Below are 72,089 nucleotides of genomic sequence, written 5' to 3' on the forward strand. Positions count from 1 at the left end.
GAGAGAGGGAGGGAGCCTAATAATAGCCTTCCAGTTACAGAAATAGAGAAGCAGCATAGATATGATAATTGAATTTGGTTTGGATGGGCGATAATCCGCCTTTATGCTACAGCTGTAGTTCTCAGATTTGAGCCTGGCTGGTGGCAGGTGTTGGGCAGCCTCCCCGGCCACGGGAAGGCTACAGCACCATGCACTCCTGCATGCCCCCCATTCCTCTCCCTCCGTGCCCCTCTTTTCTCTCCTGAGCCTGCAGTCAGGAGGCTGAAGGGCCATGGGGTATGTGTGTGTGGCTGTTTTTTCTCTACATTTATGGGGGTTGTCCTAAAGGTGACCTGGATCCTCCCTTCCCCATCCAGCCAGGAAAAGTCACCAATGAATCTGAAGGGGAGCTCCTCTCCTCTTCAGCAAAATCCATGCTCAGCCATTCTCTTTTTCTCTTCCACTCTAAATTATTCAGCTCCACACTTGGGGAGCTGACACTGCTAGTAAACTGAGGAGTTACATATTTTTGGTTGCACTTGGAGATTAAGTGCCACTTGAGTTATAGTGTCTAAATTCCCAAATATTTGTGTAATTTTAGATCGTGAATTCTCATTCCTGACTATGTTTAGTATCAATATTTATTCACACAGCTCTCTCTGTTAGATCCCATGGAAGAAGCTGGGTGAGGGAAGTGGGAAGGTGTCTCCAAGCTGTCTCTGCCATAGGCATGGGTCCTCGTGCTGTTCCACTTTCTGAAACAAACTCCAGCCTCTCTATGGCTCCTCAATCATGGAAAATGTGGGATGGGAGGCAGTGGATGGGATAACTGGGCTGCAGTGGGTGGATGATAAGGCCACCCTCTTTCACAAGATGACCTCAAAGATTTTGTGCCAGAGACATGGGGCTCTGCTGCTCTCAAAAAAAGCAAGAGCAGGGGAGAAGGGTAAAGAGACCGAAGAAGAAGGAAAGTCAAAACATTTTTCCTGGGTTTTGGAAGCCTCCTTGTCACCTCTGCTGCCTTCTATCCTCCTAGTATGATCCTCCAAGAAACTTTATCAGTCTCATTTGTTCTCTCGGTTTGTTTGTTCAAAAGCAAAAGAACTTCTGAAGAAAAAGCATTAATTAATTTCCTCTTTATGAGAAGATGTGAGAAGATTTTGGGTTCTGCAGGCAGTGAATTAAATTCTGGCTGCACAAGAGCTTGCATTTTTAATGTAGCTCTTTTGCAGGTCACCAAAATTGTTCCCCATTCAGTCACTCTCATCATCTGGGTCATTATGACATATAGCCGCAGCTGATGCCTGGATGCAGCTCCTGCAGTCCTCAGCTGGCACTCAAATGCCACTTCTAATGAAAACAAAAGGCATGGTGACTGCTGCAGCACCTTCTCTCCAGCTGTCTCAGAAGGCCCCTATAGCTGTGATTAAATTAGCCTTGTAATGTCACTGTGAGGTGGATAGGTAGCAGGTTCTGCAGGTGAGAAGAGAGAGGCATGAATCTGTGTGCTCCTCCAGTTTCACAGCCAGAGAGACCAGGTGAGGAACGAGGACCTGGGCTATGGGGCTCAGCAACCCAGCCAATTCTGTGATTGATAGGGAAATTAATCCTGCTTATTCAGTTTCCAAAGAATTTTAGATGAAGGCTTGCTTGCCACACAAGACTTTTTGGTTGTGCTGCTCATGCTGCATCCCTCAGTGGGAGTTCTCACTGTCCTTAGCGCATCTGTGTTGGCTCAGCCCTCCAATTTCCTTTTTCTTTTTTTTCCCCACACAATAAAAACCTACTTACCACCCAAAGGGTGTAGTTAGACGTGGAAGGGCAAAGTTTTGGAGAGATAAATGTCAGTGCAATGCTGTTGTACTGCTCATTAATTGCTAGCAAGGCAAGAAATACTCGCTGCATGCTCAGAGCAGACACCTGTGACTATGCCACAAAGTTAGGATGGAAAATTCAAGATGTATCTAGGAGCACTTCTTCCAGTACTTGCAAAATGTCAGATTCTTTCCTGTTCAAGTTCCAGCTTTGCATTCCTGAAAAAGAACAAAAAAATAGTAATACTTTTCTCCAAAAAAACCAGTGCCTAGCAATATAAAGTCGAATCTATCCCTTTCAATCTTTGGCTTTGATGGATGTCTTTGGATTCTGAAAAGGATATAGTAGATGCCTCATTAGAATAATATTCCAGTGTCTTGACAAGCAGCATCAGATTTATATCACAGCTTTCTTTTTTATGCCAACAGATATGTAATACCAAAGGACCAAAAAAGCCATCATGCACTGTTGTGATTTTTATATACATTTCTTTATGGAAAAGTTGTTATAATCCAAGAATTCTTGCTTTTCTTTCCTGTTGGTTTTTGGCACCTTTGTCATTTAATATTCTTCCTTTTGCAGTTGTTCCCCACAGTGAATACATCCACCTTTTCCAAAAGCAGAGGAAAAAATGGTGCAAACACAGTCTCCATGCAGGCTTATTATTTGGATACCCTTCCTTTGCCACTGACTTGACCAAGTTCCCTGCGATCCCTGGACTTAGCTAACTGGTTATTTGGGAAAGAACTATGGTAGAGGTGGGAGGAGGGAGAAACATTTTAAGAACTGATGATATCCAGATTTTATTGACATGTAGATATTTCAGTTAAGTCATATCTGGATTTCCTGCCAAACCTTCCATTTCTGCGTGTCTGTCTGAAATGATGTGTCCTTGATGACCAGTGCTGGGAATCACCACGGACCACTGCAATGAGTGTTTTCACTGCTCACTCAGAAGGGCGTGTGAATCACCCAAGCAAACACCAACTTTGAAAGAGGTGAGGTGGAAATCTTGTCTCAGCTAACCTGTCCCTATTTCTTCTACTATTCCTGCATCTCTAGGCAAATTTGCAGAGACTATGAGCCACCAGAAGCGCCTGTAGGTCTATGGATCTTGCAGGCAGAGGGCAAAGCCCAAGATGTGCCCCTGCCTGGATAGATGGGCCACTGCCTCAGAAATGAGAGAACACCCCACAATCTCACCACTCTGGGTAGAAGATATCAAACAGCAGAAGGTGCCTGCTTTTCATACTGGAAGGCCATCCCTGACATCCTGTCAACTTGCAGCAGAAGCAGTAAGAAAATGTATTACAGACAAGACATAAAATGCCAGGAACAAACAGGCTCCATCCTCCATATCCCTTCTCTCCATACACACACATCCTGACCCAGGAGAAGACCTCTTACAATGTAGTTTATTGGAAGAGCCACCAAGAAAGTATTTCCAGCATTCCCACTCAAGCCTTTCCATTTGTTTTTCTCACAGAAAGAGACTGGGTTATTGGTTTTTAATCTTTATGGGAATAATTATTTTTTGAAAGGGAATCCAGTGTTCAAGTACAGAAACAAATTAAGGTCAGAGAGAAGCACCTAGCTTTATGTAAGTGTTTAGTCTCTCCTTGTGAAGTGGCTGGTTCTGCATGAATTACCATTAATAATAAAACATGTGTAAGATGGTGACATTCAGCGAGGCTGTTCTTAGTTCCCCATTAAGCTGTGCTCCCTAAAAAGGTTTCCAGGTTTATTTAAACATGCAGGAAAAAAATTAATATTAAACAGAAATAAGATGTAATAGAATTATGTCAAAACACCTGAGGGAATTTTGGATACCTTTAAGGAATGAGCTCTGAAGTGATTCATAGCTAGAGCAAGTGATAATTGAGAAGAAGGCAAAAAAAAAAAAAAGGCGAAAAATGAGTTAATTCTTCCACAGCTATGAAATGCTGTAGTTCACAGACTTATCAGGAGTCTTGCCTCAGTATAGGCATTATTTTACTTTCTGATGCTGAAAATTAGTGTAGTGATCTTGCTAGCACTTTTGCATGCACTTAGCATAAGCACAAGAGTAGCTCCCTGGGGTTTGCCTGTGCAAGGGGAGTTAACACATAATATAAGTATTCAGAGGCTTGGATGCTATTCTACAGCTTCTGGAGATAAATGTGTGATTTAGTCTCAGGCTAAATTATGGCTCTCATTACATCATCCTTGAACATTTTAGGTTGCAGAATTGCATCAGATCTTGTGATGGGATAAAAACTTTACCCTTTGTAATTTGTGTAAGTTTTGACACAAAACAGATGCCCTGCCTAGTACCAAAAGGGCCAAAGCATAGGGCATGGAAGCTTGACTCATTTGCATCTTAATGCAGTTATAGACTTAATGTAAGATATTCCTATTTAAATTAATATTTTCCGTGTCAGTTCAGCAGTATCAGCACACTGCTAATGATCTCCATATCCATTAAGATCAGTTCAAATGCACCTCAGTGTAGCTTTCTTACCCTAAACTCCTGATGGTATTTTTTAAACTGATCTGTAGCTTATTATTTTTTATTATTCACAAATGTCACAGGCCTTTTCTCTCCATTTTGGGATTGTTCTTCTGCTATTTTAGGTCTTTTCCTTTCTTCTAATGTTGCTTTGGGAAAGCTCTGGGGACATAAAAAGCAAAATAGACAGATGCCTTCACCTACCAGATTGTTGTGAATAATAATAATCACCTCTTATATATCCCTTTTCATTTTCAAAGCACTTTGCAGCAATTAGCTAATTTGCCTTTACAACAATCTCAGAAAGGTAGAGGCATTTGCATAGCGGCTATTTATTTATTTATTTATTTATTTATTTATTTATTTATTTATTTTATCCCACATTAAATGGTTAGGGTTTTTTTTGTTTGGGTTTTTTTTTAAGTTTTCCTCACTTTCCTTTTCTTCCTTTGCTGGGTATTTTTGCTGCCCTTCTTTTTCTGAAAGGTAAATTTCTGAGGGATTGTTATGCCTATTAGCACTCCTAATCACTGAACCTAATTAGACTCTTATAGAAATGAAAGCACACACCAGCAACAGATGAACAATTTCCTTCCAGAGCATGAGCCGAATCTCCACGGCAGCCAGACATGGCTGGAGAGCTGCAAGCCAGACCCAACCCACACTCAAAGCTGCTGGTTCAGATACCACCAGGGAAGATCACTGTGGTACATCTATTCCTTTGAAGAGCACCGCATGGTCCAGCTTGCTGAAGGCATTGACTGACAAAACATATGAAGTAAAAAAATGAAAAAAACCTTGCTCTTTTGGGAAAAAAACAAACTGGAAATGTCCGAAAATGTGCTGTTGAAACTGCAAATCTACCATGGAACTGCACACCTGGTTTGGTCAATAGGGAAATGCACCCAAGCAGGGTCTCAGAGATTTCTACAGCTCAGTTCCCTAAAGATAAAACTCTTGAAAAGTTAGAATAGGCCAGACAATTTGATCCCTCCTGCCCCACATTTTCAATCTAGTTCATTAAGGCTGGAACCCAAAACACTACCTTGGCCCTTTGGTGGAGTGAACCTGGTGCACTCCACCCTGCTCTGGCACACAAGTTACCACAGCCTAATCTAGATGATTGCACAGGCATGGTGGAGGTGGTGGGAGTCTCCTGCAGTCCTCTCCCCAGCCCGTGCAACAGGGAGAAGGGCTCTGCCAGCACGGCGTGTCCCACATCCTGCTGCAGGAAGGGACTGCCCCCTGTGTGCCACTCCTGTCGGGATGACCTGGACACCCCTGTCCTAACACCAGCCCAGCAGCATAATGGCACCAGCTACTGCCACAGCCCTTGTGTCACTGCCAACCCTTTTTGCCACTCCTTCACGGCCTTTTCTTTGCCCGTTCTCGTCCCAGAATAATTCTTCTCCATAATAACTCTTATCTTTTGTGCATCAGAATAGACAATTTAAAACTTCCTTCAGAACAGGGCAAGGAATTGGTATGATTACTAACACCAGATACAGTCGTTGAGGAAAATGTCTTTAACATGTCTTTTACAACTGGCAGGGCTAATGGATTTTGTAGTGACAGAACTGCAGTGAAGCTTTTACTGGCAAATCCTAACTTACATGGAAAAGAGCAAGGAAGCCCCCACTGTAATATCTTCATGAAGTGTTAATGCAACAGGGATACCCTGTACTTTGTGATAATTGAACCATAAAATAGTTCAGCTTTATCTATAAACTCTCCAGCGCAATGCTTTGAGTGTATAACCATTTACATTATTCCCAGAAAATTAGGTCAGCTTTTCACAGAGAAAATGTCAAATTAAAAAAAAAAAAAAAAAAAAAAAAGAAAAGAAAAGAAAAAGAAAGAAGAAGAAGAAATAATGAGGGGGAAAAATAAAACAGAAGAGGCTTCCTCTAAAAGAACTTTCCACCCCAGATTGGAAAATGTCAGAGTATCCTCCCAACAGCACCAGCCCCACTCAGGAGCCAGGGAGGGAGCCGGGGCCGAGGAGCAGTGGGCAGCATCCACACTCGGCTCCTTTGAGCTGGAACACAGCTGTGTTATGGCTGTGTCATCACTGAGAGCGAATTAAAAGAAGTGGAAACATTAACTCTGTGGAATCTTTTCAGGAGCTGGTGGTGACTAAAGCAGGAGGCGCTAACAAAGGAAAGCTTTCAGGAAGCGTTTGGCGTTTGAAGTGCAGCAGGGTCTTTCCATTAGGCTGCTGTGAGGGTTAAAACTAATCCTCATTGTAAGGGAAGAAGGCCCTACAATGGATGTTTGTTGTGGAGAAAGGCACCTGGAGATGTGTTGTGTTGTCAGAAGGCTTAAGCAGTTTCATTCCAAAATTTCACAGCCTATTAAAAGAACCAGAAGAGTCTGGCAGGGAACATCCCTGAGGTCCTGAGCATCTCTGCAAACCAACCAAAAACACTTGGAAGACTCTGGTGGCCCTTCCAGCAGACTCACAAACTCAACCACAGGTTTGCTCTGGCACACAGAAATGCAGATTGCACCCCTAAATGAGAGAATTCAGCTGGATGCATGGAGCATCATCCATTTTGGCCTTGAACCTCTGAGCACCTCCCCATGGGAGGGAGAAAGCAGAGTCCTGGAGGGAAAAAGCCAGGAGTGCAGGATGCCACGACATCTGGCTGCTCACCATGCTACATCCAATTTCCCAAAACACCCACAGCACACTTAAAATTTCCAAAATGTGCAGGCTGCTCTGAAAGGGAAGACCTGAGGGATGCTGAAAAGGGAAGGAATGTATTTGGAGCAACACACAGTGTGCATGACCTGTACTGGGACACTTGTTGTTCTTGGGCACTGCCAGGCTCTCTGCTCTGGAAATAGGCCTTGTAGGGTGGATAGGAAAAAGACCTTGAATACATTAGGGCTGGGCTATTAGAAGATACCTGCAAAGCTTTTGTGGACACAGGAAGGAGGAAGCTGGTACTTGTGCAGAGGTTGGCCACACACACAAGGCTGCAGAACTGATGTCTGATCCAGCCCTGCATTCCCTGGCTCTTCAGGCAGTTTTTTCCTTTGCCATTAGATTGCACTTACGATCCATTTCTGGAAGTCATTACTTCCAGGCTGCCTGTGTCTCCTTGCCCCAGTGGCACCACAAGGCAGCAGTTGCTCTACGGGATGCAACGTGCTATGGCTGGGTTGAGGCTTCCTGCCTGGCAGCCCGCGTGCTCCCATCCTCTTCCCAGAAGGTCCCTCCTGCTATTTAGCAGCTCTGACAGAGCTGGATATCGTAGCCATGGGATCACCAATGGCTTTGCTGTGCTGGAAAGGAGCTGGTGGTGGCAGAGGCATTGCATTCAGGCAGCTACACCACTATGTGTTGCTATGGGCACTGATGCAGAGGCGAAACACAGGCTAAGCCATCACTTGATTTTCTATTCAAGCAACTCTTGAGTACTAAAGGAATGGCCATCTGCCAGTGTTTGTAATAGAAGGTCAGTATACACTGACATTCAGCAAATTGGTGTTATATGCATTAGATCTGTGCTTTATGAGGTACTGCTCCATTCTGGAAATGTGAAAATTGACTGAAATCATGACTGAAATTTTATAGGTGCCAATCTGCAGCTGCAAGCCCACTGACAGTGCCCAAATACCCACGCAAAGCAGTAAGTTCAGCTATTTAAGACAGAAAAAGCTAAAGTGTGTGTGTGCGCTGTGAAGTTGCGACCAGCAGCAAACCCAATGCTCCAGCTCACTCAGTGCTGTCCCCAGGTGGGATCCCTCCCCTGGGGCAGTGACCCCTGCTCAGCTGATTGCAAGCACTGTGTGCTGGCAGCAGGCAGACATCTCTTGAAACAGGGCTCTTATAACCTGCCCTCTGCAGGGTCCCCTCTGTCTGAGCCCGAGAGCCCCAAACTGAGTCACAGTCCCTCCTGCCTCCAGTATTTTCCCAGTGCTGTGCAGAAGGCAGGAAGACAGGAGAAAGAGCTTTCACCCCCTAGCAGAAATGCAAAGTCCATGGTGGACAACAAAGAGTGAAGCTTTTTTCCCAGCCTCGAGCTTTTCTCTGGGAGAGCCAGGCAAGCTGGGCTGAGGCAATGTGGTCCCAGCACAGGCAGGTGCTGTAACTGCATCCCATCATCCCTTCCCAGGCACAGCAGCATTCTGCATCTGACTCCCAGCTCCACTATGTGGAACAGCTACTTAGTGATCCGCCTCCAGTGTTATGCCCCATTAACTCAAAGTTAGGCATGATTACTGATTATCTTTCCTTATTTTGTATGCATGTGCCAGGCGAGCAGTAAGAAACCGAGAGGATTTCCTGCTCGCAGCCTGAGCAGGGTTTGGGGACATGGCTCTTTCACAGGATGAAAGAGAGCTGGCATGTGGCACAGAGAATATGGTTCCTTCCCAAAAGCTGCCACAAAGAGAAGTTTGAAAGGCACTGACGTGACACGAGTCAGGAGTTATGTTCGTCTGCCTTTCTTTCTGTACACCATGATGAATTGCATATTATTTCCTTCATTAGTTTTAGGCTTCAACCACTTTGCAGTGCAGACATGAATAAAAATACTGAGCGGTTTCAGTCTGGTGACGATTTTATTCATTGGTGCTACATGTCAGATAATAGCTGTATTCCACTTCTTTGCTCTGTGAGCTTTTCAAATATTTCACAGGCTGAGTCGTTTATTAGGTATCCTCGTACAAAGTCCTCTGCCTCTTCCTCTGAAAGGTAATTGTTTAAGTGGATTAGTAGCTTTCCCCGAAGATGTGTAGGGAGTGGCATAAAAGAGCAACATGGCTGTGACACTCTTTTTCTGACCTTAGGAATATACCCAGAGGGTTGCTGAGATCATAGGCTGCTCCAATTATTGTCAGGGGAAATTAATATACCATTTTATTCCAGCTAATACTCATTGGTCAGGCCAGGCAATACACTGTGGTACAGAATATTCCTCCAAAACCAGAAAAACAAACCCTAATGAAAATCTTACGTTTTTAGTAGATTTACTCTGCCAAGTCTTCTATTCTTTGGAGAAATATTTTTTGTGTGCTGTTTCATATCATTGTGACTTCATATTAATTAAGCACTCACCTTACCTTGGGTGTCTGAAAGAGGAGTACAATAGAAGAAGATGCAGCCCCTGTCTGAAAGAGCTTGCAGCTGTAATGGGGTAAATGCATTTAGCAGACAGAGTGAAAAATAAGATAGGAGCATTCAAAGGTGAGAGAAGATAAGGATTTGGGGGTTGACACACTTGAGCTTCTCTGTGTGCTGCCTGTAGTGATTCTGGTAACATTTTCATATCCTCTCTAATACATCCTCTTGCTTCAAAACAAAAGATGGACTAAAGGCTGAGGCTGCTGGTTAGTAATGAAAAGGTAAAGACCAGCTGTTCTTCCTAAATAAGATGTTTGCTCTGCAGCCATTCAGAAGGTTGTGAGTTATAAAACACATCAGGGTTTTAACCCTCCTATACCGCATTGCTGGTAAGGTGTCATGCAGTGAAGAGCTGTGTAGGTTTGAGGACCTCTGTGGTGTTTGTTGTTAGGTGCTTTGGGCTGGTTGGAAATGATGGGGCTGCAGAAGGAGCGGCTGCAGGGGAGAGGCATGTGGCAATGCCAGGGAGGAGTCAAACAAACAAAAAATGTCTGTGGAAGTTGACATTGCAGGTATTGCAATGAGTGGCATTAATACAGATTGGTAAGGATTTTGTGCATCTCAGAAAGTGTTTTATATTGATAATATTTTTAAGCTTAGAAATTTAATATAAGAGGTCATTAGTATTTATTAAAAATTGATAGGGTGTCTATTTCTTGTTGTTAATGTTGGACGTTTAATATCTGCTATTAAAATAGTGACATGTAAATGTCTTTCCATTTGGATTTTGAACATAAGGCATGTGTTCACTCTCATCTCCTTTGCTGTGTTTATTCCCAGTATCATCTAGCCCTCACCATGCACAGATGTTCCTTAACCCAGGGCCCATTCATGTTTCACCAGGATCTTCAGAGATCAGCAGATTGTATTCATTTCCTCATTTCTCTCCCCCTACCCTCATCTTCTGCTCTTCCTCCCGATTCTGTGTGTCCCTGATTGCTTTCCTGCTGTACTCCCTGATCAGTCCTCTGTCCTGCAGCTCAGACACGAGTACATCTCCCCTGTCCCTAGGTCAAAGGAAACATTTGCAAGGACCCTAATTCATATGGAGCATCTTTCTGCTTTTCCTCCCTTTGTGCAGCCATGATTTGGGGAGAAAAAAAATTGTTTGTAGGTGAAAATGTAATCTCTTTCCTCTCAGGATGAGGAGAAAGGGGAAGGAACAACTGGTTCATGGCCAATCTCAGCAGGTGCTCTTGTCCTACAGATAAAACCACAACATTTTCCAGCCAGCCATAAAGGACAGCCTGAGCATCCTGAGCATATGTACCTGCTGCAGCGAGCAAAGGGGGAGCTTTGAGTTGAACAGCTCAGTTTCCCAGACTCTTGATCAAAATCTGCACCTGGGGTGAAGCAGTAGCCCCCTCTTATCCATGCTCCTTTTTGGGATAAATGCACACAATTGCTGGTGGGGTGCCTGTCACGCTGGTCTCTTTTCAGATGTTTTCTCTGCTAATATTATCCTGGCAGTGCACCGAGCTCAGACAACCCCAGGGCCCCAGAGTCTTTCAATCCCCCATGGGGCTGCTGCCTAATGCACTGCATTTAAAAGAGGTTTCAGAGGTGAAGCAGAGCTGTGAATGTGAGCCTGTTTGCTGCAAACTGAAATGTCCCTTAGTTCCCCTGGTAGCTTGTTCCAGCAAGTGCTTGTACCTGGCGTGGCCCAGCTCTGCCAGGGGATCCACACAGAGTTTCACTTGGGTTGTCACCTTGCTGCTGTGCTGAGAGCCATTTTTTACCATGAGACCTGCTCCATTTTTGATGGTTTTGAATGCATCCCTTGGACTTTCGTGGTGCTTTTTTGAGTAGAACAGGCCATGCTGAGGTTTCTGTCACACAAGGAAAGAGACATAGCTCCCCCATACATCTCAGGGTGGATTGTGTGTTAAGTATATATTCAGATGCATGGGGCTGGTGCTCTCTCTCTTTTACTAGAATTAATTGCATTAGTAATGCCAAATTCTGAATCCAGGGGGAATTGAAATGGCATTAATACTGTGGGGGTTTCATTGTGTCCTCAGGTTTTAAGCAGAACTTCCCGTTCACAGCAATAGGGACTTTTATGGGTGGCACCATGCAGCCCATGGAAATTAATCTTGTATTCTTTTAAGTTTCCTGGGCTACAAGAGGAGGATGGAGTGTCACCGCTCCTGGTTGTTTGTGACACATGATTGTGTCCCTCACACAGGCATTGGCAGGTTGAGTGGAACAGAGAGCAGGGAAACCTAGCAGCATCTGCATAGCTCACTGCTTATCGGGAATATACACTGGCAGCCATACTGTAGGGCAGCAGCAGAAAAACAAAGCAACAATCAAGGGAGCCCTTTGTGATGGATTAAAAGGGTTTAGAAATGTCTGAGCCATGCAGTTTTCAAGCACTGACACTGCCAATGACTTCTTGACTGAAAACTAGAAAATGTGCTTACTGAGTGCACAGCCTGAGTTTTGCTTGTTTTCCCAAAGCCTGCCTTTTGTTAAAGGCCTTTTATCTGAACAAAGTTTAGACACAGTCGCTTCATAAAGTGACCCTTTCCTTGAAATAAATCAGGATAATTATATTAGAGCACTGCAGCCTGTGAACCGAACCAAGGGTCTGTGTGTTTCTCTATTATTGGGGCATAATTTTTTTTTACAATCCACACTGCATCTCTCCTAGCCTCTGTGTGGCTCTCCTTTGTGTGCCCTGCACTGACTCTGCATGCTTTGGTCCCTGGCATGGGGCTGTGATGGGGAGACAGGGGACCCCAAGTAGGGACAATCACATGGGGGGCCATTAGTCTCATTACTTCTCTCTTGACTGCCCAAAAAAATCACACATTTGGCCAGTAGTGAAGGCTTAAAACCATCTTCATCATCATCCTAAATTTTTTTTCCAGCCTGAGTTTACATCACTGAAGTATCTTTAGTCTTTTAGGAGGGGAAAATAATCTGAGCAGGATGACTCACTGCTGGTACAATACAGCTCTCCTCTCCTTCCCTGAGGGGCTTGTCAATCAGGATGCTTTTCCCGCTGTCTCTCATAAATACTGGCTGACACAGCAGGGGAAAATGGGGCTGAGGGTGTGTGTTCAGGTCTTGGACCTCAACAAAACAGCTCTTGGTGGCTCTGACTCGCCCAGACTGCAGCCAGCAATGGCATCCCTGCAAACAGAGAGGTCCCTGAGCCCCAGGTCACCAAAGACCCTTCACAGGAGTCAGGACCACATTCAGAAGTCCTCTAAAGTGGCTCTAGACATTCAGATTTTGGTGTTTAATTTCAAGAGAACTACAAGTGACCCAGAGAATCTGCTGCCTGGGGTTTCCTGCAAAACCAAGGGCCAGAAATGGTTGCGGCAGTGGTGATGAATGGTCTGAATATGGTCTGTGCCCTTCAACTTGACTCAGCATTTAGTCAGGAGCTAGAGGAATGAATAGAGAAGCAGGCATTTTGTGCTTGCACTGACCCGTGCTGCTGAGCTGGTCAGCTGCTGTGCTACAGACGTATTTTTGGCTTTTTCAGGGAAGCTCTTTTGTTATCACATCAAACTCTTCACTCAGCTGGCAGAAGGCATTCTAGCAGCTGTGAGTCTGGAAGAATCCAGCTACAAGAGATGACTGCAAAGTTTGTTGGGGTTTTTTTTTGTATTTTCTTCCCATTCCTGAAAGATTTGTATGTAGTTTGTTTTTTTGTGTGTGTGTTTCATTTTAGGATTTTTTAAAACATATGTTTGATATGTGCTTCTAAAATAAGTTAATTAGGCAGCATTAATAAAAATACTCACTATAAACTGACAAAACCATTAATTCTGCCACCAGATATTCTCCTTCATACAGCATAATTTTTTTTTCAGACAGAGTGCCATTTCATCAAGCCAGAGGAGAAAAAGATACGAAAACCAATATCTGGGGCTCCAGGTGACAAAAGCAAAAATAGGTAAAGTAAATTTTCTGCTTTTAGTGCAAGTGATGCAAAATGGAGATTGTATTCTGAATAAGCTGGTTAAGCAGATCATATTCTAGTCAGTTAGGCCAGCAAAGTGCAGTCCATATAAACAGATTGCCTAAATTACTTACAATTTAAATTTCTATCAGAACCTCTATCAGGTCTTTTTGGATAATGTGGACAAAATAATGGTCCATTTCCTTGGGGGTCTAAAACACCAAGAGTGAAGAAGACATGACTTCAATTACCTCTGAGATGGGCTGAGATGGGCTTTTTAAACTTAGCACCTTGGGAGCAAAACCAAGCTGGAATGGAAAGGAATGGGTCTGTCACTATAAATTGAGGGGCAATACATTAATATTAATCCCTATATGGTTTCTACCAGGGTTTGACTTGGGACAGTTTCAAAATAAAAGAATCCTTCAGTTACATTTGTGTAAATGTTCTCTATCAACACTTAAATAAGTAGGCGTTGGTCTGCACTGATACTTGTGCACCTCAAACCAGATGCCAGCCACCCTGCATACCTTAAAGGCATACAGGAACATGTCTGACTTATGTAAACCTTTATCCCCTCTTCCCAAAATCCTTCTGACTTCTCTGGAGTTTGAAATGACTGCAGAGAAAACAAGTGTCTCTGGCCCTGCCTCAAATGCTTGGTTCTTCCAAGGATAAGCTATAAAAATGTTCAAGGCATGAATTAGTGATTCTCAATACCTTGCACCCCAGTCCCACCAAATGGCTAGGGGACTTGTGAGTCTAAGCAGAGGCATGGTCTGGAAGCTGCAATGAGCCCTTTAGCTGTAGACTTGCCCCAGAAACTTTTGTCCACCATGGGGACACAGATTCCTAGACAGTATTACACACATGGTAGCCTTGGTGTGCACTGTCCAAAATCATCTGATGCAAGGAGAGACACAGCAGAATAAAACAAGATAGGAATGTAAGGTAACACTGTGTGTGCTGAAACAAATGTTTCTTGCCATATTATGGACTGAAAGAGGACCACATATTGGCAATTTCACATTATAATTCCAACATTCATGTTTATGAATGTAGAAAAACTTATTTCCTTTTGTCTGGAAAGGGAGTATTATTTCACAAAGCTATACCTTTCCCCAGCTCACATTCCATTGCTAAACTCTAAAGCACAAAGGTTCAACAGGTCAAACACTGATTACTGGACTTATAAGCTTTTCCAGACTCCACATGTGAATAAGAGGATTTTTCTGCTTTTCACCTTACAATAAAAAGTCAGTGAAGTACAGTGTCTTCTGGACATGGAGATATTATCTGTGAAGATGGCAGGTTTCAGGCTAACCCTCTGTTGAAGATTGCAATGCAAGAAGTTTTCCATTATAATCTGTATGGCAGATTACCTGTGTCAAGTGGGCAGTTTGCTTTGTCTCTCTCTTTGAGTGACCACATTCACACCTCCCTCGGGAGGGGACGTTGCTGATAACAGACTATTGAATGTCACTGCATGACTGATAAGAACTATAACATCCCATTGTGAGATGCTCCGCCCAGAGGGAGGAGCCAAACATTGCTACCCAGATATAATCCAGAGGTTTTTGAGACACCAGCACGGCTTTCTCCTCTGGATTCCCCAGAGGAACAGCAGCTGCCTCTTCTTCCACTGGATCTTCAGAGGAAGAATACATCCTTCTCTGCAGGACCCCCTTGCTCCAACAGAACCACACCTGACACTTTCAGGAGTACTGCAGCCACATTTCCAATTGCACTGCTACCAACACCCCACGGGGTGTCAGGTTGGGTTCTGACTCTGTCAGTGTTGTTCTAGTGTACTGCATTGTTTCTTTTATCCTTTTTTTTCCCCTTTTCCGTATTAAAGAACTGTTATTTCCTGCTCCCATATTTTTGCCTGAGAGCCCCTTAATTTAAAATTTATAGCAATTCCGAGGGGTGGGGAGGGTTTACATTCTCCATCTCAGGGGAGGCTCCTGCCTTCCTTAGCAGACTCCTATCTTTCCAAACCAAGACACCCTGAAGTTTGGGAGTCAGACTTCAGCAGGGTAAAGCTGCTGAAGGCCTCAGAAGACACCATTATTACCTGAGTGACATGACTTGTGCTCCCTTGGCATCAGGGTGGTGCAGGTGCTCTGTGCTGAAGGGGGAGATGGGCAGAGCATCAGGTGCCAGGGCTGCAAGCCAGGCTGGGGGGCTGCCAGCAGGGCTGGGGAACCTCTGCTACACTGCCTCAAGGCTTCCTTTCCACCTGAATCAGGCATCGCCATCAGGAATCAGGTCACGGTCAAAAATGAGACTGTAAACACTGAGTTTAGATGTTTAAACACGATGAGCATCTGCAAGTTTGTTTTTAATGGTTAGATATCGGAAATGTTTCCAACCACTGCTCCAGCCCCAACCACTCAAGACCCTTGCCCTTGTCAAAGGATACCTGTGGAATATCAGCCCAAAAGCTGAATGTAGGAGCAATGTAGAAGCAGCTGAAAGTAAATTTGCTATCATAGTAAGTGCATGTACAAGAACCTGTGAAGAAAACCACAATGTATGTTTTCTTCTTTAAGCCAGATCTAATCTCAAATACATGTGTCAGTAATTGCTATCAACTTTGGAGAAATTTTCCTAGGAATCACTTGTTGAGGGAAAATTCTGTTTTTTTTTTCCTGGGATACTTATTCCTGTTCATTTCCACAGTTTCAAAAATCTTAACAATACCTGTTTGGATGTCAAGTGAGACACTTAAGGAAGGTTCCCTTCTTATTGGAGCAATTCCCAAAAAGGTATATGGATGCAAGGACCTAAAACACTTCCAAGCGGTGGGGATGTGTTTAAGATGCCATCTCTCTTTTTTAATAGACCTACCAAGTGCAATTCCTTTGAGAGAACAATCCACAGGGCCCTCAAAACAAGGTTCCCACCTGCTCTTTGTACTGTCACTTGTTTTTATGTGATTTTAGGTGTTTGCATTATTATCATCTGCATTTTTTCTTACATGTTCCAGAAAAAAACCCAGCATGCTATTAAAGGTGTTTCATAACTTTAATAATTCTGATTCTATGTATACATACTACAGGCTCCTTTTCATGTCCCATACTTGAGCATGATCTCTGAAGCATTTGAGTTACCCCTGAACAACCTAAGGGAAGAGAACAATGGGATCTGAAGAATTCAGCTCCTGTATGATGGGTGAAGTTGCTTTGCAGAGACTAAAAATCAGTTCACCTTCTTTTTATCTACTCTTCTGTCACCCATTCATAGAAATAAAGAGAGGGCAGAGATACACATACCCAACAACCCTGTTGACAGTGAGATCACTTTAATGAACATCTCTCACAATGCACATGTTTACAGAACAGTTCTGCTTCCACTGACATCTTCTATAGTGTTCTCATCAATTTAAATGTACAGAAGTGCATGAGATCACCTGCAGTAACTCATTAGAATGAAATAGAAAACGTTTATGTGTCCAAATTCCTTCAGGTGTTATTTGATGTAAAATTTGGCAAGGAAATCGAATGGAAGCCCATGTCCATTTTTCTTCCCTGACATGCACTCAGTGGCCTCAGTTTAAGTGAGAGCTGCTTAAATGTATTGATTCAGGGAGTCACCCCTTGGCCATGGGAAGATGTATGCTCTGCTCAGATCCTACAGAAGCCTCAGTGTGTGCTGTGATTTTGCTGGACATCACCACGAGTGAATGTTACTTTTACAGACAAAGGAAGCAAACTGGCTCCTTTTGAAGAGCAGAGCCGCACTGAGCTGCTGCAGGATTGCTCCTGCTATCACAGCCCTGTCTGAATGCAGCACTGCCCTTTTAACACACTCCTGTTAACCCTCACACAGGCACCCAGCTACAGCCACTGCTGAAAAGGCACCTGTGCTGCTTTACTTCACACAAGTTAATCTAAGCATGGATAACATGTATGATGCACTCATTTTTCTGCCTCTGACTGGTTTATTTCACCACATGGCAGCTGCAGAAGTGGGGACAGACATCTGAAGTGTGGCGGTGCTCAGAGCAAGTTCTCCAATCTGGATTTGCAATCAGTGCAGGGAGCCCTGCTCAGTAATCTGCTTGTAAAGGCTGCCTCTCCACCTCCCCTTCCCCAGTCCAGGAGCCTATTAAATTAATGAGACAGAAGTCAGCGCAACAGCAGTCAACATGTTATGTGTGTACAGCACTGGTGCTGTTACAATGTGCCTGTTTTTTCTCCTGGGATGTTTAATTTCCGCTTCTCAAATGAGCTGCAAAGCTGTGAAGCCTGGCAGTGTTCTTTCTAGACACTCTGTGATGCAGATAATGAGGGTACTGATAGGTGCCTAGGAGACTGTGATGGCTCTAAGCACAGCTATGGTCTGATAATGCTTTATGCCAGTAGTGTCACAGCGGAACCACTATCATCCCTTAAGGAATGGTTCATCTTTATGTGTAATACAGCAGCTGTCACCTAAATGGCTAATGGGGAAGCAAAGTATAACCTTACCGCTAGTAATCTTTGTCACTTAATAATTTTAAAGGTATCAGACTTCAGTAGCTCCTGCAAGTTCCTATAAAAAGTGTGCTTGCAATTTTTTTTTTATTTTGTTTGCCATGGATTAAATGTAAATTGAGAAATCCACGATGCAGCTTCGTGCAGATCTAATTTAGTATAATTTGAATAGCCAAGTAATTAAAATGTATTATAGGTATATGATGCTGGGATGGTGGAGTGTCTGCATTTAAGAGGAAGATTTATTGGGCTCACTGCATCCACGGTGAACCTTCTACAACCACATTAGCTAACATCTGTTGGAAAATGTCAAGACACAGGGCATAAGACATATCCTCATGGAGTGTATGGCTGCACTTATTGCAACAGCAGGCTAAGAATTCATAGCAACCTTTGCAAAAAAAAGCTGCTTAGGAAGAAGATGCTGTACTCAACCACTTTAGAGCCTATACATGCAAAGAGCCTATACATGTGCCCACAAATATATTCGTGTCTACATGCATGTAAGGTAGAGTAGGTTAGCAGGTACATTTTGTGTTGTAGGAGCATGCAGGGAGAGAGGGAAAACATGCAAATACAGAGGGATGCTGCTGTAGACCTTTTCCCAATTAATGCTGGTTTCCCACAGTGCTAGAACTGCAGTTGCATTCAATTTATGAAGGCAGGTAATGATAATAATTAATAGGGCAGTTCACAGAATCACAGAATCACAGAATTTCAAGACTGGAAGAGACCTATAAGATCATCTAGTTGACACACATGATGTGAGTATCGACATTGCGCTATTAGTGTTTCCTAGAAGATTATTTTGTTTGTTTTTGCTTAAATGCTCAAGATTAGAGCCGGTGATTTAGCAAGCTAGGGCACTGCCTTCTTGAGAGGAGCAGAGCTCATTTCAATCACACCTTCAGACAGGCTGATAATCTTTGGGGAGTTGACACACTTAGGCTGCTGAAGGTTAAGAGGAGCGAGGTGCTGGGATGTGTATGTCCAGTAATTGTCCAGGGGATGAGTTACAGATGCAGCCAGCCCACAATTCAATCTGCACCCAGTGCTGCAAACGCTGAGGGGATAAATCAAAGAGCATTTCTCTGGGTCTGGGGAAGGAGAGAGGGGCTGAATAACCATTTACTCAGCGCCAGCAAAATAGCAAGATTGTTACCAGAATGTCAGAAAAGCCCAGCGACAGGAGAGGGGTCATTACACACAGATTGCTATGACCACCCTGAATATTTAAGGGAATGCACAGAGTGGAAAACATCAGCAGCCTGGGGAACTGTGGCAAGAGGGGAGCTGAGTTTCCTGCCAGCTAGGCTGTTCCCTGCACGTGCTGTTATCCTTCTGTCTGATGTGAGGGACCCATGGGTCAACTGCTCCACGCTGGCCACATGAGCCAGTGCTGCTGGTAAAGAGGTGCCCAGCCCTTGGCTGTGGCTGCTCCCTCACTGGTGGCCTGGACACTGGGGGAACCCTGTCATGCAGATATAGAAGAGGACTAAAAGCATGCAAGGCAGGGGATTTCCTGTGAAAATCTGTGCTAAAGGTGAAAAGCACAAAGGACAGACAGAAACAATAATACAGGCCTTACAATAAAACCATTTGGACTCCCCTGAGCACTGCCACCCTTCCTCCAGACTGGGAGAAGGGCAAAAATATATAACTGGAATAATTAATTCACATGTTTGATTATAAATTAGAAAGTGCACCTAGAGTTTTCCAGAGGAAGATGATTGCTGTGGTTTTGATGGTTACCTTACAGAGAAAATGGGCACAAACCAGCAGAGTGACAGGACAACAAAGAAGCAGAAAAAGCTATTATTAACACTTCCCCGTAAATGACAAATATGAGTATGTCTAGTTTTATAAACACGCCCTATGACAACCAATGATAAAGAAAAGCCTTTTATTCCCCGCTGCATAACAGCTTCTTCAAATTCCCTTCCCCAGGACCACTTTGAAGGAAGTATGTACAAGACCTGACTTGTCCCATAAGTATAAATTGAGAACATGCACAGAGCTTCTATCTGAGGTGGGAGGACATCTACACTCGTGTTTTGAGTGACACTGCTTCATTGGAAAGATGTTTAAGCAGGAGACCCACAGTCACTTCACAGCTTCACACAGGTTCCACTAACACTGCAAGTGCTGGTGGAGGGGAAAAATGGCCTGGAGATGCCAGAGGTCTTATTCAGCTAAATAATAGGATTTTCTTTTTGCTTTTGTCACAGTTATGAGGGACAACACCAAGCCTCCAAACCTCCCAGTCAACGAGCTTCAAAGCCCTCCTTTGCCACTCAGCTCAGGAGATGTGCCTTGTGATATGTCCTTGACATTGGTGTTGGCATGCCCCTTCACACCTCTCCTGACAGAGATAGACAAAGGGACTTAGGGGACAGTATTGTGCCTGGGAGAGGTGACCTCTAGACACGGTTTGCTAAAATAGGAGGGACATCTTGACACCAGTATCAGTAACAGGTCACATCCTGCTCAGACAAAAGACCTCCCCCAGTTTCTAAATCTAGCTGGGGATCACCTTATGGCGTCCCTCACAGCTGGACCACCTCATCCACGTGCTGCTGGGTTTGGGATCTTTATGCCATGTCCATTCTCTCAGGCCTGTTATTCTCTTCCTTTATTCCTTTTTTCTCAAGAAGAGTGGGTTGCAGCCTCTGGGAAGTAGTCAGGGTTATTTCCATCACGTGGCAGATAGGAGGACACTTAATTAGGATACCACAGTGCATGCTTGTATTTCCTATTAAATTGGAGGTATGAATTTATATTTCCAAAATCACAGGGTAGCTACGTGCTTGGGGCTCATCTCCAGAAATGTGAGTAATTGCAGTCCTCTCTCCTGGATGTTTTTGTCCTCACATAGCTGGAAGCAGAGCAGGCAGAGGGAGGAACCTGGACTTCTCTCACCTGGGCAATCACCACATCTGGATTTCAGTCCAGTCCACCTCAGCTTCTCTGTGTCAGCATCTTTGAAGCAGAGATGATAATACTTTCCACCCTTCTAAAGTACGTGTATAAAGAGAGATTTGAAAGGAAAGAGACTGTGCTTTATTAGAATGACCAATGTAACTGGAAAAAGTTTCAGGCACAGAGCCTTTCTTCAGGCGTGACATGGAAAGCCATTTGCAGCCTTTGATTCAAAACTGAGAAAAAGATTGTGTGCCCAAAACTTGTCCACTTTTTCCAGCTGCATCTGCTTCTCTAATAAGAGACACTGCCCCTCCCAAGGATCCTTTCCTCACTTATACCCTTCATCTGTTGCAGCTACACCAGCACTTCTACAGCTGGAATCAGTGGAGCACTGTCAGAGTTAAGTGCTATTGATGGGACAGTGGAGGAATGCACATGCAAATCTCACAATTAAAAACGGGAAAAACCAATTCTAAGGAATACATCTCCCCTTCCCCCCATTTTTCCACATGTAAATCCTTGCTATTCACTGGAACATCATTAATCATGCTGAATTGTTGTGTAATGCCTACACATGTAAAGCATAAACTCCTGATGAGTTCTCCTGTAACTTAGCATTAATTAATGTCCACTTAGTATAAAATGGGACATCATATTTTAGGTCATCTCTTAATTGTTTTTGTAAACCACAAATATAAAGTGCAGAAAAAACCTAGAGGATATTATTTTCCTGCAGTATCTCTTTGACAAGTTTACATGAAATATAACACTAATATATTACTGGACATCAGATTATTTTTCCACTCTCTGTACTCTATGTACTGTGCAGCACACACAGCTCTGCAGTACTTGCAGGGCACCAGTTTCCACAGCAGCATAAACTTTCTGAGAAACTGCTACCTGCAATTCAATAAAGTATATTTAAAATGTTTCCATTGCACCAAAGATCAGCTGATGCACCTCTTATTAGTATAAATGGCATAGATTAGTGTCAGGCATTTTCAACAGTGAAGAAATTACAGAAGGCTGCATGGCTCATTAGGCTCTTGTTGCATGTTAAAGAGGGCCAGACCTTATTAATAAAAGAAAAAAAGGGGGGGGGAAAGAGAGTATAATGGGAAAAGTATAAAACAGCTTTTTTTTAAAAGAAAGCTTTCTGGTTTGGAGAAAAACAAAAGCATCAATTAACCTCTTCCAGTGTCTGAGCATTTTCTAAAGTCAGCTTAGCTTTGTTTCTACAGGACATGTAGATTACAGACAAAGACTTCAAGCAGAGAAAACCTGTTTGCAATCACACAGCACCACCAAGAAGGATTTTTGATGATTAAATGTTTTATACTGTTTATATGGGTCAGTGTTTACATCCTGCTTCAGGAAAGCATCACTGTTTATTTAGGATGTACACCCACATTTGAGTTGAAGCTCTTGCTTATATCCTGCTGAAGTGAATCTAATTTGAGCATTTGTTCCTGGTTTAGCACCTGGTGTAAGCACATACTGAGGTGAATACAGGATTTCAAATACATTTGAGAGCTCACTGTAATTGGGGCCTCAATCACTCAGGTCCAGAGCCAGCAGAGACTGACACATCAGTTCTTTGCACACAGTCAGCCTTATCAGCTTCTTCAGTCCTTTCTACCATGCAAAGACTGCATGTGAGGAAAATATAGGTGTGTGCAGAAACACTTCTCTGTGAGGTGGAGGCTGTGGCTCTTGCTGCTTCCCTGTGGTGCTGGGCAAGGGGCACTTTTCCTCACATTTATTCTCTCTTTTCCTGGGATTTGCTTGGCTACCTAAGGTAGTATTGCTGCTGGTGTTGCTGCTTAGGAAGGGGTAAAGGGGATCATAGAATCACAGAACGGTTTTGAAGGGAGCTTAAAAATCATCCAGCTCCAATCCCCGTGCCATGAAGAGGGACATCATCCACTAGACCAGGATGCTCAAAGCCCTGTTCAGCCTGGCCTGGGACTGACCCACAGCTTCTATGGGCCACACATTTCAGTGTCTCATTGCCCTCACAAAATCAGAATTAGAATTTCTCTCTAATATCCCACCTCCTTCAGCTTAAAGGCATTCCCCCTTGTCCTATCATGATGTGCAAAAAAATCCCTCTCCAGCCTTCCTGTACACCTCTTTAGGTACAGGTAGACTTCTGTAAGGTCTCCCTGAAACTTTATCTTTTCAAGGCTAACAGCCACAACTCTGTCAGCCTGTCTTCATGGAAGCAGTGCTCCAGCCCTCAGATCATCCTAGTGGCCCTCCTTGGACTTGTTCCAGCAGGTCTATGTTTTTCTTGTGTTGGGGACCCCAGCGCTGGATGCAGTATTACAGGTGGAATTCCAGGATATGGAAGAGTTCCTCACAGAAATGATAGTTAAAAGCCTGCTCCCCTGGGGGCAGTGAAGGAGCCCTTGCCTCCTCCTCAATGCAACAAAATGCAGTTTTCCCCTTGGGTGCTGAGATACCCAGAACCTGTTGTACTCCTTCTCTGCTCAGCAGTGGGCATTGCAGAAGCAACATGGCAGAGTCTGGTCACCTGCTGGTGCTGCAGGAGCAGAGATTGATCTGCTGTATCCTCAGGCTTGGCTTTCTCTTCCATGTCTGCTTGCAATTTACCCTCATGGCTGCCAGAACGCACATTCTCATGTTAGACTTGTCCTAAGGAGGGAGTATGTGGCAGCCACGATTTTGGCAGAAAATAGGTAAATATAAATGGGTCTGAAAATAATACATCTAGGCAAATAAAGCAAAATATGCAATTTTTCTAGACTTTTTTTTTTTGTGTGTGTGGGTCTCGTGCCTCGTGATGCAATCATAGAGTAAGAACATATTGTGCCCTCAGCCCAAGAGATACAGGTTTTCAGGCACTGCATTAGTGGGGTGGAATTGCTTCCAATTTGAAGCTTAATTCAGAGCTAAGTTAGTGAGCTACTTTCAACGCCAAGCACCACAGATCAGCATATTGAGTTTTTTACAATTTTTTTCCCTGCGTGATTAGCATTTTACTTGAGTCTGAGACATTAATCAATAAAAGCAACACCCTGTAAACAGAGTAAAATGAAAAAGCAAGTGCTGCATTTTAATAATATAAATAGAAGATTGTGTGGCATGAGGGGCCAAGGCATAGCCTGCAATCTGAATACCATCAAAGGTAAAAGAATTGAAGGCAAAGGAAATTTTCAAGGCTGATTGCACACGGATGAAAAAAAAAAGTAAAGAAAGATAAAATATTGAACACTGGTTAGTATGGAGGATGTGACTGAAATATTTTATTTTGCTGTTTTTAAAAAATTTTGTCCTTGCTGATGTTGATTTTAAGGGCAGAGAAGAGAGGGGAGGAAGAGCCCAACCTTTGGACTTAATAAATTAAGTAGAACAACATAGAAAAATATTTCAAACATTGTTGTTAAAGCAGGGTCAAGTTTTTAATAACATCTCCATTTCACAGTTTTTGTTCTTTAAAGAACACTTGTAATGGCTACTTAGAAAAAAAAATAAATAGGAATTTATCTCATTGTATATGGTACAAAATACCATGCTGGAAGCCTGAAACTAATAGTCAGCTGCTGTTCAGTGCTCTTCATCTACAGAGCTCAAGTGCTCTGGGAAGCTGGTGGGTGTTGGCTTTGGGACAGAAAGTGCTGAGGCCATGCCCTGGTGCCAGGGAGGTCGGGAAGGGAGCCAGTGTGAAAGTCAGCACCACCTGCCAGCTCATTTCGTGCTGCATCCAACAGGTCACGCTGCCACCAGGCAAAGCCATTCAGTGTATGTCCCAACAGGGACCCCAAAACCAGCAGCAGGCCATCAGCACAGCGTGGCCAGGCAGCTCAGCCACGGGGACCAGCTGGGCTGTTCTTCCAGCCATTTCTGTGCCCTGCAGCTGACTGAGCTCCCAGCAAGCCAGGATCCACCCCATGGTGTCTCACCCCATTGGGGTGGCATCCTGGACTTTAAAAACCATGATAGCGGCAGCAGGATTGCATTGCCCATAGCTAAGCCATACCACTTCACCACAAACCTTTAACATTTCCTCTCAGTGCCCGCTTACTTTATGCACTGCATTTCTTACTGAGCAGAAGTTAACATTAATCTTGTTGTTTACTTTCTTATTTTTGCCCTATTGCCTTTTCCTCCTCCCTCTTCCCATCCTTCATATTCTTAGTGGTGTTACCACAACTTGGGAAACAGCTTTTATTCATGAACTGCTTTATTTATTAGCTTCTTTCAAAACTGCAGTAATTAGTGGGGAGAGCTTTCAACATTTGTCTCCTGTAGGCCTCACACAAAGACTTGCCAGTTGGTTATGCTTTTTCTTTGCAGGAAAAGACTGAGTTTTGATTTAAGAAGAGACTGAGAATAAAAAGATGAGGAGAGAAAATTAAGAGCTCCATACAGCCCCTGGGGGCTTTCCCCCAAAGAGGAAAGGGTCAGTGAGCCTCAAGGTCCTTCTAATGCAGCCTTGCTTTCAATGCTGCTTGAAGGTAGCTGCTCCCTATCTTGCTTCTCCTCTCCCCACGTAGATTCTGGGATCATGACACTTTCTGTAAAAGGTTTAAAGGTGTTTTTTTTCCATATGAGATAATCTAGGTGGTTTTTAACTGTTTCTAATCTGTACATCCCTAAAAATCTCTAGCGAGAAAGGCTATCCTTCAGTGAACCCTTTAGTAGCAACAAGTGCTTCCCAAAAACATCTGCAGAAAGTGACATCAAAAGCCTCCAGGCTAGGGATGTAACAATGAAACGGGCTGATTTCTGAAAGGTCTGTGGGTAACTGTAGTTTTACAAACAGAAAAGTGTGGTTGCTTGTGGGTTCCTCTCTGGGAAACACAATGAAGCAACCAGGGATCTTGGTGTGACTTTTTGATCGACTTCCTTCCTCCTCCTCTTCTTCCACCAAGATTTGCCTTTTCTCAGAAAACAGGCTGCTCATTACTTAAGCATGATCAAAATGTTTGCCACTGCACAAAAATACCAATGGAAGGACATTGTAGGCAATACCAAAAGTGACATGCTATTAGTTTGATCCTACAACGTGGGTGTAAGGCTGCAGCTGCAATGTTCAGACTGTGGGACTGAGGTAAAAAATAATAGCAGAGCAGATGTGTTTCCCTGCACAGCATGGAATAAAAAGAAACATCTGGCCCTTGGCCCCTAAAGGATATTTCTCAGAGAGAAGAGTAAATTAGGGTGCATTGAAGATGTAGGGACTTAGCTAAAGGGAACTGCTGCCTTAATAACCATCTCTAACCCAGCTCCCAGTTTCTGAAGCATAATGCCATTTAAAATATATAGGGCAAAAATAATGGCATGCAAGATAAATGCAACCAAGTACAGACATCAATGTATCCACAAAATATATGCTGCTCTCTCATTCAAACAAATAAGTAAACAAACAAAGGAAATATTTTTAAACACTAAACATACGCCAGTTATATTGCTGCAGGATAAAACATGAGCTTTTTTAAAATCTATTGAGTCATAAATCTTCATATTTCCCTTTGTGTTTGATCTCATATATTACTTGGAGTTTCTAAAATGATAACAAGGCATGCATTAAAAATATTTCTCTTATTGTTACATTTCAAGCACGTTTACTGTTAGCTGCTTAGCTTCATTATGTATCATAGTCTGAATCTACAAATCAAGTATAATTAGACTTGGAGAACTGATTGGATTTCTAATTAAGCTACATTGGAAACAACAATGCACAATCAGTAAATATTCTGACTAGGTACATTTTAAAGAGCAACTCTTGGGCTTTTTGCTGATGACTAGACACCAGTGTCATTAAATTTGTTGGTGGCAAGCAAATTTTAAAGCTAAAATAGAGGCAATTAGTAAAGATCTTGAAATATTTAATCACGTTTGTCCAATTAGTGTGCAATTAGGCAATGGTGTGGCGTGGGACAAACATTCTGCTTCACTGTTTGGTAGAGAAGGATCCCTTTGAAATTTTGCTATTTAGTTTATTGATATATAAAAAGGAAGTTATGGTTGTAATTTCCAATTTTAAAAAATACTGTGCAGATGGTCTGACTATATATTTAACAATGTTAAACAAAACTAAACAAGGGAAGCATGTTACCTGAAATTACACAGCTGTGATCAGTGAATAAGCTCCAGATCACATTAGATTACAGCTGTGGGCACCTTGATCACACAAAGTGCCAGGTAGTTATGCTGGTAAAATCAAAGCTAAGTAAGCTGGTGTGTCACAGCTCGAGATGATATGATTATTTTGTCCTTGACTGAAAATATTTTTCTTCTTTGAGCTTCGCCCGGCTGTTTTGCATTCCTTCCATGACGCTTTACATTGGCAAGTTTGTTGTGGAAAGCCAAGCGGTAGCTTTTCATGAATAAGCCATTTAAGTGTTATCTTGCCTTTGGCTTGGGGATTTGACTCCCATTTTGGCAAATTTGAGACCCTCTTTTAAAAGCAACTGCTGCATTTATTGGTTGATTTGCAAAACTTCAGCGTAATGTTTGGGCCAGCACGTGGGATGCTGCTGTCACGCACTTCAACCCTGCACCACCATGTAGGTGTTTATCAATCAGTTTGCTCGCTTTGGCCATGTGCAGATAGTCAAGGAAACAGTGCCCAGGAACATCCCCAGGTGCTGGAGCTCAATTTTCCAGATTGTTAAATTGTTACAGCAGTCCTTGGCATGGTGCTGACTTGGGTCAAGTATGACTCTCCCCAGCCATCCCTGGACCCAGCTCACAGTTTGCACTTGCCAGGGACCATTCCCAACAGGCATTTTGAGAGAGAAATTAGGAGAATTAGGGATTAGGAGAATGGATTGGGGCCATCTTGTGCCAGCTGTCCTCCTCATCAAAGTGCATCTAACCTTCTAGTGTCAGGGGTCCCTGTGGGTTCAGAAAGAGGGAATTGGAGGGAAGGTGTACCACAGAACTATGGCACTGGTGACACAGACATTAGCCTGGCCCCCTGGCTTTCCTTCTGCTGCAAAAACCATCTTGGTTCCAACTCATATTTAATACGGAGTAAGAAACAAGAAAAGACTCCTTCTTCCCCAAGGGGTCATAAAAGAAAGATAATTGGTTTAGTTGTTGCTCAGATTTTATTGCCATCTTATTTTTTTCCAAAGGAAATAGGTGATCTAACTTTAAAATATCATTCTATTTCTCATGAATGCTATAACTTCTGAAATGCTGTTAAGCCATGGTGGGTTTAAACACTGTCAATTGTACTTTCATGGCTGAGAATTTTTTCTTTGATTTTAGTAGTGAAAAAAATGTTGAAAAAAAGCAAGTAGTGCTTCCTTGCAATGCTATGGTTTCTTTTCTTTTCTTTTCTTTTCTTTTCTTTTCTTTTCTTTTCTTTTCTTTTCTTTTCTTTTCTTTTCTTTTCTTTTCTTTTCTTTTCTTTTCTTTTCTTTTCTTTTCTTTTCTTTTCTTTTCTTTTCTTTTCTTTTCTTTCCTTTTCTTTTCTTTCCTTTTCTTTTCTTTCCTTTCCTTTCCTTTCCTTTCCTTTCCTTTCCTTTCCTTTCCTTTCCTTTCCTTTCCTTTCCTTTCCTTTCCTTTCCTTTCCTTTCCTTTCCTTTCCTTTCCTTTCCTTTCCTTTCCTTTCCTTTCCTTTCCTTTCCTTTCCTTTCCTTTCCTTTCCTTTCCTTTCCTTTCCTTTCCTTTCCTTTCCTTTCCTTTCCTTTCCTTTCCTTTCCTTTCCTTCTCTTTCCTTCTCTTTCCTTCTCTTTTCTTTCCTTCTCCTTGCTATATACAGACCTGCAAATTCAAAGTAGAGAGTTTAGTCTTACAACCAGGTTAGTGCTTGCAGGAATTTTATGAACACAGTTGTGTTTATTTCTTGAGCAACATCAAGTCAAAACAAGATATTTTTCAACTGAAAAAAAAATTATGCTAAGAGGCATATTGTATAGGAGAGAAATGAAACAGGTAGCAAAGCAGATAATAAATAATTACACAGACATTCATCCATTCCAAAACCATAGGCTTGGAAAATTTCACCTGGATTGAAGGCTTTGATATATTTAACTCTTTGATATATTTAACTCTTTATATTGATATATAAAAGTTAAAAGCAAAGTTTTCCAGGTTTGCTACTATCCACATTTTAGGAGTGCATGAGGTTTCCCTGGGTGATCTCTCTCAGGCAGAAAAGAGATCAACACTCTCCTGGGGGATAGGACTCCATCAGCCCTCTCATGCCACACGAGCATTGCTTCAAACCCTCTGTAAACCTGACTGCAAGGGAGAGATTTTGAGCCCTGTTTTGAACTGAAACCTGTGATACATTAACCACACAAGCTTTAAATTGTGAATATATTGTGTATAATAGTAATTGGTGATGATAATAATAATACTTGCTGATGTTTTATACATATGTACATGATGTCCTTAATAACCTTTTTTGGTTTCACTTAGTTTACAGATATGCCCTGATTCACAGAAGAGTCAAATTTCTATAGACGTAAAAAATAAGAGCAGCAGGTCATCAATATGTTGGCAAATTGGCTGCCAAATCCCATATGGAAAAAAGATGTGAAAGCAGTATCTCATGGTCTCTGCCTCCCCATATTTTTGTTCAAGAGATTAGGAAACCAAATCATTACAACTGAGTAGCCAGCTGCAGACACAGTGCAAGAGATGTACCTCTTACCGTTAGTGTCTTGTGAAAACCACACAGGGGTTAATCAAACTTTTGGGGCTGTGGCTTACAATGCTCTTTAGTCCCTGGAAGAAACCAGCTTTTGAACATCTAAGAAAAAAAGAGAGAAACTGTAACTGTAGCTTTAGAAAATCAGTAAACCTAGCTTTAAGCTGCACTTCAGTGTGAGTACTTGTGTGTTTATATCCAGGATTGTGTGCTCAGCCTTCACAAACTGTGACCTCTACCCTCAGGCATTTATATATATCTAACAGAACTATATATATATGTGTGTGTATGTGCTATATATGTATATATATATACATATACACGAGTAGCCATGTATGTGTATACATACACTGTGCATCTATAGGAATCAAGAACTTCAAACAAGAAAATAATATTTGGGAAATTCAGAAAAGGAAACCCCTGTTTATTTGATAATGGAAACAAAACCATCACTTCAATAGCAATTCATACACTGCTGTCAAAGCAAGCTCCGGGTGGATGTGCAGACCCGCAGGTTCTCTTCAGTTGCTGAATTCCTCACAGTGTTGTCTTTATCAAAGAGGTAAATGCAGATTCAAAAAAATTGCTTTGATGTGCAAGACATCACAGAACAGCAGCTCCATTCATTGCAGAGAGAGTCCATTATTTAAGTCTCTCAGGCAACTGTACAGATCCCCATAAAGGGAAAAATATCAGGACTGTGGAAATAAAGCCCCCAACAATACGTATTCTGCCACTCCTGGAGCCTTTCCCCCTGTTTTCCATGCCTTGGTTCTGTTAAATAATATCAGGCTTGGGCTGGTGCACTGGCAGCTCGGATGGACAGTCACTCCTGACTGAAGCAATGCCTGTATTCCTGACAGGCTCTCCTGTCCCCAGCTGCCAGGGGGAAGGGAGGCACTGCTGAGAGGCACTGAAGGCTTGTCACCTGCCTTTTGTCCTTGAGCCTTCCCCTTGGCTCCCCTTAGCTTTTGCTGCAGGTCTCAGGGCCTGCTGTGACTCAAAGGGACGGGGCAGATGTGGCTCAGTGCTAAAGGGGGAGCTGCAGGATGAGCCTGGCTCATCCCCAAGGCAACATCCTCCATGGAGGTGCTCATGTAGGGAGATGGGAAAGGCAGCTGGGAGCTGGGGCAGAAGGAAAGGGGAAATCAAGCCCTCTCACCCCTACGAAGGAAGGACTGCTGTGAAACCAGCCAGGTGACACATCATCCAGGCATTCTCCTGTGACAGCAGGGGGAACAGAGTTTTCCCATCTTTCCTCTGTACTGTCATAAACCATGCCAATATGTAGAAAGGGTCTGTGAAATTAATTATACTGTGAGTGCTTGGTAACCAAATGAATTGTAAATTGTACATTATTAAAACAGCATCAGAGCACCGACTGATCTATTATTCTTTAGGGAAATGTATGAAGATAAGAGCTTTATATGCTTTAGGGGTCTTTCCAGCCACGACACAGCCAGCTTTGTAAGAAAAAATGTGGCAATATTTTGTTACTGCCTGAGTTGCAACTGACACAATACTGTATTGTTTATTTTTATTACTTTGTCTCATATTTAATATAGATGAGGTAGTATGCAGTGCAAGTGACATTCACATGCTCAGTCTCCTTCTGTTTATCCTTTTTCAGATTGCATTTGGGATTAATCACCCTCACATTTGTGTAAAAAACAAAACCAAGATAACTGTAGGTGCAGAAAAGTGAGATAAATATTAAGAAGTATGTCCTTTTGCACAAATCATGTAACTAACAATATTCACAGCTATTGTTAGCCAATCATTTTCCCTGCATGTGGCTCCTTGCTGCCTCCCTGTCTTTTAGCTTCTGAGAACTGCAAGAGGGCTGGGTGGGGAGCTGTATGTTCAGAAAAACCTATTAAATAACAACAGTAAAGAAAAAGACCATGGGTTTAGATGTGCATGTATGTTTTACTCCTTTTCTTCCACAATGCACATGCTGCTTCACCTTCCTCTCATGCAGTATCTGATGTCCAGGAAACTTGGTTCTCATGAGTGCACTGGCATCTTTGGAGTTAATACAAACCAAAACCTGCACATCCTCGCTCCTAGGGATGTGGCTTGCTGTAGGACTACTTTCTAGGCAATCCCTCCTGCACATCACCTAATGGTCTTTTTCACCCCTTGCTTCCAGCAGAAAAGTACACATCTTTCTACAAGCAGGGGTGACTTGGGAGAAGGGGAGAGCTTTTTGTTTGTTTGTTTTAATGTCCCTATTGAAGAAATGGAGGCAGAACCTACTCCAGAATACCTTTTCCCACAAATTCCCCTCTATAATCCCCTCCTTGAAGGAAGACACACGAGAAGTACATCCTATCCATGCTTGTCAGAGAAGAGGAGAAGCAGCTGGAGAAACATCCTCCTCCCTCCAGCTGGACACATCTCCTGACCAAGCTGTTCAAGGCAGTGACATGTTGGTTTCTACAAGCAACACCCCAGTGGTTCCACACCAGTGGGAAAGCTCTGGGGGTTGTCACACATTAGAGTGACCCCAAGTGTTTCTTTTCTGGTGCTGAGGACCAGTGGCACCCAGTCACATCCTCCCTCCCTCAGAGAAGGCCTAGCAGAAAGTAAGTTTTCCTTTGACTGCAAGATCTAGATGGGCATTCAGCAAAACTCACAACTGAAACAGTCAAAGAAATAACTTAAATTTGAGTGAAAGTAGTCCAAAGCATTTCAGAACTTGGCCTCCTCTCTATGCAGGCACGGGAGACAATGACATTTTCCTGGCTAAGGTGTTTCCATAATGGAATAAAGCATATTTGCTTGTTTTCCAAATCCTTCCCGAAGAGAGAAACTTTCTATTTGAGAGAGTTTACATCCTTCAGGACAATTCTCTTAACCCTGTTTACTAGTCTAAAATACAGTGCTGCCTTTCTCAACACTCACCAGCCCTGCAGAAGCCACGAGCATCTCTCAGGAATGTGGTGTTGCCTCCTGCTCCCCTGGCAGCCTCTGCCAGGAGGTGCACTGCGTCCTCAAATTCAAGAGAGGGCAGCATTTTCCTTAGGCTGATCCAAAGGAAGGGGACGACTCCCAAGCGCGTGAAAGAATGTCAGCAAGTGAAAATCGTCAGTCGCAAAATAGACGAACATTCTGAAAAATTAAATTTGATGGAAGGCATGCAATATTCTTAGGAGTTATATATATATATTTATATCAAACCAAACCTAAACAAGCTCTTAACTGATTGATGGTGTTAATGAATATATCCCATCCATGTTCAAGGAATTCTTGCTTAGGCTGTTGCACAGCTGTAATCCTGTTTCTGCAGCACACCACAATGACTTTGCCACCAACTTTTGCGCTGCAATAGCCAACTAACAGACTGATGCACTCCAGAACAATACCATACATGACCAAAGTGCTAAACTGTGCCTGAGGTAATTAAGAATCCACTGCCCTCTCATTAAAGTCCCTATTCAATTAAATTCTTCAAACTACGCCTAAAACGCTACCAGGCTGTTATTTTTGATTACTTCAGTATTTGCTTAAAAAACAGCAAAACCAATCCAAAGCAAAGAATCAGACTTTTGTGATGCAAAAATCGAAATATGCATCTTCTGTGAAATAATCATGTGTGCAAAGAAAGATCAAAATACTCGTTTTATTGCAGAAACCCAGATCCTTGTGATCATGAGTACGCTCCCTTCAGCTGACTGTGACTGACCCACTGTTTGTGAAGAGCCCATCCAGTGTTTGCCTTGCTGGAACAGCAGCACAGCCTTGACTTCTACAAGGAAATTCCAAGGATCAAGGTATATTTAAAGTACACACTGGATTGTAAAAGATCTAGAGAGCACCCAAGCGTAATACAACACTTTTTGGTTTACCCCCTACTCAAGTTTTGGTGCAATTTTACCCTCCTGACATAACTGTACTGTCAGCACTGTCTCCGGCACATTCAGCCAGGTTGCCTGAATTACTTGAAGAGCCCAGGACAAGGCAAATACACATTTTCATTCTCTGTTTGCATCTAACAAATAACAGATGTTGCAATATTGAAGAAGCACACCTGATGTGACTAACAAGGGATTTCTAAAATATTTGCCCTAAGATGACAGCCACCCTGCTATTAAGCATTTACTTAATGAAATGTGTACACAGGGAAATGCTGTAGCAATTCTCCTTAAGACGGAGCAAGCTGCTTGAAATAAAGGTTTCTTGTGTGACCTTGGGCTAAATCTGCATTACCAGAAGAATGCAGACCCAAGCTTTGAGAATACTCGTTCCCTACCACCTTCAATACCCACTAAGGAATCCCTGCAGGAGCCTGTGGAGCCCGGGACGCAGTGCCGCTGCCATCACAGCCCCTGCCATGTGACTGTCCCCTCGGTCCCCTCCGTCCCTGGGATGTGCCAGCTGAACCCCCTCGCATCCACCGCAGGGAATCTGGCACGGCAGCTCCCGGCGAGCCTGCCAGGAAGCAGGGTCAGCCCTTCGCAAATAAACCCTGCCTGATCTGAGTTACACAAATGGACGCCTGCAAGATTAATTCATCCTCTGTAATAATGCAACTACTGTTTGCACAAACCAGTGGCATGCAATAGGTTCTTATTAAAATGCTCGGGATACGCATTATGATATCTCTAAACAAAGTAGGGCTTAAGGAGAGGAGAGAGTGAAAAATTTCCTTGCTTAAAATTTGTCACTCTTCCATCAGATTTGATATAAAGCTACGAGAAGCACTGTAAATGGACCAACGAGTTGTCTAATTGTCTAGAACACCCTCACATAATTTATATTGTCTCTTAATTTCTGTTTTGTAACCTCCATGGCTGTCTTCAGTGAATCATAGCATATAGCTCTACTTGGAGAGCACATCAGGGTATGATTTTTCCCTTTGTTTCTCACTTTCCCACAATGGAAGCATGCAAATTTCAGCAAGGTATGTACCTACCGCATTAATCCTTGCTAATGTGATTCCAGTCGTCTCCTTAAAAGCAGAATCTAAAAGATTATTTTTACTGTTTCCATTCTCTATTGTGGCACACAGTTTTCTTGCTGAAAGGATATTCATCTAACTCTATACACTCAGAGATGAATATACATTCGAATCACAGATACATATCAATTTAACACACATCACAGACTGGAAATACATTATTAAAATTAACTGCATTATAGAGAATAGATGTATAGACAAAACTGCTGAGGTACTCGACTCTCCCAATTCCACGGTGCCTTAACACTTGCCGCAAACCTGCCATCCCTTTGTAATGCAGTCCTGAGATGCTTAATCTGCTTTCTCTCTTTCCAAGACGTAAATCAGCAGCAAAGTTGCCTGTGGAGGAGTGGAGTCTGGGGGATAATTGTGGCCTCGTGGGTTATCTATCTGTAGTTGTGTGCACTGTGGGTCTGCTTACCAAATTCTTAGTGTGTGTATTTTTTCGGGCTCTTTTCCAGAAGGGAGTTAGGAAGTGAGAAACAACAAAACTAGTTTAATGCACCAGGTAAATCAGACCCGCTTATTGTGAAACCCATGGCCACACATGATTGTTATGATAATACACACGGGTGAGCTCTGGTTATTACATGCACAGCCCTGTAGTAACTGCTCCCTACAGCTTGCCTGCTCTCTCACTTTAGCAACACCCCACACACCTGTTCAAATAATATTACTATTACCTTGTGTTGACACCACATCCACCCTTTCCTTTCATATAATAAGAGCTCCTGGTGAACTGTAAATGGAAAGCTTGCGGTAGCAGAAGCCGATTGTTTACCTGTCTCCAGTTTGTTGCCACAGATACTTGGTTGGGAGAAGGGAACAAAGATCAGTTTGACATCCTTGTTAAGCAGGATTTGCCCCCCACCTTACCCACAAAAGGTTACGAGTTGCTATTCAAGCCTGAGCTCCGCAGGTGTGCCATCACACCTGTCTGAAAGAAAACAAAATACAATTTGTTTCAATATGGCTATTGCCCCAGCAAAATAAAGAAGACCTTGCCCTGCAACACAGACATAAGCATTTGTTTTAATATTTCAATGAATCCAAGCAAATACTGATGGATAGCCTTGTTTATATTCAGCATACAAGCCAAATACGATGCAAGCTTCCCCAGCAACTGATGGCAGTGAGAATCTGACTCTCCCCACTAAACTAAACATGGGCAAACTCATGGCAAAACTCAACTCAAAACCCATCTGACAATGAAAAAGAGAATTTTGTAACTCTCAAGGTATTTCCAAGCCAGGTCAGATGGGGCTTTGAACAACCCGGTCTAGTGTCCCTGTCTGTGGCAGAGGGGTTGGAACTAGATGATCTTTAAGGTCCCTTCCAATTCAAACCCTTCTATAATTCTGTAGTTAACATGAGATTGAGTCCAAGGCCAAGCCAGGGACAGGCTGGGCCTCAAAATTAATTTCCTTCATCGTTGTGCCCTGATGGAGCTGCTGCTGCTATTGAATCACATATAAGTCTTTGCATAGAGAGCTGTCATGGTTTTAGAATAGGAGAAAGTTAAAAGCTGTGGTTCCTGGTGCTGTTCTGCTTGGTTGAAGTCTACCCCCAACTTCTTATACCAGTGACAACAGTGTAGGTCTAGGGTAAATTGGCAAAAAATGGCAAAACCTACCTCCTAATTGAGGCCTGGAGGAAGCATAATGGGATTTTGTCCATGCAAAGCAGTGCACTACAGAGACCTAAATGTACCCATTCATTCATGTGAATTCGCCATTTGACATCTGCTGAAGGTGATGGAAAGACTCCGGTGGGCATTTGATCCAAGAGCTGAGTCACTGGAGTTTCCAATGCTTTAGGTAACAGTTTTCACCAAAAAGGGCTAATGAATTTTTTTAAACCATTTTCCAGCTAAAGCACTGCTCTATTTTTACTGCTTTTTATTCTTATTAGAATCCTTATCCACATTTGCTTCCATCATGGTTTTAAAGAGCATTTTTCAAAGTCACCTTCTTATGAAGGTGTCCCTGAATTAGAATAAGGAACATGGTAGATGTGTAGCACCAGCTGGTTTGGAAGGAGTTTGTATACTGGGTTGCAACTTACACACAGAAACGTCCTTGAGGCAGGGAGCATATTTTATTTATTGCTTTATTTATTGCATATGTCAAGTAAAAGGAATCCCAAATTATGAAGATGCAAAACACAGCGTGAGTATTTATCAGCACTGAATGTTTTTATGTGCTCCAAAATAACTTGGGGTTTCCCAGCTGACTGTGAGCAGCTTGCTGGTTTTGAAGATCTAGCACCTTTGGAACTGAAGGGACATGCTGAATTTTAAACACTTGGAAAGAGAATTAATTGCTTGGACAGCACCACCTTTTTTTTTTTTTTTTTGTGTATGCTCATCAATAGCAAATGATGAAGCCTCTGGGGGATATTAACACAAGTAAACTAAACACAGGAGTGGGACTGTTTAAACAAGGTGAGACAAAAGCCTTCATACTACAAGCAAATGAATTAGATAGCAATTTTTTTATGTTTCCACCTCTATTGTTGCAGATGCCTGCATTTAAATATGAACTTTATCTTTCTCAGCCCTGGTTTTCCTCCTTCATTAGCCTGCATGGAGGTCAGAGACCCTCTTATCTCATGGACTACTCCTGCCAGGACCCAGGAGCTCACTGGGTTCCCCTTGCATTTTTCTATTGAAGTGGGGATAGAATTTCTGCTTGCTCCCCCACCCTCTGAGAACAGGAAAGGATTTGCCCTGGCTAATAGCTGCAAAGGCATGAAGTAATCTGCATCCATGCTTTTGCTTCCACGTGCACTGCACCTTCACACCTGCCCCTGGCTTTGGCAGCTGCCTGGCACAGAGCCTCTATCCATCTCAAAAACACCACAGCCCCAAAAAACCCTGATGGCACCTGAAGTCCTGGGGCAGCTCACAAGGCAGGGCTGGTAATATTGGCTCCAATTTACCTGAACTAAGAAACTTGCTTCCTGTTAAACTGGAGAAGGCAACGTCCTTTTCCATGACTGCTGCCCCAGTGCTGCGATGCTCCTGCCGGGATGGACCCCCCAGTCTCTGAACAGACACAGCAAAAGTCAAGGGGAAATGTTCATTTGTAGCACTGTGTCCACCTGCCCCCTTGAGTCCAGGCACTGTTACCCTCCCAAACCCTCCCAGGGACTGAATTCCTGCACTGCAGCCCACACATCACCTGCTTCTGTCCCTGTGTGTTTTCAGGGCTGCTGGAGAAGGTAAAAGGGAACAGAAGACAGAGTCTTTAAAAAATAATCCTAAATAGATGTATGTTTCAGTCTTAATAATTTGAAGTGTTCTTTCATGTTACAGAATTTTTATGGGAATATTTTCAACCTGCTGCAAAGACTAAGAAATACTGATTTTTAAGTATTCTAAACAAGATGTAGATGCTAGACTGCTACAAACACAGACATCAGCATCTCTGAGTGAAAAGATAGCCTGTTGAATAAATAACACATATTTAAAAATGTCTGAATAGGAACTTACAGGATAAATGCTAAGAGCTTCAAAGGAGCCATTGATCTATGGAGTACATAATATTCATGTTAAAAATCATTGGAATATTTATTTACATGACACACGGCTCAGAAGAAGCCATTATGGTCCTTAAGCAAATTACGCATATTGTGAAAATTGTCAAAGTGCTTCTTTTACCAGAAGCAAGTGCATCCTATCACTTGACAAACACATCATCTTTGGGGGGAAAGAAACCCAAAAGGAAGTAAACCCGAGGCTAAAAGAAGGTTAGAGAAAGAGGAAAAAAAAGGAAAAGAAAGGAAAAAAAAAGTAGAGAAAAGGGAAAAAAAAAAAGAGAAGAAAATAAAAACCAATCCTTGTCCCGTGTCAAAGTGTGTTTCATGCCCATCAAAGGAAGAAAAGCCCGCACTGCCTGGCCCCACATCCCGTGCCGTGCTGCTGTCACACTGCATGTGGGGAGGGAATGCTCCTGGCTCTGTGTGCCAAAGTCTGGGGTGCCAGCTCTTCTCCCTACAGGCCAAGAAATTACAAATGGGGACTAATTCATTCCAGCCACTGCTGCGTCCTCTGTGGTGAATTAAGCTGCCAGAAGAGTGCTCGGCTCTCCCGGCCCGTGCCCCTCTGAGGGACACAGGGACAGGCGGGGAACCACAACCCACTGGCATCGACTGCCTCAGCACCGCCAAGCACTGACTAAAAACAGCCCCTAATACCTTCAAGAGCAACAAACCAGGGGGAAACACTGCCTTGGAGTACTTAGTGTGCCCAGCAGCCAGGTCCATTGCTCTGGACCAGCATCTGGCTGACAGGCTTGTGCCTGGGCTCAGCACTCGGAAGGGTTTGCACTGCTCCTTCCCCAGCGCTCCGTGGGTGACACGGCTTTTCTCTGGCAGATGTTTTGCTAAGGAGGAGGGATAGCAACTTAGAAAATTCCTCCACATATCCATGTTGCTGTGATTACACTGCAGTTTAGGCCATACAATGCAAATTATTTTGTTATTTCAGGCTGTGAAGAGGAACAGGGTTTTTCTCAAGAAGGTATGACCAGGATGTAGCGGCTCAGAGACTGCCTCCGATCCGTGGGATGCTGGCATATGGCTGGCAACTGCCTGCAACCAAGCTCCCAAGTGCTGTACAGCCCCAGGCTGCCCAGTCCCCAGTCAGCTCTGATGTGCTCCAAGGGCTGGTGCCTGCGTGCCTGCTTTGGACATTTGGCAAAGCAAGCTCTACTGGTAGGCAGAGCACGCAAGTTTTCTCTTACTCAGGAATGATAGTAAAGGGTGGATTTTCTAGTGCAAAAAAGCAAGCAGTTGTATGGGGGAATATATTTAGCCAGTGTTTTCAGATCACATGTTCTGGGACTGGAGAGCAGAACGTTTTCAATACTGTTTTGGAACCACGCTATTCAGTATTGCAAACCTTACTATTGGAGAAACCAGTAAATTGTGTTGCATCTAAAACAATTACTTGAATTACTTGCACCGTGGTTTCTTCTCTCCAACTGTAAAGGTTTTACAGAAATGCGAGTTCTACGACTACAAAAGCCTTGAAAATACAAATAATAGTAAAGTGCTGCTTTGCATTTGCATAAACCTGTTTATCCTATACATGGTTTATTCATTAACTCTCGGAACAACCAGCAGGACAGCTATGGCATTCCTTATGACCACTTCGCTTGTGGCTGAAAATGCAACTATTTAAAAGGAACGCTACGGAAAGTGAAAATAAATACCATTCCCGTGTGAAACAGCAGGAAAAATGCCACAGGAGCTGGCATTTGGCTTTTATGTGGAATGAACCTTTTCTGTCGCTTGGAAATTTCAGAGGAGAGCCTCAGCACCTGCAAGGATTGGGACCTCCACGCTGCCGCTCACCAAATGGACATGCAGCATTAGCAGCGTTTATTGCTGTGTTCTGCAGACAGCATTTGAGTTAGGGACAGAAAATACCTGCTCCCTCATCTATTCCTCCTAGAGACTGTTTTCTAGTCCTTGACAATTTCAGTGTTCTGTGAAAAGAGGTTCTTGCAACCTTTACTTGCAATGTATTTCCCAACCAGCTCCTCCTTAGGAAAGCTCCTGGTAATCACCCCAGCTTTCCCTATGTTTCTCTCTCACCCAAAACTTGCTCTGCATAAGAAAGGTGTTAAAACAGGAATGCATTTTGCCTGCTTCATCTCCTAGCTTCTGTAAAGATGAGTGCATGTTGCCACTGGTACAAGCGGAAAACTGGAAGTTTGTTTGACAGCCGGTGACTTGCTCAAGGTCACAAAAGAGCCTCAGTAGCAGAGCTGGGAACAGAATTTGGTATCCTAATTCCTAATCTGGCAGCCTCACCACAACTCTCATCACGCAATCAAAAAGCTCCTTTTAAGGAATGCTTTTGTGACTAAGAGAAAATTCAAGTCATTAGAAGAAAGAGTCCTTTTAATTTGCCTTTGTTCAAACATTTACGCCTTTTGCTATATGGAAAACATGATTTAAACAAGATACGGGATTACTGTATTATGAAAGACTCTAAAATCTTTGAAAAACAGAAAATAATTATGGCTGCACTTAGGACTGTACTGATCCCAGGCATCAGGAAGCAAGCAATTAGATATTCCTTTAGTTTTATATGTAGCGTAAGGAATAAGTGAAGACCAGCATTTATTGTAATCTAGTCCGAGTGCTATATGCTATATTTCACATTTCTGAAGAATCCTACATTTAACAGGAAACATTTTCACAGCTCTTTATTAAGACTTCATTTTCTAAAGGTCCTAACTTGTTGCACCGCAAGTTTTCCAAAAAGCAAACCCAAACCCTTAAGCTGCTAAACTCAACGGGAGACTGCCCTGACCCGAAACAATCCGGGCTTTGGTACGTTCTTCCTTGAAGAGCAGCTCAGTCGTTTACCAGCTCTCCCAGGATACGTCAACTTTGATATTTAGAAACTCCACAAGATAGTTTTATGTTTTAGGACAGCACCTCTTGCTTGCTTCCTCTCCTATGTAATGGAATACTATAATTTGGCAACAGTGGATAGCAACAAATGAGTGTACTGAGAAGCAATGTTACCGAAAAATTGTATACAAAATAATCTGAGCTGTACAAACTGAAGTAAGCAGAGAACAACAAATATTAATAGGATAAACAAAGAAAATCAATGTAAATTTAAACCAATCCTTTGGAAAAAGACCGTTGATTCTCTCTTTTTTAACACAACGGAAAAAATCCCAAAGTGCAGCAAAAATCCTATTGATAGCATTGCTACTGTCACGAAAATAGCTGGGAGAATCCAGGATAAGAGGTTTGTGACTTAATTTTACAAGAACGTGTATTTTGCTCATTAAATTGACTAAAAGTTCACTGGCAGAGCTGGGGAAATGCAATGCAGGGACCCACTCCCCATCCCTTAAGGCCCAGCTCAGGCTGTAAAATGCCTGTGCCTTTAAAGCACTTGCAGTGACAGGAGGCCTTGTGTTTGCAGATGTGTTAGCCACTTTTTGATTTGATCTTTACGCAATTATTTTGATAAAGAAAGTGTTCATCTTGTTGACACTATCACTGTAGTCAATACCTAATGGCCCCCATAGTTAATTTCCTTATAAATATTTAACTTAATAGAAGTCCTCCCTTGGGTTACAGTACTTTTGACACTTGTATAATCTGAAACAAATCCTCTTTTTTCAGTCAAACAGACCATGTTACACACACAGTTGGCTAGCTATTTACAAAGCACCCAATTAAATCCTACTTAATTCTCCCACTCCCACTATCCCATTGCACTAGTGTGCAGGCTGCTGATCACACAAGATGAGGATCCTTCACTGAGCCTGGACACAAGTTTACAGCCAGCAGGACCTGATGGTACAAGAGCTTGCCGTGAAAATAATTCACCCGTCAAATGCTACACACAAATAGCGAGGAGAATGTGCAAATTCAGAGGATTGAAGAAATAAGCTGAAGAATCACAGTTAAAGACAGGTAAATCTAGTTTAATGTTCACATGTAGTAGTTACACATCACAGAGATTAAACAGGATTTTAACTGTAACATAGCTGCAGTGAAATGTAAGTAATTTTGTACTAGAAAAATAATCTTGACGCAGTTATCCGATTTTTGGTCTACTTAAGTTCATTTTAAGATGAATTTACATCACTGATCATAATGACTTAGCCCATGTGCCCTTCTGCAGTTCACTATTAATACTCTTTGGACGAAGGAAACAGCAACTGTTTTTGTTAATGGTTTGCCCTTTGGCTGCAAGCAGAGAACAGTTTTCAGTTTTTAAGCAATTAATAAGCTGTAGGAACACAAATCTGCGATAAAACCTTTTGGTGCTAAACAAAGTTTCCGAACAAATTTCTTGATCTAATTCAAGACCAGATTTAAAAAAAAACAAACCAAACTGATAAGAGATCTAAAGCATTGCCCCCGGAATGCAAAAAAACTAGATAGAATTTTTTCTTGTCTCAGTAAAAAACACATCTTACCGCTACTTTTATAGAATACGCTAAAAATCCCTGTGCCTAAATGACAAAAGTGTAGTCTCAAAATGTATAATACACTTACAAACATTTTTAGTCTAGATTGAGGAAAACACGTTGTATGGACTCCAAACAAGTTTATTTGCAATTAGACACCTCATGCAATCATGCAGGACCGCTAGCTAAAGCTGCAACTCTCGAGTCTAAAGGACATTTGGGGACAAAAAAAGTCCTAAACATTTAAGATATTTCCATATTAGCAGCTCCGTACTTGAGCTCCCACAGATTAAAAAAAACATACACACCTTTATAATATTTACAAAAAATATTTAATTAAAAATATTTTATAATTACAGTAGTCTATTAAAGCATATACTTTTCTCACACTTATAGAACATCTCTATATATACACAGTATGAAATGTCACTCATTTGTCTATACAATATGTAACATTCCTGCAGGGATAAGAAACTTCCCTGGGCCCCAATAAAATCCATCTATTTTAAACAATAGATGTCAAATATATCTACAAATGCTCTGGGAGATTAGTAAAGCTTCAAGATTCGGCTGCTCGGTCCCTCAAGAGTTACAAGATTTCTAAAGTCTGGTTTAGGCTCGGTCCTCTATCCCGGGGCAGAGTCTCAACTTTTCCCGCTGCCACCGTGGGACACGCCGCCGCTCACAGCTGGCCGGGAACGACGAGAAGAGACGGAACCGGGGGGAAAGGGGGAAAAAAGGACACGGGGAGCTGGGGACGGGAGGGGGACCGCTACGGACGTGCAAAATGGTGAACAGGCTTGGCTCTGCCGGGGTGAAGCATGGGAACGCTCGGGGGGTTGGATGGCTCCTTGCTCCGGAGCGGCGGGGCAGGGCCGGGCCCCCCCGCCGCCGCCCGCCCCCCGCGCTGCCTCTGCGCGGCGCCGCCGCACACCTGTGGGAGAGGAATGAATAGAGGGGGTGTGTGAACCGCTCCGCTCCAGACCGACTGGCGCCACCAACAAAACACAAGACATGCTTGATCAACAACCCAAAACAAACCAGGTCAAACAACAACCGCAGCTCCCAGGCTGGGCCAGGCGGAGGGAGGGATGCGCAGCTGCACGCCGCAGCCAGAGGCGCTCCGCGGGGGGGAGGGGGGAAACCCCAACCACCCGGTAGTTAGGGAAAATAAAATAACCACCCCGTAATTAAATATAAAACCCCAAAGCCGCCTGTAAGTATTTCTCGCCGGGCTCTGGTGCCCCCTCGGCAGGCTCTCTTCCCGCAGGATGCGGAGCGGCCCCACCGAGCCCGGGCGCCGAGCTCCCCCCGCCCGCGGCCCCGCGCCCGCCCGGCACTCACCTGGGGAGCGGCGGTCAGCGGCAGAGGATGCTGTCGCCCGGCTTGTTAACAGAGCCTGCCTGCGCAGCAACCAAACACGGCAAATTAACAACTGGGGAGAAACGACACGGAGACACCCCCCACTGCCCAGACCCCCTCCTCCTCCGCGCACCCAGGCACCGCCATAGCCCCGTCGGGAGCGCTCAGGGAAGCCCCCGGGGATACAGAGCCAAGGGGGTCACCGCAGCGCTGCGGCAAGCCCGGGGTGCCGGGGCACGCCGCTTCCCGCGCCGCCGGGCTGCCACCGTGGGTCCCGTACCGGGGAGTCGCTCCCCGATTCCCGCCCCTCCAGAGCACGCTGCGCTCCATGTGCACGGCCCCCACAGCCCCTCACGCTCGCTGCACGGCGCGGAGGCTGGGAAGCGCGGAACAGCGCGCCTGTTCTCGAGTGTGCGAACACGCCGGCTACAGGTACTCCCTCGAGAGGCCGTAATTACACGGCACACACCGTGCGGCAGCCTGCCCGCACCGAGGGGATGCGGGCACCCACCGCGCACCGCCGGGGCGTTCCTGCGCCCGTCCGCCCCGTCCCCTCCGGGAGCCACGGCTCTCGGCAGAGCCACGGGTACGAGAGTGGCGGCACATCACCGGGGCGCTCCCACGGCGGCCGGCGTCGACCACCGCGCCACGCCGCTCTGCTCCGCACCGCGCTCCCCGCGCTCGGGCATCACGCACCTCTTACCGGGTCAGTGTTCAGGGCAGTCAGCGGGGTCCGGGGGGTGCCCGCGGGACAGCTGCCTGGGTGCAGAGCGGGCGGCGGCGGCTGCTGCCGGAGCAGCGCTGGGTGCGTCTCCAGAGCCAGCTGCAGGTCGAGAATGTAGTCGATGACGTGCTGTAGGATCTCCACTTTGCTGACCCTCTTGTTGGGCGGGATGGTGGGCACCAGCTTCCTCAGCCGGCTGTAACAGTCATTCATATCGCACTGCAGGCACAGCGCCGCCGGCTCCTCGCCCGACGGCGGGCTCCCCTTGCAGCCGCTGTGCTCGGCCAGGCACCGCAGAGCCGGGTGCCCCCCGCCGCCGCCCGCCACGCCGGGCTGCGCCTTGCGACTGGGGTGCCGGACGGGGCTCACGGCTTTCATGGTGCCGCAAGGAAGGAGGGAAACCTCCCTCTCCACCGCCGCCGCCTGCCGCTGCCGCCGCTGCGACCTCGGGAAGCCGCGCACGCACCGCCCGCAACGGGAGCGGAGCGCGGCCGCAGCGCCTCGATGGCGTTAACAGCGGCCGCCCCGGGAACGCAACCAGAGGCGCTCGCAGAGCCGCGCCAAGAGCGGCACCGGGAACCCGCCCGCTCCGGAAAAAAAAAAAAATATTTTTCTTAAAATGAAGAGCCCGTGCTCCGCAGCCGCTCGGCCGCGAACACAACCACCTCTGCTGCCGCCGCTGGCCGCGCCGCCCCCTATATAGCGCGGGGCGCGGGCGGGGCGGGCGGCTCCGCGGCGGGGCCCGGCGAGCGCGGCGCGGGAGCGGGGGGGGCGCCGCGGGGCCGCGCGCAGCCAATCAGGGCGCGGCGGCCCCCCCCGGAGCGCGGCGGCGGCCAATGGCGGCGGGGCAGGGGGGCGGCGGCGCTGCGGGGGGGGCGGGCGGCGCGCGCCGACCCCCCCGGGAGGAGGGGGCGGAGGAGGAGGAGGAGGAGGAGGAGGCGGTGCCGGGGAGGAAGGACTGCGGGAATGCGGGCGGGACCCGCCGCCCAGCGGAGCCCGGCGCCGGCCCCGCGCTCCCGAGAGCAGCCCCGCGCGACCGGCGCCGCTCCCCGCCGCCCGACCCGGAGCGAGGCGGCTGCGCCCGCCCTCCCATCCCTCCCCCGTTCCCTTTCCCGGGAGGGCTGGCATCTCCTCGGGTGGTGGTGAATCGCATTTTTATCCTCTCGGTGTAGGAGACTTATTCCAGCTTTGCACGTTTTTTTGAGGGACTTGGGGACGCTGGTTTACAGGCAGGGAAAATCCCAAGCAAAACTTGAGGAGCGTGGGGGAGAAGGAAGGAGAAGGGTTTGGGGACTTCAAGCAAAGCAAAGCCAGGGAACATTAAATTAGAGCACATAACTATTAAAAATGCATGGAGATGGAGTATTTAAAATTCCTCCATGACATATAATATTAATCCGTTTTATGTAAAATTCATACCTGTAACTTAATTTGGTCCATTAATGCACCAGATCACGTATTAGTAGATGTACCATGTTTTAAATATGATGCTGGAAATGTCCAGAGTTCTGTACTTCGAGACAGAGCATTAAAATTAACAGACATATACTCCTGAGTCCTGCTTAAGTCATCTTGTGGCATATTGTAACCTTTTAATTTAATAATGCAGTGTTGAAACTTCCTGTTAATTCCTGCTAAGGATTAAGAGCCGCTGCGTATTTGAATGGGACGCCGGTGTAAGAAACTTGGCGCCCGATCCTACAGCACTGCAAGCTGTCTGGGAGCAAAGCAGGGCTGATTGCTGGGGCAAAGGGCTGAAGGAAGGAGTGAAGGCTGCAGAATCTGCCCCCAAGCTTGTACGTCTAACCCACCAGAAGGGAAGGAATCCATAATGGTGATTAATGATTACATGTCCCCTCCAAGCTTAGTCACAACGGGTGATATATAAAGGATACAGTGGGAAGCTGTCAAAGCCAGAACTTGAATGAGGGGTGAGGCTGGATCATCTGAAGCGTATAATGAAGCACACTTGCATTCTCTCTCACCTCTTAAAGACGCGTGTTTGGAGGCTCTGCTTAGAAATGCTCACACTTGTTTTCCTTATTTTGTCCCACACTGCCACTGCCATTCATGGCAGTTAGGCTGCTCTCAGCTTCAAACCCACGTGTGCAGTGTAAATCTTGGAGGTGTAAATCTAGACCTCGGTCTAGATGTATGCTACATCAGGAGGATGTGATGGGAAGGTGTATTTCCATTACCTATGGGCTGGATGATCCCTATTGTGTTGTAGTCATTGGTTTTATTCAGTGAAACTTCTTGGGTTTCCTTGCAGGCATAGGCCTTAAAGTGTGTATTATGGTTACTTTGTCTGTTTCTGGGGTCCTGGCAATATGGACAGATTTGATGTGCTGTTTAGAAAAAAAAAAAAAAAAACAACATTTTAAATTATGGTAAAAATGCAGGCTCAAATCTTGCTGGTGCCAGTTAATTAAAATCGGCATGAAACTAGATACCCTGTAATATTGGGCTGTTCTGTTTGTACTGAATCCCCTCTGGGAGCTTCTCTGATCTCACTGGAAATCTCTGGGAAACCCCAATATGTAACTGGTTCCCCTCTAGTCCTCCCAAGCTAATTTGGACAGATAATTTCTGTACACGCACACAAACGCACAAAAACACACATCCTGGAGCAGCAAATCCACTGAGACCACACTGGTTCTTGAAGATGACTCAGTATTTCTGTAAACTCATGAAGAAACCATGAAATGCCCCACCAGCTCTTTTTCCATCAGGCTACTTCCAGCACAGAGGATACAAAGGCAAATCTGAGGGTCTGCAAGCGCTGAAGTTGCAAGAGGATTTCCTGCATTCATGTAGCTAATGTATCACAGCAGAGATTTGTGGGAGAGGCAAAAACAACCCTCCCCTTCAACTACCCTATAAATATTCAGGGTTTTCCTCTAGTAACTCCCTTTGATACTCATGAAGCTGATACATGCTAGTCCGACATGCTCGGCTGAGCACTACGCACCAATTCCCTGCCGACAACAGGTCTGCTTTTGCTCTCCTTGAAGTCAATGTTGGTTTTGTCATTGACTTAAGTGGGACCAGGTCAGCTTGGCTGCTTCTTTCAAAATTTAGGGTGGATGTGCTGAGTAAATTGCTTTAGAAACAGATTGGAAAACCCAGAATGTTATCCATCTAGGTGGGCATGGTAAAACTCTTCATCCCTAAAGAGGCTTGTACACAAGAAGGAGGAACAGTGGCTATTGTTCATGCTTCTGTCCCATTAAGAGCAATATTTTTCATGATGTGAGTATATAGGAATTAACACTTCCGTTTTTCACCAGACTAAGTTTGGATTTTTAAATAAATTCTGTGCATCTTTAAACATCTGGTCCCTTTCTGGCTGGCCGAAGGGGTTTATCTGTCTTGGCTGGGTTTTTCTGTGATCTCTTCCCGCACCCAGAGTCAAGATTCATTCCATTGTAAGAAACTCTTGCAATATTAGCCCAAGATCCTTGATAATGCTTGATTGGACCAGTTTGGTCTATTAAAAGAGAATCAATGAGTTCAGACCACATCATAGGTGTTCTCTGAAGATTAGAAAACTCACTTTTGATTCAAACCCAAAGTAAAACAAGTTGAAAATGTAATGACTGGCCTTGTATGCCCTTGTGTCATGAGGATAATTCCGTTGAATTTAACAAGAATGAATAATGTATTCTGAATTTGTCAGCACAAGTCTGAGTATATGAACATGCCATTGACTCCAGGTGAAAAAATAAACCTGAGACATTGATGCTGTTTCTTGAGTCATGGCACCAGGGAAGGGGGACAGTCCATCCAAGCACTGAATGTGTGGCATTTCCTCTGACAGCACTCTGGATCCACAGATGTTTGTGCATGATATGATGCCATTGAACCAGCACATTAGTTAAAATAGTCTCTGGACAGATAAAATTTGCAGGGAACACATTAAGGTATGCAGAGGGAAGGAAGCAATCAATGTGGTTACTTACACAAGGTTACTTGCTATACCTACCTTAAGAGGGCATGAAATGCACACAAATGCTGAATGCATTTTTATTCTTAAGCAGGTTATGAAACAGTGGTTCAGTCAAGTGTCCTCGTTTTTGAGCTTGGGGCACACGGTGTCAGAGCAGTGCAGTAAAACCCCAAGCTTTCCTTTGCTCGAGGCTGGCAACTGGTGTGACAAGTTCCATCCTGGTGGGCATAGAGATACATGACACTGAGACCCCCTGCTCCCCATTCCTGGTGACTTCAGCAAGCAGCCAGAAACTCAGGATCTTGGAGGAGCTGCTCAACACCTAGAAGGGCTGATCATTAAAAAAGCATTATAAATCTCTGAATGGTTTATGGTTTATGAGGGAAATAGCAATTGATTCCTCAGTGGTGCCATTACTCTCAGCTATTGCTATCATTCAAAAGGCAATAATGTTGGTTATTTACCTTCAATTAAAATATCTAGTTAGTTGTGATGTCATTTAAAATAGCAGTATAATGTGTTTAGTGCTCCCTTATCCAACACCATAGATAAACTCCTCTTGGCAACAGGGGATAGTGATATGAAATGAAAAATTGGGCGGGGGAGTGAGATGGAGGAAAGACTGTGTAAATCTTTTACTGGATTATTATTCCTACATGTCTGTGTGTCCCTTTAGGCAACAAATTGGAGGTGAGACTGCAGGCTCCTTTGCAGTGAGACCCCATGGATCCTTCAAATGGGTCAGGGAAGATCCACTGGGCATTCAGGGAGTACAGAGAAGTCACCCCACTCTGCAGTGTACCAATGGACTGAAATCCATCTGCCTTCTGCTACCACTCCCCACCAGAAACAATTCATCGCCAAAGCTCTTGATCACCAGAACTTCACTTAACACAGCCTTTTCCCCAAATAACACCAGCCATCTTCAATACTCTTGTCCTTATATTCCTCAAACCCAGATTTTAAATACAACTAATACACTTTACTAAAAGTGTTTGTTTTTTTTTTTTTTTTCTCATTTTATGGTTGTGTTCATTACAGAAATTTCTTCTCAATAAGAAAACCTAAAAGATTCTCAAGACCTTTAATTTCTCAGTCCTCCCTTGCATGAAGTTTAATATAAAATAAAAAGAAAAATGATTGTTGATTGCTCACAATAGCTATTCACAGACAAAAGAGAATTGGTTTCTTTTTCTTGCATGTTCATGTAGTACCCAGATTAGAGCACCCTTCTTATGACTGGAGCATACTCCTGCCCACTACTTTATTCTTCCCTTCGGGTTTGTATGCTACAATAAAGTCACATAACAACAGACATTACAGAGAGATGAGGAACAGAATTTGAAAAGCCCTTCTCCATGGCTTGATGGTCAAGTATGCTCTTTTTTACACAAATGTTGAAATAAATGCAAAAGGAAATATTTTACCTCAGTTAGTGGAGAGAACAAAAAAAATACTGTGATGAGTTTCATGTCTACAAGAGTTTCTCTGTGCTGTCTTCAGCATGGCTGTGTTGTGGGAATTTGTTCAAAGCCACCTTGTCCCTCTGAGAGTCTGCAGCAGCAGCAAACATTGGTATGTCACTGACAGGCGCCCTGGCATTTGCTGGTGGTTGTATGTCAGCTGAAGGCTAATGTCATTTTAGAAGGTTGCTTTGTTCAGGTGACCAGAAACACTGGGTTTGTTGGATAATGTCAGATTTCTGCATTGACCAAAGCAGGCTTGTGGCAAGAAAGATAACTCATGTTGACAACCTTCTGCAGTGTGGTCCAAATATAAGCAATCAAGATGCCTATTCGGGGGAAGGGGAAAATAATTCAGGAGTATTTGGAGCAGCTTCCTGAGGAACACTCCATTAAACTGAGTTATATACTAACAGATTGAATTTAGAGTCTTAACTTTAATTTTATTTTGTGTAGATTTAGATCAGATTTATGTGCAATGTCATACCTTTTGTTTGCAGACAGAAATCCTCAGCCAATCTGCCTGAAAACCGATGGTATGATACCACATCATGCTATTTTTGTGTATGTTGTGAGTTTACATTAAGAGGTCTATAATCACACAAATAATGCAGCCTACAGGGACAATGGGCAAATCGACCCAAATTAAATAAGTATCTAGATGTGTACATGCTCATCTGCATATGTTATCATTACACCAATGATAGTGGTATTTATTTTTAGGGGATCTGAAGAGCTTCATCAGCAAAAGCAGTCTAAGTTCATGCCACAAGAAAACCCTCAACAGCAATATTTTGCACTAATACAACATTTTACATTTTGAAAGCTAATGCTTACATGCTCATTATTTGTTCTCCATGAGTGTTTTAAGGAATTCTTCAAAATCGTCAGTGTTTATTTTTTTTTTAATCTTTAAAAAAATATTTTAAATTAAAAGAAGAAATTATCTCTTTTTCCCTGACCGTGAAGACAACCTTTCCCAGAATGCAAGGACATCCAAGGTAGATGGAGAGACCTTTGCTTCCTCTGTGTTGATGTGAATGCATTGATGTGTTGTGTGACTGTAGTCAGTTGGTTCTCAAAGTACTTTTATGGGCCAGTGTCACCTTCAGACATAACCTGCTTGCCAAATACTCATTTCCAGTTCTGCATTTTGTTTCATGCTATTAACAGCCTGACAAATATGTAGGCACTATAGTACATGGTGTTTGCTGGATTTGGTTCAAGTCAAATTGGTGCCACCACTGGGAACAGAAGTTAGAAAGGACTAGAAATTCAAGTCTGGTGGTTGTGTTTGTGGAGGGAAAGCTTTTCAATGCATCTTTAAATCCTCTGACTGCAGCTGTTTATGAGCCACGCCATGTACGTCCCATACCTGCTGAAATCTTTGTAATCTTATTATCTATTTATTTACCCACTATAGAGTTCCTGTTGCCATAACACGTGAGGCTATACCAAGACCTTAGTAACAAAAGCTTTTCCTCATTCTTTTATTTCATCTTGCAGAAGAAATGCTAGAATAGCAGGAAATTACTTATAGGATGATAGCACCAGTTTAATTTTCTTATGCACTTGTGTGTGTTTGAAAGAAGCAGTCTGCTCAAAAGGTGAGTTCTGCATTAATTTGTAGCAGGTTGCTTCCTGTGATCATTCTTTGTAGCCTGTGTGGCTTCTGAGAAAGTCATCACTTAAGAAAACAAGAGACCTCAGCTTTTGTTGACAGAAACTGCTCTTTGCAGGATTTCATGTTTAGAGAGTATGAAAAAACCATTGCCAGGTAATGTCTCCTTTAGAGGCAGACAGGGTCACATCATGAGTTTAATCTCAGCAATAGTATATGCTAAAGTGACCTTATATATTTATTAGGGCTACAGGATTGTCAAACGAAAACCACTGTGTAGCACCGTGAATTTAAATCAAGATATACATTGCAAACTGCAAATGGCTGGAGATGCAGAAAAAAGAAAGATGGATGTAGGGAGAATATTGGACAGTGATCCATGAAGTGCAATTCTTCACAGTTAAATATATTCTATGACTTACTAATTTTCTCTTAACAGAAATGGGAATGAATGCTATTTTCCATTTAGGAGTAATTGTATAGTAATTCTTCATGGTTTTGCTTCTTGTACAGGGGACAAACTAAGCAAAATTATTTTAAAGACATATTCAAAATTGCTGTGCAAAATGCTTCAGCATGCAAATTTCTTATAGTTTCACTTTGTTTTCTTTAAGCTAAATGATGTACATATATGAGAATATTTTGGGTAATCACACAGCTTATGCTAAGTAACTATTTCAAGTTGTCCTCGATACCAGTATGTTTCTACATATTTATCTTGAAGTGTTAATGACATTTATTTTGGTAATTTTTGCTCCACTAACATGCTCTTTCAACACTTTAAAGAACTGATAAAATTTTATTCAAGCAAATCTCTTAATTTACCTCAATGGAGAAATTGACTTGAAAAGCAGCACAAATCCTTGCTTATATAGAAAGTTTTTCTTGAAGTTAATGAGCTTATTTGCCTGAGTTAGGATATGGATATAGGGACTGCTCAAGTGAGCAGAAGTTTCAAAACTGGATGCAAAGTCATTAGCTTACTCCAGCCTCTTGAAATAATTGCTGAACACTGAGTCCCTGAGGACTGGCTCTCAAAATGATATTTTGTAAAACGTGAAAATGCATATGCAAAAGAGTAAGAAAAATGGAAATGTTAGCCACAAATGTTTAATTAAAAGACATTTTGGCAAGTGATGATGGTCATTCAAAGTACATTTTATGTCCCCATGGTGTTGTACCCCATGCCCATTGCTGTCTTTTTCCACTGGGAGTAAGACATTCCTTATAGACAAAAAGAGTTTTCTTTTGCCCTCAGGGACAACTTAACACACACAATACATCAGTCTTTCTTGCAGTATGGTATGAATTATTATTAGAAATACATTAATAGAATATTCTGTATTTGTAATATTAGCATGAGGTATGATTTATTTACAACCTTGCATCTCAGCTTCTTTTTTTGTCCCCTCTGTATCTTCTTTCTCCTGAACTGTCTTGCACTTGCAGCATCAGGATTCTCTATGGTGTTTAATGTTTTAGTAGGGTGGCAGTCTCTCCTTTCACTCTTTAGGGTACTGTTTCATCCTCATGTGCTGAGAGATGCTTGCTTTTACCTCTGCATCTCACAAAAGGCACTCCACCAAGCGTGTGAGCAACCAAATGGGGATGTGTGTGTGTGTGTGTGTGTCCCTCCATCCACATTGCTTCAGACAGGAGCTGAGGTAGTTACAGCCCACAGAAAACTGTGCCAGATGAAACTTAACTGGCATTGCATAGAGAGGACACACAATGGGCTGGGACTGGATAAAACATTTATTTTCAGTTGTTATTGATGACCTCTCAGAAGTTGCTCGTGGCTCTACTTTGGCCTGTCACTTGTGAGGTAAAGGGTCATCAATAACTTATGGAAATAAATGTCTCACTGAGAGTCTGGCTACTGCAAGTCCAGTATATTGTCTCACATACAGACATGCAGGCACAGAAAATACAAATCACAGAGAAACCAATTTTGATATTAGCTTCTGTCCTATCTTTAGAAAAATGTGGCTTTTTAGATTTTGGTTTTCTTCCATCTTTTCTCCTTTTCTCTTTTTTCTCTTTTCTTTTCTCTTTTCTTTTCTTTTCTTTTCTTTTCTTTTCTTTTCTTTTCTTTTCTTTTCTTTTCTTTTCTTTTCTTTTCTTTTCTTTTCTTTTCTTTTCTTTTCTTTTCTTTTCTTTTCTTTTCTTTTTTCTTTTTCTTTTTCTTTTTCTTTTTCTTTTTCTTTTCTTTATCTTCTATTTCTTTCTGGTATTTCATAAAGATATGTCCCTAATTAATTTATAAGGTAAGTCTTCAGAACAAGGTAGCATTACTGAGCTGGCTCACCAGTTCCTCTGTACACATGAGTGCATTCATAATTGATAGAATGATCTATAGTGTTGGGGCTAAAATAAACTTAAGGTCAAATCTCTGGGAGAGCAAATCTTGCCATTATTCCTGATGAGAAATAAATACGTGCAGGAACTAAAAACTGTGGAGTTGAAAAGGAATAAAACCGAATGCATAAGGGCATTTTGAACAATTCATTCCAAAGTGAAAGTGCTTTTTCTTATTTTTTCTTCATTGCCTTGATCTTCCTAAAACTGTTGTTGGGGCAGGTTAATGACTGACCTCTGAGGGAACCACATACCAGTCTTTGTTCCCTAGCAGTCAGGATCTTGCAGAGGCTTGAAACCTTTGAGGGAGAGAATAGGATTAAACTGCTGTATGAAGTCCGGTGCAGGTGATGATCAATGGGAGCACAGGAGTGAGTTTCTCAGGACACTCTCTCCCTTCCCCCACCAGCTGGAATTTATTTCCTTTACTGCAAAGTTACCTGATGGAGATGGCTGACTGTCAATGATTGTTGTCAGATTAATTTCCCTTAAGCAGTCATCAAAAGCATTCATTGTTAAAATCCCAATAAGGTTTTAAAGGTTACTGGTCATTTAAGATTTAAACATCATATCAAGCAGTTAAAATCAGAAAGAATTAACTTGAGCCTCACACTAAAATCATATTTACATAAACTCAGCTTACTTGCCACCCTCCAATTTTCAAGGTGTCCAGCAAACTAAAGACGAGTGTTTGACCCTGGCACGTGTGTGCAGTGAATAACCTCTGACAAACTGGTGTTTGCACCTGAGTCCCTCGTACCTGCGTGTCCCAATGCCCAGCTGCACACCTGTGAATGAAGCCATTGGTCCTGATATGCTGCACTGACTGCAAGGTCCCTCTGCGTGCTGACTTTTGCAGGGCATCAGCTTTCACCTCGCCTGCAGACCGAATGTACTGCTTGAATCGGTGTAAAAATCCATTGTCACCGTGAGGACCGAGCTGCTGGTGGGGCACACGGCTCCCCTCCCCATCCTCCCTGCTGGCCTGTGGAGACTCTGCAGCTCCCAGTGTCCCCTCTCCTGCTGCCACTCTTGTTCCTTCAGGTGGCTGAGCCTTTGCTGCGACAAGGTTCAGATAAAGGGTCTACAGGCTGACGGGTGACATTTCAGCTACGGTTTCTGCTGCCTTTCGAGGCTTCTGTATGGCTGCAAGCGGTTGTTATAATTCCTAAAGGTTTGGAGTCAACTTCCTTTCGTTCTCTCAGAACTTATGCAGAAACCAGCTCATTATTGGGAGAATTAAAACGAGCAGAATTTCTACGAAAAGCATTGCAGGCGTCCCACCTGCCTGACCTCAAACAGCTCCTCAGCAAAAGCCAAGCGAAGCAAAACACAAAGCTGTAACTTGAGTTGCTGTAAGATTGCACTGATAGGGGTACCTGATGTCACATCTCCCTCTGCACAGCCTGGGACAGCTCCCATGCATGCGGGCTCTGAGGCCCACAGCTAGAGGTGCTGTGTGATGAACATGAGGTAAAATACGGAGGAGCTGTAGTTTCAGACTGATGGTTGAGGGGCCATTCCATTCCCTGAAAAAAAAAAAAAACCAAAACCCTGCACTCTGCAAGAGTTTAATGTCTCTAAGGAGAGAAATTTATGTTTAAACCCAACCCGCATCTCCTGCTGCGTCACAAAAAGAGCTACGCTGGCTTTTGCTGAGGAGTCTTTGTCCTGAACTCTCTGAAACTAATGTAAAGAGTGGATCTATGTAAACAACTTACATTAAGGAACAATCATATTTTCCCACTGTGGGCCTAAGACATGCCATTAAGAACATATCCTCTCGTGAAGAACTGCAGTAAGAAAGTAATGAAGAATTTCACACGTGAAATAAACTTCCACTGCGAATTTGAGGGGCTATTTTATTGAAACGGGCCAAATTATCAATATAATCGGGTATTCTGCAGTGTGGGAATCTTGCTGCTGAAAGCAGTGGGAAACTTCGAGGCTGAATGTGGCAAGTTTGTGAGCGTTGGCAGGGATTGTAAACCTTGCTGGAGCGCAGTGAAAAGCCCCTCATTCCTGCAGGAAAGAACTTTTCTAAAGTGCCTGCAAATGAATTGAGGATGGAAACAGAGACATCTCCATTCAAACAATGGGGAGCTGGCAAGCCCCGAGCGCAGCACCCGGCCCCCACGGCCAGCGGGGGCCGAGCGGCAGCGGCCCGGGAAGCGGCGGGAACGCCGGCGGGGTGCGGAGCGCTCCCGCCCCACGCGTGGGAGCGGCGCGGGGCGCCGCGGGCTGGGGGGAGATTCCCGGCGCTCCCGCTGCCGGCCCCCGGCTCCCTCCGCCCCTCCCGGCCGCTGCCTTGGCCCGGGCGGCGCAGACTGGCCGGCGCCGGGCCCGTGACATCACCCATTCACACTGCGGCCCGGCTGGCGCCGCCGGGGCGGTCGCCGCGGCAACGCGGACGCCGATCCGCGGGCAATGACTTCCAGCTGCCCGCCCGGCCGGCCCCGGGAGCGCGCCCGGCGCGTCCCCGACCGCCCCGCCGCGCGTCCCCGCTCGGACCGTCCCCTGCTCGGGCAGCCCTTTACACCCCCACCACTGCCCCCGCTGGTGCTTTATCCGTGCCCTGCGCGATGGGGAATGAATGCTGCGGGACCAGAGGCGCCCCCGGGTCTCGGGAAGCTTGTGTGGTCTTCAAAAATTCCACATTCAGCATATACCTACATACCTACATATACACATACACATACACATACAAATACACATATACATATACATACACATGCACATACACATACACGTAATACACATATACATACACACATATTTACATAAACAATATACATTTTATATATATACACATATATACATACGCACACACACACACACACACACACACACACACATATATATACGTATATATAACTACTGGTTTTGCTGATTTCTGCCCTATTCTCTAGGTGCTTTCCTTTTCCTCCCCACAGCTGAGAAAAATAGATTCCTGTAACCTCTCCCATGCGGACTTCTGGTCCGACTTTTCGTTCGGACGCTCCTCTCCGCAAGCCTGTAATTGTGTGATTTTTGAGGCAGTGGGAGAAGGATTGCATGGAAACGGGACTGCTGTGTGCTGAGTACTTCTGGAAAATGTTTTCTCTTTAGCTGCCCAAGCGTGAAACTTTTTTTTTTTTTACCTCAGTATTGTGGTCCAGTACGTGAAAATCTTGATACAGAGTGTTTTGAGAGCTTAAAGGCTGTAGATGTTCTCTCATTTTCTCACCTGAAAAACTTAAAATGCTCGATGTCTCTGTGAAAGAGCTAGGGACGATGTCAAACTTTGCAAATACCTTGTTTTATTGACCCAATAGATATGCTTTTAGGCTTTGTATTCACTAAGAACATTTTTGAAGTCTGAATTCGCTAAAACTTGCAGCAGAAGCATCAAGAGACAAATAAAACAGACCTACAGAGGAACATTAAAATTTGTGACTTTTGAAGCTACTAATGTGATTTTATATATCTATACTTTTTTTTTTTTAAATGTGATTCAGGAACTTCTCATGCTGCAGTTTGATACTGCTGCAGATTTGCCCCGTGTGACTTTCCAAAGTCCCAAAGGGGCCCCGAGTCAAACGAAGGATTGGAAGTGAGAGAGCTTCCCAGGTTTTCTATACAACCCTCTGGCAGGTAGCTCGCGCTACTTCCTTTGAGAATGAATAGTTACTACCTATTGCCTTGGAGTTTGTTGATTCACAGTTCCTACAGGAAACCATCTGTAAATATTAGCCTGTGTAATTTGTAGTGATATTAAACAAAGTGATGAGAATCCTACTTAAGAAAAAAATTGATAGCTTTCCATATGGTTCCAAAAAGCTTAACACTGATACTAGTTAGCACAGTGTAGGAACAGCACAGTTCTGACTCAATTTATCTGTAAAAATGAAGGCTTAGTGAAACATTAATTTTCAAAAATTACGGAATGTTTTAATGTGATTGTAATTGCCCCTTTGTGCTTTTAATTTATTACCATTGTTATAACGAATTATAACTCATTGTAACCAAAAGCTTTAGACACAAAAAAGCCAGGCTGGTATGCTGGCATCTTGTTCTAAAGATGGTCTCTGTATAATGTAATCACAGCGTATCCATTCTGATTTATGTGGATAACATACGCTGGTTTGGGGGTTTCTTTTGCATCAGTATTGTGATGCTGTTGTGTCTCAGGTTCAGTCCTTCACGTGTTTGCATCCTACCTTTCTGTAATGTGTTTGCATCCTACCTTTCTGTAATGCGTTTTCCTGGACTGCTGCACTTAGATTCAGGACAGATGGAAGAGCTGGGTGCTGTGCAAAGGAGGCAGGGCAAACTCCTGTAAGTGATGCTGGGGAGGGGAGCCCTGTGGAAACTCTGATGCGAGCTAAGGACTCTGTTGCAAGGGTGTCTGATCAGCAGTTCCTCAGGACCCAGAGTGGCTCTGAACACCTAGCACTGTGTGTGCACCTGGACACACTCCAGCAGCATTCCACCCCTATGGAAACGATGTGTTAAGCCTGGCTGAACCAGATCCGTGCCTGTTTGGGTGTGTCCATGCTGCACTCCTGTTATCAGGAGTGCTGAGGAGCCCAGAGCAGGTGCCCAGACAGAAGCCTGATGCTGCCTGGTGCTGAGCAGGAGGTACTGAGCCAGCCTGAGTGCAGAGCTGTGTGCTCTGCTCCACAGGGCACAGAGATGAGCTCAGCAGCAGTCCTGCATCCGGGCTGGGTTTGTGCCGTGCCCACCAAAGCCCAGACTGAGTTCAGTCTGGGGTTAATAGCCCTAACTCCATCCCAAAGCCTCTCAAATCCATCTGGACTTTGCTACCTAACTCTCCTGGGAGCACAGCATAGGGATAATTGGGCAAGATCTACAAGATGCATTCATATTCTGTGCTACATGGAAGTACTTGTATGGATGTGAATCTTGCCGTGGTCTGGGCTGCAGCCTTAGCTAATGAACTCAATCAGACCTGAATTGGCTCTGCACAGAGCTCATCCTGGTGTCTCTGTTGCTTCAGCATTCCTGATCTACAGCTCATCACCTGTGCCATATCTGCAGATTAACTTTATCTGGTGTTGTCTGTGTAGATGCGTAAGGTAAATTATGATTTGGCACAGAATATCACTAAAAGCATTAAGAAGAAAATTTGTAGAGAGAGACTGAGTAGCACAAGGGGATTGTGTTAAAGACTCGGTCCATACCCTGGCAATTTGCCATTAATTTTTCTTATGGGAAAGGGAGCAGATCCATAGGAACATGGGATTTGCCATAGGAAAAACTGACTGTAGAACTAAACCTCGATTGTTCTTTTATGTTCCCTTTTTCAGTGTTTGTAATAGTCAGATATTTGTGTTCTCTTCCATTGCATGCTACAGTTCTAATCTAGCAAAGTGCTTAAATTATGTTCTTTAGAGCTTTACTGGATCAGGGCCATTTTCAGTATTTCCAAAAAGTAAAGGCAAAAGCATTCTCTGAAATCTTTGACTAGAGATTGTCTAATATTATTCCTTACCCGTAAGGATCTTATCTTCACTCTCCCATAGGAACTGAAATAGCAAATGTCATGTATGCAGCCTTGGCAGACACTTTTGAACTTGGAGGACTTCTTTTGGTGAAGTAGTGTGGGCCAACATGCCTGAGACATGTTCAAAGCTTTTTATCCTTCCTCATCCATTTGAAATACAAACAGACAGTTCCCAGTTTCCAAAACAGGGCTAGACATATATTGTGATGGTGGCAGTGACTCGATAAGGAAATATGGGAAACATAGTCTTTAGCTGACTCTATAGAAAGTGCTTTATCCAAGAAGGAAAGAATCCCTTAGCATAAAAATAAAAGAAATCATTATAATGATTTTTTTTTCATTTGCTAGGAACTGTTTATTGAGTTTTTATTGATTCATAAACAGTTTTTGACACACTTTCTTTGTCAGTACTGCAAAATTATTACCTTGGTATATCAGTGACAGATATCTAAGCTAGAAATTTCTCTTTACCTTCAGAGTTTTTTTTGTATTAGTGGGGCCTCATGACTCTTGCTTCTGATAACTGGAATGTATTCAAACATACTGTCTTATTCTGAACCATTTTTCCTCTCCATTTTTGCTTGGAAGCCAAAGGGTGTTAGGGTGCCAGTAAGTCTTTTTGTGGGGTTAGATTATCACGAACCCCTTATGCCCATTCAAGAAGGTAGAAGGAATGATAAAAAGAATGTAAAGCATGTATTTTCAGGCAGCCTGTGATATGAGCTATAGCACAGAGGAAGAAGCTTCAGTGGAGGGTTCACAGAGAGAACATAATTTCTCAAAGGAAGATGAGCTGAGGATTTGGCTGTGCTTCCCATGGAAGGCTGACTGACAAATTCCAAGAACCCTGTATAAGCCTCTTCCCCAGCATATTGTGGGGACATTTTCAGTTTTTGAGAACCAGGTCACCTATAGAGTAGTGTGGGATCTGTCTTTCTCATGGAAGACACAGTAGTGTCAGTGCAGAGTCTCTTACTGTGGTTTATTTAAAATATATTTGCTCCAGATTTTTTAGGATTGAAAAAAGTTTGTCAGATGTGCTGTTAGTGATTTGGGACAATTGTGTGCGGTGCAACAAGCATAGAACTGTCAGGTTTGACTTCAGATGGTCTGTGTGAACTTTTGTGAGGTGGTCTTAGAGAAAACCTATTGCTAGAGAGAATCTGTGAAATAGGAACAATTTTAGATTTCTCTTTATTTTTGAAAGAAGTTTATTCCAGGCTTTAAACTGGGATAAGAAATGAAAAATAGCCCATTTCCATTATGTGTCATTGCATCCCTAGAATCACCCAATAAGTGGGCCTGGCCACGAGAGGGCTCATATTAACTTTATAAACTGTGTTAACTGAATTAAAAAATGCTTTTTGTGTGGTGTGGGCATGTATGGATACATAAAGTATCCAACTCCCTCAAATTTGAATACTATAATTACGTATTTAATTTATTAATTATTACTATTATTAATTACAGTGTGACTAAGATTAATTTGTGGAAAAAAATCCAATTACTCCAAAAAATCAACCACACTTCTCTGGAATGAATAGCAACAGGAAACTAAGATTTCAACTCTGACCTTGAAATTCCAGCCTGTTTATTGAACAAAATTTTAATATTCCTTTTCAATAAGGTGGCCTGTCTACCTGACCAAAGCTGGTATGTTAGTTTTAGCGAGTTGAAATGATGCATCATGGCTATAGAGTTCCTTTTTTGTGTCCTTCCTATTGTACTTCCTATGGGGTTCACAGTGGCCTCTGTTCCCCCACTTCATGAACAACCCTGCAAATATAGTCAAAGCTAGTAGTAGTCCATGTAAATTTCCATTGCAAATTTTGGAAAATGGCTACTGATATTCATACGGGTCCTCAGAGAAAGAGCCAAGTTTCTTCTGCTGCATCTTTGTTGTATGTTTCACCACTCCTGACATTCATCCTATCCAGCTGGCACACCACTGGATAGCTGTCTGGGCCCTTCACCTGTGGAGTACAACCAGCTGGAGGCTCCCCTAGCAACAGAATTCCATCCAGGATATTCACAATGGAAACATGGAAGCATTAGCAGCTGAAGGTTCCCTCTGGTGTTACATTCCTGTCCAGGTCTGTCCACAGCTGAAACTCTACTGTCTGGAAGTTCCTACCATGCTGGCCAAGATAGGAGTTGATGGCAGAATGGAAGTACTGGCCAAGGCTGGGGAGAGAGGAGACTGGCCCGGGTAATGTGCCCAAAAAGTCCCATAGGAAGGGTGACACCATTCTGTTGAATATATTCTGAGTTGGAAACTCAGCCCTGCGAGATCAGCTTCCACTTCCTCTGGTCTGTCACAGCATACAACCCCCTTGAATGCCATGCTGCAGCGCAGTTGTGTGAGGTTCAACAAGACCCATTGGGTCGCAGCCCCTCAGGCAGTGCTCCAGGCTGGGGGAAGAGGGGCTGGAAATGAGCCAGCAGTGTCCAGGTGGCCAAAAGGCCAATGGCACCCTGGTCTGTATCAGCAGTAGAGTGGCCAGCAGGAGCAGGGCAGTGGTTGTCCCTCTGTACTTGGCACAGTGAGGCCACACCTCAAGTGCTGTGTTCAGTTTTGGGCCCCTCGTCACAAGAAAGGCATTGAGGGGCTGGGACTTGTCCAGAGAATGGAAACGGAGCTGGGAAAGGGTCTGGAGCACAAGTCTGATGAGGAGTGGCTGAGGGATCTGGGGCTGTTTAGCCTGGAGAAAAGGAGGCTCAGGGGAGACCTTATTGCTCTCTACATCTTCCTGAAAGGAGGCTGTAGCCAGGTGGAGGTTTGTGAGATTCACATTCTCTGAACCTGAGAGAAGCAGTGAGAGAAGCAGAGAAGAGAATGATCAAAACAATTCTTATCTCATTTGCTGCTCTGTGTTGTGCCAAAGTAGAATGCAATATGGAGATTGTTTACCCAAAATGATGGAGTTTTGTTTCCTTGGCCTGTCAGGGCCAAGCACATGTCCAGACTGTCAGTCAGCAGACAGTCACGAGACTTTGTTGAGTTGTGTGCTTGTGCAATTTCAGTTTAGATGAAGTGTAATATAGTGTAATATAGTATAATAAAGTAATTAATTAGCCTTCTGATATCATGGAGTCCTCCTCATCATTCCTCCCTCCAGTTGGGCAGAATTACACTGATAGGGGCTGGTCTAATCTCCCAAGCAGCAAGAGACAGCATGAGGAAGTGCCCTCAAGTTGCATAAGTGGAGATTTAGACTGGATAATAGGAAAAGTTGCTTTGTGGAAGCGTGGTCAGGCATTGAAACAAGCTGTCCTTGGAATGGACATCACCATCCCTAGAAACTGAAAAAAATGTGGATGTGGCACTCTAGGGACATGGTTTAGTGGTGAATATGGCAGTCTTGGGCTAACAGTTGAACTCAATCATCGTATGGGTCTTTTCCAACCTAAACAATTCTATGATTCTAAGTCAATAAACCCCAGCCCTGCTGTACAGAAATCAGGGACAGACAAAACTAAGGCAAGCTGAATCCCCCTGACACCTGCTGGTCTACCCAACAGTACCTATGGGCACAGACTCTGGACACTGATCTGCATGATAGATTGCCAGAATTTCTCTTAGGATTTCTCTTAGGTGAAATCCTGAGAGAAAATAATATTGAGTGGTTGGTGAAGCCAGCAGATAGGGAGGAGCTCTGCATGACATTGGGGCAGAGGTTAACTTGGTTATCCTAAAGGGCATCCTGCTGGACCATGAGGAAGTGCAGCCTCAGCAGCAGAGCCCAGATAATAACTAAGGTCCTGTCTTAACAGAGCCACAGCTACTCCTGTGGCCAAGGTAATTGGCTCCTCACTGAAATGCTGAGGCTATTAACAGCTTTCCTATTTGAGAGAGGAGGAAGAATAGATAATTTTTTTCACAGTAAAGCTTATTTTATTTAGTAGGGGTTTTGTTTGTTTTCTGTTCTCCCTTCAGGGAATAAGAGAGACTTTTCTTTCAACCCTCAGGGATCTAATAACATATATACAGACTTTGTTTTTGTTTGGCCAACCCAGCTGAACTATTTTTTTCCTAGGGATCACCATTTCCAGTGCAGATTTAAAATACTGAAGGTAAAAGTGTGTAGCTGGTTATCTTAATATATGACAAATGCTGTGCATGTTTTCTCTAATGGACTCTTCTCCTTCCCTTCCTCCCTGCCTCCCCATTTCTCTTTTCCTCTAGAAGACTCTTCAGAAGGGTGGTTATGGCAGATGTTTTGAGATTAATAACATTTCAGAAAGTAGGTCTACCCATAGTGCTTAATTTTGAATAGATTTGTCCTTAAATGTGACCTTGCACACAGGTCACATGTAAAATCAGAACCTTCATGTAGAACTTGCTCCAGATTTTCATGAAGATTTTAGCTGTCTGAAGTAAAGTTTTATTTTTCTAGCTATTAAAGTAAAAACTGCATTTAACATTTCAAAGAACTTGGTTAGCTTCCTTTCAGGTGTGACTACTGCGATTCCAGGCTGAGTGACAGATAAATGCAGATGATGCAGAGGGTAAACTGATCAGAACCATAACTCTCAGAAGAAGACAAGACTAAGCTTGGTGTGTTACAAGAGGCATCTCAACCTTTAATCTAGCTTTTGTATAGGTTTCTTCAATATAGTTTGGTCTTAAGATGAGCAAGAACAAAGAATTTTTTTTTTTCTCGGAGTTGTAATTAATTTTGATCGATTAAAGACTTGCTGTTGGCCAGGCTGCCCTCTTCAAATACCTTATTTGATAAAGAAAAGATCCTTCTTTGCTGCTGTGACTTTGTTTTCTAAAAACTTGACAGAATTTTTGTTTCAGTAGATGGCAGAGTTCTGGTTGAGGTCATTAAGATAAGGCAAGTTTAGAAATCTACTTTTGTCTAGAAACTCTTGCTCTTACAGCCCAGCTTTCATAGGAGCCAATTCATTGCAGTCTGAAACTGCAAAGAAGAAAGAAATTGGAATTTATGTTTGTCTGCATATACATAAATCATAAATATACTTCTAAAGGACACCACTTTATGCTATTTTTCTCTTAATTTCCCCCAAAACTTTTACTTGTTTTGTCATACAGTGTTGTATCTGTTCCAAAAAACAGATTTCACAGTGGTCATCCATGTATTTAGATAAGTAAACCTGTTCTGATGAATGTTTTGAGTATGAATTCCTACTCATATAATTATGATTAATTATTAGATATTAATCTATAGTTATGCATTAGCAATCTTTAATGACTCATTTTCTTTCTGAAGCTTGTGGGGGAAAATAGCTGCACTTAAATACTGAGAGTAATTCAGAAATTAGACTGACTCATAAAATTATATTAATTGTCCATGAGCTCTTGGCACAAATTTAATGTAAAACTGAGAACCTGCAAGTTGGGGTCAATTGTGGGTGATGTTGAAAATAGCTTATTTAGTTGTTTTGGCCAACTACAGCTCACTTAATTGTGTCCTATGGTCATTATTCAATTCAGCACCCTAAAGTCTGTTGTAATAGCAAAGCATCCATTGTCTTCAGCAGTGGAAGGACTGATGAAAATATCAGGAGTAAAGCACACATTTAATACTCTGCATTTTTTGGACTGCAGAATCTAAACATAAGCAGAGTGTATTTATGTGAGTTGCATATATGTGTGCTTACACTGTACATGTGTATATATAACACATGTGAATAACAGTGTTATATATGCACTGAATGTGCAGTCATATTCTGAAGTCATAACAGTGAATGTGCAGTCATATTCTGAAAGTATTTATCCTGTATCTTCGTTCCTTTTAAGCATCAGCTACCTTTAGTCCATTGGTTCAACAAGAACAAGTCACTTGACAGCAATTCTTAATAACTTCAAGCAGAATTTGGATGTCTGTCATTTGATTAAGTATAAAGAAGAAAATCTTTAAGTCTGGTTGGTTGGTTGGTTGGTTGGTTGCTTGGGATTTTTTTTGGGTGGGATTTGGAGGGGAGGGGTAGGGAGTATATGAGGAGATGTCCACCAAAAATTTTTCCACTGTCCTTAGATATCCCAGATTTTTACTGGAGTGACCATTCATGAAGCATTCATTTGGATATCGTGAAGTAAAGCATGTCCCCCTCTCCTACCTTCAGTTTTCAGACATCCATACCGTATTTCTACCTCTTCCTCTTTTTCAGTCTTCCTTTTCCATACCTTCTTTTTGTATAAGTTTGATCTTTAAATGACCCTGGCCTAAGGTCAGTGGTGGACAGCCTAGCAATTTGCAGATTTAATGTAATTTTCTTTGATCTCTAAGGAGTCAAAAGGAGGACTATGAAATCCTGTAAATATCAAAAGCAGATATTGTAAATCAGCCCCAGTCCTGTTGCTGAACTGAAAGTTACTGTAACATAAACATGACATTAGGTGAGACATACTACTTAATGTCAGGTTTTGCAGTATTTTTGCATGTGTTGGGTTTAATTTCTTTTATTTTGAGAACTGGAAACATAAGTTGGTAGAAAACCCAGCATTTAGCTTCACAAGTGGTGAGATATGGGAAGCACTCATGACCAGAAGTAGAGAAACTCTGGAAATTTTAGAACTGTTTTGCCACTGAATGATTATTTTAACAATAGCGGTGCATGATGACGCCATGTTCTTCAGGCACGTGCTTTTTAGTTCTTTGAATAAATTTTGCACTTATTAATCACCATCCCCAACCACTCTAGACCACAGCATTACAGACTGAAGTTCACACATATATGTAAGGAACTTTGAGTTCTAATTGTACATAAATACTTCCATGTGAAAAAGTGGGGAGTGCTATCAGGAATGCAGGCATGATTTAGTGTCATTGCATACGAATGGGCAAACTCTAAGTCCTGTATGGGTGACCTTTAAGCAAAATGAGAATTCATTAGGGCTAGCAGCCGCGATTTTCAGAAAAAGCATCATAGCGTTGCTGTTAAGATTATTAGCTTCTTTAGAGATTTGTCAGTGTGGATAAACCAAAAACCCTCATGTCATTTGGCATACTAGCAAATGCCAGTAACTGTACTTAGCAGAAACTAAAGCAGATAACCCCCAATCTTAGGATACCCTTGCATGCCTTTGCATTATGTTCTGTGAGGATAGAGTGTTTTTCTTTAAATCTTTGCATGTAAGACTGTAAATTCAGAAGAAGGATTTGTATACTAAACACCAGATTTAAATACTTACAGCTGCACAAAATGGTGTCAGTAATGCATGGATCAACCTACTGACAGGCTGCAGAACTCTTGCTTGCCCAAACTGGTGCAGGTCTTAATTGTCTTAGTGTGCTAATCAGTAATAGCAATATGGAAAATGCTTGACAGCCTCGAATCAGCAGTGATTCTTCTTTGAGAGAATCATCTTGGCATTTTGTGGTGGTTATAAATCTACTGCGTGTATATGTACATATGATGCTATAGCTTATGCTTTTTATACAGATAAAATACATTTTATACAGATGTGTTACTGATTTTAGGCTCCAGGTTGTTTTCTGTCTCTCAGTTAGGGAATTTTTGCTTATATATATGCAGCCAAGGAAGAGAAGCAGTCAGGTGCTCAACATTTACGAGGATAGAGTCTAAAATGAGTCACACTGGAATCTGACTATTTCTTACAGCAACTTGTCAAAACATTGGATTGTAATACAAAGATTGCAGGTATACTTTCTGCACATGTAGAATGTGCTTTTCCTTTTGTTAATTTTCAAAGAAGTAGAATAAAAAAATATGGACACAGTCATCCTAATTTTTTCTTTAGATCAGAAAATGTAATATTTTGTTCAAACACTTTAATAGAACAATTATTCTTTTGTTTTTAAATAAAATTTTCAAGTGAATAACTGCTTGTGACAGGTGTGTTTTGAACGGTTGTAGAGAATTAAGTCCTTCTCTACTACATCATATAACAGCATCAGTCAAAGATTTCTTTATCTATCATCTTTAGTCATCACAGCTTTCTTTTGGAGTGACCATTCCTAAAAGTCAAGCAAAGTAGTAATAGAAAATACCTTTTTTTTCTTCTTCTTCTTTTTTTTTTTTCCTGAGGTTGGTTATTGTCTGCTAGGATAGTTGATGCTTCCTCACCTTGAACTGTGCTGAGATTGCTGGTTCACTTCGTGTCCTTGAAGAGCATGAACATGAGAACTTTTGACCTGAATTACATTCTGAAGTAATGATCTTGAAATACAGGGCCAATATTGGGGTGCCATTCTGCTGTTATTTTTGCTGCAATTAGCATCTAAAATACTAAACTAACAGTGTTCTCCAGTTCTCTTCCTCCCTTGCCTGTCATTAACAGTGTACAAAGGTTTAGTGCAATCTCCTTTAATAACAGGAATAGAAAAAGGAAGAAATAGCTACACGCTTATTAGAAACAAAATCAATTATTACTTTTAAAAACTACCTGCTTTCAATTAAGCAGGAAATTATCTAACCGGTTACTTAATTTGCTCTGGCTGGCAGTCTCTCAACTGCTTTATGCTGAGTGGAGCATGAAATTAAATATGTAACAACTATCCTAATGGTTATGTTTTTTGAAAACCAGCATTTTGAAATGTTATTTTGCATAGTTTCAGGAGAAATAATGACACAAAAATAAATTACTGCCGCTTCAATGCATTTGATATTTAAAAGAAAGATCTTACTTAATTGTTGTTTCTCTTATTTTGATTAACAACAAAACAATCTTTGGTTTGAGGGATGCAGATCTATACTTGGGAATTGGGTTGTTTGTTTAGGTGGTTGTCTTCCCCCCTGCTTTCAGATTGTGTGTCGTGGGTGAAATTGCTGTTCATTTCTTGCTGCTTCAAGTGTTAAGATCCATCCCATGAGGAACAATGCTGTGTACAGTGTGCCTTTTGGTAAAATTTTTGTGGGAAGCTTCAAGATATTTTTAAGTTTTCTGTTTGCTGGATAGTTCTCATGATACAGCTTCTGTATACCAATTGAAACCCATGCTTTTTTACTGCTTAAGAGTAATTTTCCCTTTCAGAGGAAACCCCTTGGTGTTGAATCCTGACTCACATAAATGCCTTTTAAAAAATCCCAACTGGGAACCTGATGCAGAATGCTTCTGATTTTGTGTTAGGAGAGAGGTGAAGCCGATGGTCCCATATTAGGTGTGTCAAAGTGCTTGAATCATCCAGTTCTCTGTGCATATCAGCATCAGCCCTCCATCCCTCTCCCCGGCCCCAGAATTTCACAAGCATTTACAATGGCAGAGTGATCCACAAACTTGCACCATGTAAACTTGGCTATGCTTCCATCCAGGAAATTATATTTAGATTTGAATTTAATGCCTTTGATTTGATTAACTTTGTAACACAAATCCACAGACTTCATTATATTTATCACTGTATAAACTTGACTGTATTTTCAGTTTTATTTAGATTTGACAATAGAGAAAAAATTTATACTATAATCCTAAATAGAGTTTGTAAACTATATCAGCTACATGGATCATGGAAGTTTTCCTTCTTTAACAACAATTAATAAATTCTAGTGCCATAATTATGATTTGGGAGGCAGTAACTCACCACATTCCCCAATAACCAGATACAGGCTATTTTATTCTTCACTTGGATTTTAATGCTATCTGGCTTACAAAGAAAATGTGTCATTTTGTAGATTCTCTAATGGACACATTTTTGTTCTCTGGAAAATTGTGAATTTGAGCCTCCAAAGCAGTAAAATTGTTGGTCTTTTCTTCGAATCTTGACTCAGACATTCATTGTCTGCTGTAACTTTTGAAAAGGCTTTGAAATTTGGTAGAAAGTGGTGGTTCTTCCACAAAGTAATCCCACTCTTTGACTGCAGGAGTGATGGTTGTGATAGCAACTGCCTACATCTTATGAAAATTACTTGGTATTGTTAGTTGGCCATTAGTCTGCCAAGAAATTATGTTCTGTTTCTTGAATGGAGGACACTTTAAAAATTGTCCCAAGTAATAAAAAAATGATAAAAATAAGCCCTGGTTAAGTTGAGTTGGAATAGGAAAAGAATGTCTGTTTTTTCATTTGTGTTTAGGCCCCTTTACTCCTCTCTATCATGCAATTGAGAAGCCATCTCCAATTCCTCAGCAATCTAAAATGACTTCTGTGTTCCAGTGACAACTTGATGAAAAAAGTGGCAAAAACCCCCCCAACCTGAGGAAATGACCTCAGGCATTTGAAGTACTAAGATCAGCATCCCTATATGTCACCCCAATTTCCTCAGAATTCTCCAATCACAGTCTTGAGGGAAAGTCACCTTTCCTTATTCGTGTCTTTGGCACCAATTTCCTCTCACCGTGGCCTGCCATGAGAACCACTGAGCTGAAAACCAGCCTGCTCCCCGCAGTGATGCCTCCCCTGGAAGTTGATGGTGTCCTGTCAGCAGCCCAGCCAGACAGAACCACCGGCGCCATCTTCATTAGGGGAACAGCTAATATAAACAAATAAAGGCCTTAGTGGAGATAGCAGAGTGAGGGGATTACTGAAAAACGCCTTGCAGAGTCAGTTGCTATGCCTTTAGTTTTAAAAATATATAAATGTTATATGAATCTCAAATCCGCTTTTATTTACATAAAATATTTATACACCAAGCAAGACAATTTCACAACTTTAAAATGTATTTTCCTGTTAGATTAATCTTTTCATATGCTAACAACATTACAAGTAAACATTTTCATACTCTCCACTACATGAATGTGGCTAAAAGCTTCCTTGTTATTTTATAGTTACAGCATTTCAAATGTATCTTTTTTTGACGTGGTTAGGCAGCCTGCCAGTTTTACCACTAAATTATAGCAGAGAAAACACTCAGTAGAATTTGATTAGATTTCTTCCTTCTCCCCATGAGTAAGGCGAAGCAAATTTATGTTCAAAATGCAAGCTGGGTTCTGAAGGATGGAATATAGATCTGCATTTCTAGTGTTAAAAATGCAGGCAAGTTTTGTAGCGGAAAATAGATATTGTTTATAGCGTTGCTTTATATTACTGTTTTATTTTGTTCTGTCAATATCTTCAGAATGATAGAAAAATATTAGGCAATACCAAATTTAAGATCAGAGAATTAGAGATGAATCTGTCCTTATTTTTGCTCCTAATGAACATTTGTATTAATAGAATCATAGAATGGCTCAGGTTGGAAGGGACCTTCAAGATCATCTAGTTCCAATTCCCCTGCCATGGGCAGTGACACCTTGCACTAGACCAGCTTGCTCAGAGCCCCATCCAACCTGGCCTTGAACACTTCCAGGGATGGAAAATTCGTGACTTCCCTGGGCAACTTATTCCAGTGCCTCATTCCTTCACAGTAAGGATCTTTTTTCCCAATATCTGATCTAAACCTACTCTCTTTCAGTTTGAATAAATTCCCCAGTGTTCTGTCACGACATGCTCTTGTAAAAAGTCCCTCTCCATCTTTCCTGTAGGCTCCCTTCGTGTACTGGAAGGCCACAGTTTGGTCACACCAAGGCTTTCTCTTTTCCAGGCTGAACAAACCCAATCCTGTCAGCCTTTGCTCATAGCAGAGGAGCTCCATACCTGTGGTCATCTTGTTGGCCTCCTCTGGACTTGCTCCAATGGGTCGATGTTGCTCCTGTGCTGGGACCCCAGAGCTGGATGCAGTGTTCCAAGTGGGGTCCCTGCTGGCCACGCTGCTTTGGATGAAGCCCAGGATGCAATTGACTTTCTGGGCTGGGAGTGCACACTGCTGGGTCACGTCTGGCCTCTTATCCACCAGCACTCCCAAGCCCTTCTTGGCAGAGCTGCTCTCAATCCATTCATCACCCAGCCTGTACTGGTAAGGGGTGCCAACCTGTGTGCGACACCTTCCATGTGATCTTGTTAAATTTCATGAGATTCCTGTGGGCCCACTTCTTGAGCTTGTCTGGATCCCTCTGGATGATATCCCATACTTCAGGTGTGATGCACCTATAAGGACTGGATTAATCCCAACCAGCTGCAAGCATTTACCCAAGGGATCCAATTTAGGTGCACATTATCTGTAGACTGTACTTTTAAGGAGAAAGGCTGCATTTACCTGACCTGTGAGTGTGTAGTGGGGTGTAGGCACAGAGTTTGTGGTAATTGGGAGTAGGGCTGGGGCTGAGCCTCATCCCTAATGGTTACAGCTGTAAAAAGTAGGTGAAGAGCATTGAAGGTAATGAGACATGGAGGGTGCACTGACCAACCACCAAAGGGAACAGAGGGCACACAGGTGGAATGCATGAACAAAAAGGGTATAAAAGGTTGGGCTGAAGCACAAGAAAGGCAGATACAGCCTTCTGAAGTGATGTTATTCTGTGTGGGCAGATGCTTGAAGCCCTTTGAAGTGGTATGGTGTTCCTCTATATGGGCTGATGCTTTCTGGTGTCGTATGGTGTTACTCTGTGTATCGTGGCTGTCTCAACTGTGACGTACACTGTGACAGTGGGGCAGGTTTCCAAGCCATAAGATTGGTTTGTCTAAATCAGAGATCCAGTTGGAGCAAGTTGTGGTGTCTCCTCACCTAGAAGGTCATGCTTCTTTCTTGCAGTAATCGGGGCAGAATGGGGGAAGAGATCATATGTGCCTGGTTCTGACCTGATACAGAGTTGGAACGTGGGATAAGGCAGCATCTGAAACTGGCAGTTAGGAATCATTCCCAGGTACACAGGCTATTGTCCAAAGAGCTTCAGTGGGCTGAACTGCCTTGGTGTCTGTCTTCTGCCATGAACTACAAGCAGACTTATTTTTTAGGCCTTATCTTCTGTCTTAGCATTCAAGCTGCTAACTTGAATTCCTAGCTTGGGTGATATGTGAATTACAAATGCTAGTGACCAAAACCCTTTCTACAGACATTTCTGAAGGACCATGTCCAGT

The 72,089-nt window shown here is 43.1% G+C and overlaps 1 protein-coding gene across 2 annotated transcripts; it reads right to left on the minus strand.

The window, feature by feature from the left end:
- Positions 1 to 41,778: 41,778 nt before the first annotated feature.
- Positions 41,779 to 45,044, minus strand: ID4 (inhibitor of DNA binding 4). 2 transcript variants are annotated; one of them, XM_063159875.1, is made up of 3 exons: positions 44,354 to 45,044; positions 43,633 to 43,691; positions 41,779 to 43,222 (listed from the first exon to the last, which is right to left on the minus strand). In XM_063159875.1, exons 1-2 carry the CDS (start codon positions 44,750 to 44,752, stop codon positions 43,647 to 43,649), a joined length of 444 nt encoding a protein of 147 aa, XP_063015945.1. In that variant the 5' UTR covers positions 44,753 to 45,044; the 3' UTR covers positions 41,779 to 43,222; positions 43,633 to 43,646. The 2 variants fall into 2 exon arrangements, with proteins under 2 accessions (XP_063015945.1, XP_063015956.1); XM_063159886.1 differs by having other exon boundaries at positions 44,347 to 45,044.
- Positions 45,045 to 72,089: the final 27,045 nt, after the last annotated feature.

This window comes from Melospiza melodia, chromosome 1, assembly GCF_035770615.1.
Source record: "Melospiza melodia melodia isolate bMelMel2 chromosome 1, bMelMel2.pri, whole genome shotgun sequence".
Taxonomy (NCBI): Eukaryota; Metazoa; Chordata; class Aves; order Passeriformes; family Passerellidae; genus Melospiza; species Melospiza melodia.

Excerpts from the sequence above, each read along its gene's own strand:
- ID4 (XM_063159875.1), bottom strand. The coding sequence starts at position 44,752 with ATGAAAGCCGTGAGCCCCGTCCGGCACCCCAGTCGCAAGGCGCAGCCC. Across the intron at positions 43,692-44,353 it reads CTGCCCTGAACACTGACCCG|GCAGGCTCTGTTAACAAGCC; the intron begins GTAAGAGGTGCG and ends GTTGCTGCGCAG.